The 72,089-nt window shown below is 39.1% G+C and overlaps 2 protein-coding genes across 2 annotated transcripts; both read left to right on the top strand.

The window, feature by feature from the left end:
- Positions 1 to 42,813: 42,813 nt before the first annotated feature.
- LOC128745654 (odorant receptor 43a-like) lies at positions 42,814 to 44,104 on the top strand. Its single transcript, XM_053842732.1, has 3 exons — positions 42,814 to 43,680; positions 43,737 to 43,826; positions 43,883 to 44,104. The coding sequence occupies exons 1-3, from the start codon at positions 42,814 to 42,816 to the stop codon at positions 44,102 to 44,104; spliced, it is 1,179 nt and encodes a 392-aa protein (XP_053698707.1).
- A 566-nt stretch (positions 44,105 to 44,670) lies between these two features.
- Positions 44,671 to 45,962, top strand: LOC128745653 (putative odorant receptor 83c). Its single transcript, XM_053842730.1, has 3 exons — positions 44,671 to 45,537; positions 45,594 to 45,683; positions 45,741 to 45,962. Exons 1-3 carry the CDS (start codon positions 44,671 to 44,673, stop codon positions 45,960 to 45,962), a joined length of 1,179 nt encoding a protein of 392 aa, XP_053698705.1.
- Positions 45,963 to 72,089: the final 26,127 nt, after the last annotated feature.

Below are 72,089 nucleotides of genomic sequence, written 5' to 3'. Positions count from 1 at the left end.
TATTCATTCTGCCACCGCAAACGGATATCACCATTGGCGGTGGTGGTTTCCCCTTGTTCGGCTAGGGAGTTAATCCAGGCTCTCTTGTTCCGCCTATATGCTCGTTTAATAGCCCTCTCCAATTCGGCGTATCGTTAACGGGCAACTGTCTTAGCCGATCTGGTTCGCGTACGCTCAATGTCTTTCCGCTCGTCGATCTTCCTTCAAATTTCATCCGATATCGACTCCCTCCGCCCGCTGCGCATTCTGCTGAGGGTTTCGTCATTAGTCATGATAAAGGCATTCTTGATGCCGGTTCATTGCTCTTCGATGATTGCACCAGTTGGCAACTCCGAGTTGTTCGACAAGAGCCCTTTTCAGCAATGGATTCTCCAATCGGCGGACGTCGTAACTGTAGCCAACACTCTCCTTCCGTCGATGGACACGTGCGACGCGTATCGTATCTCGTATCTCAGCGATACTAAGATGATGGTCGGATGCAATGTGAGCGCAGCGTTTGTTGCGCACATCAAGAAGGATCCTTCGCCATTTTCGGCTGATACAGATGTGGTCGATTTGGTTTTCTGTTTGGCCGTCGCGGGAAATCCACGTGACTTTATGTACTGGTCTATGGGGAAACCCTACCCCACAGTGAAGATATTTTACCAATTCGATGCCATTTTATCAGGAGCACATCGTTGCCACAATACAATACATGCTCTATTCTCCAATGAAATGACAGCAGGCGCACACATGTAGAATTATGGTTTCAAATCCCAACCCCGCAGAAGTCACGAATGACCTAAGCTGTTAAAGTGACTATAATCTAACAAAAATGAGGGACAAGGGGATCTACGGTCTACTCACCAAGCAGAGACATCACATTTGTCTAGGTTCAATCGTCATAGGAAAAAAATCTTCGGCCTCTTGGGATGCGAGATTCTGTCATTTCTCTCTTCTGTCACTGCGGTATCCCCACAAAAACCACTTCTATTAAGGTGCATGCATTTTCCTTGGTTTACTGACTTACCGACTAGTAGGAATTAGCCCTTAGTTGAGACCAAACGGGTGGCAGCGAGTAATGACAGCACATACTCAACATTTGCGCAGGTTAAAGGCCGTAAATATTTTCGGCCGAATATGACATTCGGCCATTTGTAATTCGATCATTTGTGATTCGGCCATTAGATCTTTTATGTCAGTTGCTATTTCGGACATTCATAGGTAATCCGTCCCGTCTTTTCCGATAGATGGAAGGAGGGAACAACGACACCGCTTATTTCGGGAAACTCGTGTATTACAAAAACAGCCTATGGATTAGTACCAATTTTTGTTAGGTCTTTATGAATAAGCTGTCGAGATCTTAAAAAACTGTTATAGAATGACATCTCTTTACAGACTCGTGAATACACGCACCGCACCGGTAGCAGTGCTCAAGCATTCTGCTCCGATCATAACTAACAAGAACCTCGTTTCGGTGCATTCTTTCAACTCTCATCAGAAACGAACGTGAAACCGCACGTCGACGCACGCACGTCGAGAAATTTTTCTATTTGGCTCGGAGCGATGTGTGTTCGGACCGCTACAAGCAGCACCTACAGGTAAGAACGTCAGCCGAACACACGTGCTGGAAAGCACCCGCTGTAGTTCAGAAGTTTCCCACAAGAAGAAATTTCCGTTCTTTTACTTTGCAAGCGAAACCGTGCCAGCTTATTAACCGGCACCGGTAGAGCGCGGAGCCCGAGTGTGCTAACAGCTCGCTCACGTAACCGAATATGAACGAATAAGAAAGAAAGAAAGAAAGCAAAGTACGAAATTGCGCGAGCATTCGCACCGTGCTCATCCGTGCCTAGCCGAAGACAAAGCACCAGGTTCGGGTTCTTGCTTTCTTCGGGAGCGTGCCAATATGTAGCAGCGGTACTGACTGCGTGCTTCTATTGAAACCACCCGTTGCGGTGCGTATCTGGATTGGTAGCAGCGGTACCGCTCCGAGCAGTGTTTTCAATAAGTCTGGGCCATTATGCTAGGATATAATGGGTTAAAAGAGAACGTGCATACAACGTTTCAGCTCAATTGGAAATGGACAATTAAAATCGATTTGCGAAACTCAGTAGAATTCCTCTCTTGCGAACAGTTTTATGTAAATTTGTGTGCGCGCATGTGTAGTGTCTAGTGTGTTCTAATCGCCCAGTTAACTTCGAGATACGATGCTGGTCTAACAATGTTCGAATCTCGACTGACTATCTGTCGATAAGGACGGGTTAAGTTTTAAAAACGTTTATATCTTCTTCGCAATTTTATTAAGAGTATATGTGATTTCACGAGACACAAGGAGGGGGCCAATGGGCTCACTGATTTTCTTGAAAAGCTTTAAGCATTGCATTCTTTAGATCTTGTTTGCCTTTGGTAGAAGAGAGACCGGCTTCAGCTTCTGGCTCCGATCGGCTTCTATGCGTAGGATTTATTGCAACTGTATTGGTTTTCATCTGAATGATTGTTGTGTCTATTCCGTATTCCGGGTTCATTGAAGTCGTTAATGGATGTAATAACACGGAATTCGTTTCCAAACGCAGGAGATACATGCGACGAACTGCTTATGTGATTATTACCAACGGATCTCTTTCGTCGGCTCGAAATACTTGTAAATCTGTTTTGTATTTGCTGCTCGGCAAAGTTCGTTTTCAGTTTCGAGTTTCGATTCCTACAATACTTTTCAACTTTTTTCTTAATTTTTCCAACTTGTTTGAGATATTCCTTGTATAGCGAAAGTAAGAGCTTTGAATCGCTGTTACTCCAAATACCTGTTGTGGCTCGTTAGGCAGGTTCCCGTCAACCGACTGGCTAAGCTGTGTCACCATGAGCATCTGCATCAATTGCTTCTCTGATCTTGTTCAATCCTTCCTCAAGGTGTGCCCGATTATCTTCCACTTACGTTCTCGAAGGGTTTTGATTGTTAAGATAAATATAAAATTATCCTCATGTTATATGTTTTATTTTTCTTCTTACGTTACATTTATTTGCTGTCAAAGTCGTGAATAAAATTTTCTTGTTGATTCGAAAAACCTGCGTAACTTACAATTAGTCCTAGGTCAATCGTACGGTATTCCTATAACACGACACAAATTATACTTACTTTAGGTTCAGAGTCGAAACTTCCGCGAAAATGTATTCCAATTCAAGACAGGAAATCATAATGAATTCATTTTGATTCTAAGTTTCTTGCTCAAACGTCCCAAAATACTAGCTACTCGGCTAATTAGGTTACCAACTACCAGACACACTTCCTCGTGCAATGCTTCCGATACGATAGCTAATGACGCTCGAGAAGAAATTCGAGAGCGATAATAGATTAATCGAAAATCAACGAGGCGAAAACAGCAAATAGTTCCACTGTTGATACCAGCTTCCGTTCGGCAGTCTTCGTGATGCCATTCCTTGGAACCGCATAGTAGGTCAAACGGTTAAGTAATGGTCGAATTGATACATTAGATATATAATAATATATATACATTATACATTAGACATATCAATAATTGGAAGAACATTTGTAGATTAGCGTTTTTGTTGACATTAAGTAGTACAAAACAATTAATCAATTATTATTTTGTTATGAATTGGTTTGTCCAAATTCCTTTTCAGCTTGCTTCACTGTGCCTCAATGGTCCTTCATATGGATTAGAAACGCTCGCCTTAGTGATCTCGAAAATTCAGCATCACTTTCCTTCGGCTGCTTCCTTCAAGAAATGGAAAGAGTAAATACAAAACCTTTCATCCAGTCTCTAGAAATCGGCTGGCTCGATTCAGGGTGTGAAATCTCCTTACAGAAGAAGAAGAAAGTTGGGACTCCCCTCTCGCGTACAACATACATTTTCACTCGTCGTTCCTTTCTTCCTAAACTAAATTCCGAGGAAGCGCTTAAGCAAATATCATACCTAAGGAAAGCGGTAGGCAAACTTTAGTCGATAAATAGGAAATTGAATTAGACTAAATATTTCCCGTCGAATAACTTTCCATCGGCTGATCGGTTAGTTGGCACGAGGAGTAGGCACACGCGGCGTATTATAATATAATTTGACAGTTTGCTTTTATTTCAGCGTGGGAGATTTTCCCTTACACAATATGGATTGAAATGCAATTTAGCGTTCAACTTAGTTCTATTGGATGACGTTACGCATATTTCTGTTAAAGCTTGTACAGCACAATATCATAAGAATGTGAGAACCTTTTACTAGAATCCAACGATCCTGCATCAATGATTGGAACCAGTAACTTAGCAGTAGTTTCATTTAAGATATCATGACCATGATATATAAAAATGACTTTAAAGTTCCAGAAAACACACAAGTACATCAGTTTCGAACAAAATCCTAGCTCCGACAGAACCTTTTAACGTAGAATTATAGACAAATTACATTACAATCCATGGAAACGCATTGGGAAGTACGCACAAAGGTATTTTTTTTCGAGGATAGAATGAAAGCTAGCTCGGGTTTCGCAGAAACGCGTGAATATTGGAGCGAATCGTTAAAATTACGTACGAAGTGTAAATCGAATGCCATCACGCATTCAATATAATTATCAAGCTCCAAACTCGTTTGCGTCATTCCGTCGCATCCTCCCGCAATGAGGGTGATTTATCAAAACTTTGCTCGGTTCTGCGCCGCGCCGGGCGGGACGGTAGAGACTTGCCGCCCGTTTGGCGTGAACAATTCCACGAAAGTCGACGAAAATGTTTAATCCAATTTCTCCGCAGCGAAAATGCATCGAAAATTTTAATTCAATTCCGCACTCCTTCTTGCGCTGTTGCTGTTAAACCAAATGAAGCGCATCAGGCGTAGAATGGAAGCTGACATCCTCCATGGATGGGCGAGTGAGGCCGAGTATTGCGTCGCGGCGGATGTTACTGATGACTCGCACCGCTCGCCATTCCAAGCCTCCGTTTTGCGCTGGAATGGAGGGAAGCGTTGAATGACAAATTTAATAAAAAAGATTTTAATGTCTTTCCCGCGTTGATTCATTTAGAAGATGTTTTAACGTTATTCCCGTAGCTGCTGTTGTGTGGAAAGAGGTAGCAAACAGTTTACGGGTGGCGGCATTAGACTCCGCAACCCGCCCGAGGGCAAGGCAGCGTTAATTCTTTTATGTCGCTCTGTGTTCGCATGTTGTTTTTGCTGAAGGATTCCCGTCCCAAATTATCCCATTTAATGGCTTTCGACTTTTGAAGGGAAAACGTAACGGTCATAATAAGCGGCGTTTGCTCGTGACGTGCGTGTCGGATTTCATACTTTTTCGCGTTGCTTCTGACGGTACGTCTGACTCAGGATCGCCTCGGGGACCGTCATGAAAGAGTATCTGTAACAATCAGCAAATATAATAGATGGGGATTTTTGGGGCTGCTGGGATAGCAAGTGGCGGTGCCGGCAGGATTTTTCTTAAGATGAAATTCCTTAATACATCATAGTATAAGCATGATGTCGCGTTTTCTATGCCATCCTTTGTCCTTAATCTTGACTTAAGATAGCAGCGAGTTGCCTTGAATGCGACGTTTACCTGAAAAATAAACATAGCACACCTTAATGCGTTTGATATGGGTTAGTTTTCAATAGATCCAAAAACATTTGGACTGCCGGCTCACGTGGGAACATTTAATCTACTGGTTCACACGATTAGAGATTGATTGAATTTTGGAGCAAGCTCGTCCTATCCCAACGAGAGTGTTGTTTTCCCTTGACTAGGATACACGAAGGCAACTGTTTTATATATGCTACGCGATGGAACAATAGCTTACACACGCTGTCTTGGGCAATCGAGACAGCGCGGTAATCTGCGAGCTTTAAAATATTATTCCCATGGTTCGTGCCCGGATCCTGCGGAGCATCGAATTCTCTGTCTGAGGAAAATCTGCGAACGTGAACGCTTGTTACTGTGTATGTTACCATATACTACCGTAAGTCTGTACAAGCTGCAAATCTGGAAATCTGGAAACGTAGAAAGAGCCCGGCAAAATGGAGACAACACGCCATATTCATTGATTCCGCCAAGGGCGGAAAAGTAGTGCCGTCACGCGCTTGGTACTCAATTTAGGTGATTTTTGAATCTTGCATGTGCATTTCTAGCGGATGGCTCATATGGAACAATTTACCTTCTGGAGCGTTGATTGAAACAACTGAATATGCACCCAAAATGAAAGCGAGCAAATTATGTTGTAGGTTTGTAATTTTCTGCTACTAAACATGTTAGGTACATGTGTATGTATGAAACATACTTTGAAAAAGCTTTAGTAGGCATATGCTCTCGCTCAAAATAATACGGACTCCGAGACGATTCAATTTACGAATCTGTTTTGCTTCTCGAATATTACGCTAAAAAGACTACTAACTCATATCACTTGCGTGACGGGTATTAAATGGGGATGGCAACTGAGAAAAAGCGTTAAACATAGCCATAACCATCCCAAGTCCCTACCTAGCGCCTCAACGTGGCCAGACCCAGTAATGCTAGAAAATGAGTAATTAAGCTACCCGAGCAGGAGCGAAGAGCAAATTAATTTCGAAATGTGTTATGGAAATCGAATAACTCACATCAAAATTTGATCTTGTCTTGGCTGACATAGTTGGTAAAATAACAAAAAATAATACCAAAATTTTGTTCCTTCAAGGCCTAAAGAACGTTATTTGTTTACTTGTGTTATTTGAATAGCAAAGCAATATCATGACTGTATTCAGAGTTTGGAATAACATATTTTAGTATTATTAAGGTATTGAATAACAAATGTAGTAGCATATGACTAAATTCAACATATGACTAAATTCATCATACTTACTTACTTACTTAGGTGGCTTGCCGTCCTAAGACAAAGCCTGTTGAACAAAATTTCTCCATGTAACTCGGTTGAGGGCTAAGACAACTGATAAGCTAACTGCTAAGCTAAGCTAACTGATTTAATCAGTTTGATGAGCTTCCTGGGGAAGCTGTTCTCGTCCATGATTTTCCATAGCTCTTTCCGGTCGATGGTATCATATGCGGCTTTGAAGTCAACGAATAAATGATGCGTGGGAACTGTATTCACGGCCCTTTTGGAGGATTTGCCGCAGTGTAAATATTTGATCCGTTGTAGACCGACCTTCGACGAAGCCGGCTTGATAAGTTCCCACAAATCTATTCGCAATTGGTGATAGACGGCGGAAAATGATTTGGGACAGCACTTTATAAGCGGCATTGAGAACGGTGATCGCTCGATAGTTCTCACAGTCCAACTTGTTGCCCTTTTTGTAGATCGGGCAGATAACCCCATCTTTCCACTCCTCCGGTAGCTGTTTCGTATTCCAAATTCTAACAATTAGTCGGTGCAGACAAACGGCCAGCTTTTCTGGTCCCATTTTAATAAGCTCCGCTCCGATGCCATCTTTTCCAGCTGACTTGTTGTTCCTTAGCTGCATGATGGCCTCCTTAACTTCGCCTATCGTTGGGGTTGGCACCTCTTCCCCGTTTGTTGCACCGTCGAAATCGCTTTCCCCGCCGCCATGGTTTTCCGTCTGGGCGCCATTCAGGTGTTCGTCGAAGTGCTGCTTCCACCTATCCGTCACCTCACGATCGTCCGTCAGAATACTGCCAGTCTTATCCCGACACATTTCGGCTCGCGGCACAAAGCCTTTGCGGAATCCGTTCAGTTTCTGGTAGAACTTCCGCGTTTCCTGAGAACGATGCAGCCGCTCCAACTCTGCATTTTCCTGCTCTTCCAGGTTGCGCTTTTTCTCCCGAAAGATTTGGTTTCGCTGCATCTTCTTCTGTTTGTGTCTTTCCACGTTCTGACGTGTGGCACTGCGCATCTTGGCCGCCCGCGCAGCGTTCTCCTCATCCATCACCCTCCTACATTCATCGTCAAACCAATCGTTCTGCTGATTCCAGGCCAAATGCCCGATGGAGCTCTCCGCTACACTGCTGATGGCTGTTTTGATAGTGTTCCAACAGTCCTCGAGAGGGGCTTCGTCCAGCTCGTCCTCTTCCGGCAGTGCAGCTTCGAGTGAATGCGCGTAGTTTGCGGCGACGTCTGGCTGCTTCAGCCGCGCAAGATCTAACCGAGGCTGGCGTCGGTACCGAATGTTGTTCACAACGGAGAGTCTTGGGCGCATCTTAACCATCACTAGGTAGTGGTCCGAGCCTACGTTACCGCTTCGATAGGATCTGACGTCGATAATGTCTGAGAAGTGCCGACTGTCGATTAAAACGTGGTCGATCTGTGATTCTGTCTGATTTGGTGACCTCCAGGTGTACTTATGGTGGATTCTGTGCTGGAAAAAGGTACTACGTACGGCCATATTCTTGGAGGCGGCAAAGTCGATAAGTCTTAGGCCCATTTCATTGGTTCGCTGGTGTGCACTGAACCTTCCAATCACCGGTTTGTATTCCTCCTCCTGGCCGACCTGAGCATTGAAATCCCCGATGACGATCTTGATATCATGTTTTGGGCAGCGGTCGTATTCACTCTCCAACTGCGCGTAGAATTCATCCTTGTCGTCATCGGTACTTCTGAGGTGAGGGCTGTGCACGTGGATGATGCTTATGTTGAAGAATCGGCCCTTGATTCTCAACCTGCACATTCGAGGATTGATTGGCCACCACCCAATCACCCGTTTCCGCATCTCGCCCATCACTATGAAAGCTGTACCCAGCTCGTGTATGTTGCCGCAGCTCTGGTAGATGGTATGTCCATCTCTGAACGTACGTACCGTTGAGCTCTTCCAGCACACCTCCTGCAGCGCTACGACGTCGAACTTGCGGCTCTTCAATACGTCGGAGAGCACTCGAGTGCTCCCTTGGAAGTTGAGAGATCGGCAGTTCCACGTCCCGAGCTTCCAATCCATAGTCCTTTTTCGTCGCGTGGGTCTATTCCGATTGTTCCAGTAAGAATATATTTGTTCTTCGTTCCATGCTTTAGTATTTTTCGTAGAGACGGCTTGCAAAGCCTGCTACACCAACCCCCTGTTCGCCGGAGGGCCAACGAAGCTCAAAAGAGCCCTCCTTTCCTGTCAGCATACGACCTTGGCTTCCACCGGGGTTGGTTACCCGATCTCCACCAAAGTTGCTCGTATCCCGGCTGGTACCACGAGGCGGTAGGAATAGGAGTTGCTGAATAGGAGGCTATGAACCACTGTAGGGTCTATTTTATGCCTACACGTGCACAAGGCACCGACGGTACGCATTATTCAGCCGTTTACCAGCCTCTAAATTCATCATGGGGGTCACAAAATCGGGTCATTATTGTATACCTTAGTTTGATATAGTTTTGATATTATTTTGCTCTTCGCACCAGCTAGGAGGTGCTATGCCGAGGTAAGTGAAACCGGAAGGTATACAATCCTTAAAACTTGACTCTAAATTCACTATGTATCTATTAAGGTACACAGGGGCAAGTGGGACCTTAAAAATGCATAGTTTGGGTTTATTCCACTGTGTTTTCTATACCTATGATTATTTCAACATTCTTTCAGCACAGAAACTCTTCAGTGGTATCACTTCAAAGGATTAATTACGAAAAAGGCCTATCAATTTACATGAAATGAATCTGGAGGAGAATTTTCAAAATTATGGCGAAAGGTCCCACTTGCCCCGGTAAATGGGGCATATATTCAAATTTTATTAAAAAGCATAAAATAATAGTAAATTGTGTAAGTTATTATACAGCAATGTTAAAGCATTACAAGAAGCAATCAAAAACAATATTTGTACGAAGGGTTCATTCAAAAATAGCGGAACAAAATCAGATCATAACGGGCGACTTTATAATTTATATAAAACACAGATCGTGAGCAATTACGCTGTAAAGCATTATTGTAATGAAATGTAGTTGAATAAGTCGTTGTATCCAATTCTTGCGAGACGTAATTTAGGATTAACCATTGTTTAATAGCTCGAAAATACGATTATGATCTGTTTGTTCTATCATGCCCAATTCGGTAGAGCTACTCATAAGATATAGTTACGTTATAATAACCACAACACTTTATTGTTTCAATTCCAGTTGCAGATTTGCTCAATTATATCAAATTTGACTTTCCAAATTCAATTAACATCGTTTGGGTGTAACCAAAATTTGACCAAACTGTTCCCTCACAAGCTGTGCATATGGGCTTCTTTTTTGAGGCCCCTTGGTTTAGTCCTTTTCGGTTCTATTTTAAAGCTTTACTGGTATAAATATTATGTAATTGAACTGAAAATGTTCGATAGTTCATCTAAAAAATGTATTAAGATAGGAAGTTTTGTGCTGAAACACTTTATTTTCAATAGGTCCCTCTTGCCCCGGGTGCTTTGAAGTACCGACCTTATTTCGACCCGTTTTTTAATGCCGTTTGTCAAATTAAACAACTAGTTTTCGGGTGTAATTTGTTAATACACTCATTATGTTTACCTACTGTCAGAAAAACATGTAGTTTTACGTAAAGCCTGTGGCCAAAATATCATTTATAGAAAGATGCGTCAAACTTACAACGCAAATTGAAAATAACGCTCAAATTGAAAGTCCAACTTTGATGTTTGGAATGCCTGTTATAAATAATTTATAATTTTAATACATGCGTTTGAGTTGTATCTTTCATTTCTAGAAAGGTTCGGTAGGAGAAAATAAGGTTGTAGAAAGTTCCCACTTACCCCGTATTCCCACTTGCCCCGGGGTACCTTATATATATTATCTCATGTCTAATTACAGGGGTTAGACAAAATTATCGGGACAGGCAAAATTTTGATGAAATTCAAACGGCCATAACTTTTACAAAATTAAACATTTTTAGATGAAACCAATTGCATTCGACTGGAAAATTTTCCTAGTTTTCCTAAAATGTTTCAAAGTTTGCAATAGTCAGCGGACACTGGAGATAATCCGGGTTGTCTGGGGGACTGTCAAAAACTGATTTTTTTAATCGCCTGCATCTTTTTCTGTCATGGAAATTTATTGATTTTCATATATTATCCCAAAACTAGATTTCATTTCCAGTCGATCGGTGAAAAAAGAACGGAAATCCGGCGAGAAACAACCGAGATATGGCCATTTTCGTGAAATCAGTTCTGGAAATGTTGCCAGTGATGTCTCTCCTATATGACCATTTTAAAACATGACCAAAACCATTCCAAAATGGATGTCAAACTTCAAAAATTTTCGAGGGTTGAAAATCCTTAAGTTTGACAGCCATATTGACATGATTTCGAATATTCCCTGAAACGACCACTTCCGCCGGGGTACCTACAATCTGCTACAGGGTTGCCATGGCACGCTGCGGACCTGGGAATGCTTCCAGTGTCAATAGCTCATAAAACCTTAACGTTTGATGCTCATATTGACATGGTTTGCGTCACGTCCTAAACTGGCCAGAGCAATAGATATTACTAGTACTGATTTTACGAAAAACGGCCGTAACTTGGTTATTTCTCGTCGGATTTGAGTTCTTTTTTCACCAATCGACTGGAAATGAAATCTAGTTTTGGGATAAAATATGAATATGAATAAATTTCCATGACAGAAAAAGATACAAGCGATGAAAAAAATCAGTTTTTGATATACCTCCAGATAACCCGGATTATTTCTGGTGTCCGCTAACTATTGAGAATCTTGAATATTTTAGAAAAACTACAAAGATTTCCCCGTCGAATGCAATTGGTTTCATCTAAAAATGTCCAAGTTTGTGGAAGTTAGGGCCGTTTGAATTTCATCAAAATTTTGCCTGTCCCGATCATTTTGTCTAACCCCTGTATATACGGGTTGACTCCTTTGGTAAAAACATACCAAATCGTTTGAAAGTCCGAAAGTAATAGCAAAACCCATATGATTCTAGTGTTACTTTTTGGCGGACCTATTGTTTATGGGAAAATGATGCCTGGATTCGCTGCCAGTATTCAGTCATTCTTCATGGGTCTTTGGACTGTCAGTAGAGTTAATACCTTCTATAACCCGAAACTAAGATGATTGCAGTGACTAACCATTACTGCAATTACTTTTTTTCATAGTATAACTGCTGAACAGTGGCAGATAGATAGGATCTACTCACACTAACTCATATTACTTGCGCGGCCACTTACGTGTTTCGATTGTATATTTTCGCTCCACTTGTCCTTGCCACCTCGCTCGCTGTTCCCCTCTTCGTTTTGTTCCTACCGGATTCGATACAAAAAACATTTTTGCATGATAGCTGTCCGGTATTCTAGCAACATATCCTACCCAACGTATCCGTTCAGCTTCAACCACTTTCTGAATACTGAGTTCGCCGTAGAGACGCGCGAGCTCGTGGTTCATTTTTCGCCTCCATACACCGTTCTCTTGCAAGCCGCCAAAGATGGTTCTTAGCACCAGACGTTCGAAAACTCCGAGTGCTCGTAGGTTCCCTTCTAGCAGTGTTCACGTTTCGTGCCCGCAGGAGACAACCGGTCTAATAAGCGTTTTATACAGTGTGAACTTTGAACGGGGGCTCAGATTGTTCGACCGCAAGTCTTTGTGGAGTCCGTAATAAGCCCGTCTTCTGCTGATAATACACCTTTTAATCTCACGGCTGGTATTGTTGTCCTCGGTTGTCAGTGAGCCAAGGTATACTAGCTCGTCAACTATCTCATACTCATCCTTGCCGATTACCACGGTACTACCCAACCAGGCCCTGTCGCGCTCGGTCCTGCCCGACAGCATATACTTCGTTTTAGACGTATTTATCTTTAACCCAATCTTCTTTGCTTCGCGTTTTAGTCTCGTGTACTGATCTTCCACCGCCTCAAATGTTCTGCCAGCAGCATCCACGTCGTCAGCAAAGCGGATAAATTTACTGGGTTTATTGAAAATCGTGCCCCGCATTTCGATCGCCGCTATAGTGATCAGAAGCATTTTCTTTTGCCGCAAAGATATCCACAGAACCACTTGAAGATCACCGTAAGATAATAACGATAAACGAACGGCCTCTATGCGTCTTACGCTCTGTGGACATTGACTCGGACTGCTTGGAAATTTTTTTAAAGCCTAGCCACGAGACTAAGTATTGATGAAAGCGGAACGGGTTGGTCACGATCTTGCGGAGGAAAATGCTCAAGAAGAACAAATATCATGACAGATTAGAGCAAGGGTAAATTCTATGTGCAAATGAATCTTGCAAAAGCTGCACTCCGAAACCTGAAGGTTCTTTGATGAGCATTTCAAATACCCAGAAACGATATTAGTGTCTCGGCTGCTAATCTCGAAGAGATTCGGCGGAACCTATCCTTCGCGAAAAAAGCGACTTGAATGTTTTGTTAAATATTCTACTCTATAACTTTACAAAGGTTCTTGTTTTCCTCCATTCTCTTCGTGTGTTGTCTTTTGATTAACTTGTTTTTTTTTTTGGATTTTTTTTTATTTATTTTTCGATATTTGTGTGCGCAGTACTATGCAGTTTGTCAACGAGTGCGCGCGCTTTTCCATTAAACGCAGTAAATTTTTCAATATTGTTCCCCAATTTAACAGAAAGTATCAGCTAACGAGTCTATAAAACCGTACTGTGTCAAGTAAACAATTCCCTTTGATTCCATTATCACTCATGTCAGTTTCTCTGAATCCTTTTGAAGTGTGGCACATAATGCCGGGATAGGCTCGCCCTCGTAATAACCTCGAGGGATTGCGAGCAGGAGGAACAAGCAGTGTAATAGTAATATGGCTTACAATATGTATCAGTTAATTAATCTCTTTTGTTCAGTTCGTTGACGAAACCGAACCAATTCGCGTGATTTGGCTACACCCATACTGACACTGCTATATTCGAGGATCACACGCAGGCATACGCGTTACAGGGCACGGTGATTTCCATCTACTCCTCACCGGCATGTCACACAATGTAATGAACACTTGTGTGGCAGTAGGGCGCGATGCGTAAGTTTTGTCGCTTTGCTTTTATAAATAGTTCAAATATTTTTTTCTTAATTGGTTATATGATGAAGGGTAGCTACTTGTTAAAGGAAAAAATACTGAAAGTTTGAACTACCATAAAGAACGGTTTTACGTCGACGCCAAAACTATTGAATCATACCTTACTGTTGCTGTCAATCTACAACAACTAATCTCTATTTGATGGAAATTTGTACGTGATCGACTCAGTTTTTCTAGCCGATGCAGGTTTGCACAAATCGTAAACTAAATCAATCAAAATCGATACATAAAATTAGTCGATTGATTGTAAATATAACTAGAAATGTTAAACTTGTCATACGTGTAACAGCAATATAGAGGGCTCTGCTCGAGGAGGAATCTCGTGCATCTAAATGACCACCATGTCCTTGTAGCTTTCTAATAGTACAAACATGGAATTGTATACTCTCGGCAACAAGACTAATTAGATAAACTTTTTTTTATGTATTTCCATCTAGAGCTAATTGAAATTCATCTGAATGCTTCTCACAATCAAACACTGCTCACTAACAATCACGTTAGATTTCTATTGTGTTGAAGTTGTATAATAGCGAGCCTACATGATTGTCCAGCAACTAATCAGAAGGGAACCTTTTGTCTGAAAATATGTATTGCAGGTTTATATGTTTTCATAGCAGAAAGTGGATACTACTCACAGTACGGATTTCCACTGGACGTGATAGATAAAGACAATTATTTCAAATCTAGTGGCTTGTTTCATGCATTTATTCATACTAGCTGAAAGGGTGCAATAAGCACCAGCATTGTCATGTCTTTATGTGGCCGATAGTAAGTTATGTTTACGACAGTGGTTGTAAAATTATGACTCGCGGGCTATGCAAGGTTCCTTAAAGTTGCGAGTTCACATTAGTCGATGCTATATAATTTTATAGGAAAAAGTAAAGCTAAAGCAGCTAAAGAGCTTTAGGAAAATATGATAGTTTTCATTTAAGTTATAAATTTAATTATTTTCAATGAAAAATGGATCACTGAATCCTGTTTGTATTACTTCTACTGATATATGTTGTGGTGATCTATAACGATAATGGTGATGTAGTGATGAGATAAAGAACTTTTTACTATCATTTATAATTTTTATTATTTTTCTTTATTCGCTCACACTGTGATATAGTTTGCTTTGCTAATCTACTATAATCCTTACCTACCAAATAAATATAAGTCAAGAAAAAACAAAACCTTTCGTCGTGCTGTGTTCAGTAGCTCCGCGCCCAGTGGCAATCTCCTCCGATTAAAAAACACACACAAAATCAAAAGCAACAAATATTGGTACAAGTTATTTTTGCCATTCACAGAAGCGCTCAAATGTCTCACCCACTGAAAAGTTTGATGGCCATAAAATTCTATTTTCCCCTGAACCCAGTCGGTACCGTACCTAGTCGAAAACAAATGGTACGCTCTGCTTATTTATGCAAAACTTTTCTTCCTCCCACTACCGCTCTAGCTCTAGCTAGAACATCATCGACTAGTCCTCGGTTAGTAGCTACAGAATGTTACCAATCAGTTACCGCCGGGAAAGATACCTACACTTGAGAAGAGAACTCGTAGCAATTTCTCGCGTTGTTCAAGGCTTTTCTTTTTGCCTTTCCCTTTCCTGCTTTTCGTTTGTTTTTGCGACACGAAACGGCAACGGAGGAAAAAGTCAATAGCGAAATGTTTTGTTTACAATCGTTTATTACCGTTGATTGAAGCGACAAGTTGTGATTCTGGTGGTGGTTCATGGATATTTTTTGCTAATATTTTTATAGGCACGATGTATTATGACAAGTAGGTATATTTCTTATTTCTGATCTCGTTTTGCAATATGTTTTCAAGTTGGTTTATTGTAAATTATGCAGTTTAAATTATCGAGAAACGTTTGTGTGAGTCAAATTTTTCCTGAATTATGTAGTGATTACCTATAATAGTCAGCAGGTAATAATATTTTTAATTTTGTCCACACAAAATACAGCAAGAGAAAAAAGAAAAAGAAGAATATTTCAAAAATTTGGGTTTCTTTGTTTTCTCAAGTTGTGATTTGTTTACAAAGCTCAAAAGTAATATCGCATATGGGACTACTTCTTCAGAGCAGCGAATTTCTTAGGTTTTGAACGATGAAGACATAAATTTTACGAGGCTGCTGACAATGAATGACAAGAACAATTGGTTGAAAAAGGTTACGCGGAGCTCCGATTAAGCCAGAAATTTCAGGGCGGTAGTAATCAAACTTTCATTCAACGCACTGTGGTACCGCCATAGGCCAATAATCGAAAAAAAATTGTTTTGTTTTACGGTTTCTAAAATTTTTTCGGATATATTATAAACTCAAGAAGGCAAAAATAACATTTTCATCCAATATATTTGAGGGACAGTTCACATTTGAACGTAAGATGTGATATAGCATTTGACATTTCCGATATAAGCTTGAAATGCACATGGTTTTTGGATTGTGTATATTGTCACCGTAAAGCAAATTTCAGCTGGTTTTCATCAAGGAACTTTGAAAAGCATCTATTTCTTACAAGTTGAGCTAGATATACACTAGTATTTAATTCACTGTTGTGCGCGAGTGAAGCAGAAGTTTTGTAGTTACAGAAAATCTAAAACATTCAAACTATTTTTAACTATGATTCTACCCGAATCTAATCATCAAATTACTATCTACTGATTTATTTAAGTCTTAAAAATGAACCTGTGAAGGTTTTAGCTGCTAATACTTGCTAATGAGTTTGGCGCCTTCGATTAACCCCTCTAAGGTCTACATCATTTTTAGCACCGCAAAATTCACTAAAACGGCCATAACTTTTTAATTTTTCAATATTTTTTCACCAAATTTGGGAATTTTGCCGAAAATATTTTCTTTTTTCATAATATCTATGGATAATGGCCCTATGCCATTTGGTTCCGGAGTTATTCCGGAGTTCCTTGGGGGACCGAGATATGGCTTTTTTAGATAAAGTTGCCAAATATCTAAAATTTGTTTGAAATCTGTTGATTTTTGTAAACATATCATCGACTGTGGACATATCAGTTACTTTGCCGCAGTTATGAGCCATGCTGCGCGCCATCCGGATCCGGGGGGACACTATGAATCCGGAACCGGTTCCCGTAACGGGACATTTCAGCATCAGTAAAGCATGTCGTGTCGCATATCAAAAAACATCAGAATTGATAAAATAGCGATTGGCGATCATCTCATGTCTTTCAGAGGCCATATGGCCGATTCCAGGTCCCGGACAAGTTCCTCCGAAATCCGTTCCGTGCTTGAATCAGAAAATAAATCTTCCCCGGACCCGGAACCGGTCATACGGCCTCTGAGAGACATGAGATGATCACCAATCGCTATTTTGTCGAATGCTGATGTTTTTTGATATGCGACACGACATGCTTTACTGATGCTGAAATGTCCCGTTACGGGAACCGGTTCCGGATTCATAGTGTCCCCCCGGATCCGGATGGCGCGCAGCATGGCTCGTAACTGCGGCAAAGTAACTGATATGTCCACAGTCGATGATATGTTTACAAAAAATCAACAGATTTCACACAAATTTTAGATATTTGGCAACTTTATCTGAAAAAGCCATATCTCGGTCCCCCAAGGAACTCCGAAATAACTCCCGGACCATATGACATAGGGCCATAATCTATAGATATTATGAAAATAGAAAATATTTTCGGCAAAATTCCCAAATTTGATGAAAAAATATAAAAAGATAAAAAAGTTATGGCCATTTTAGTGAATTTTGCGGTGCTAAAAATGATGTAGACCTTAGAGGGGTTAAAGGATTGATAGTTGAGAGGCACGGTACGATGACTTTGAAGAAATTTTGATTCATTTTAACCAACAGCCTCTGTTAAGCAAAATTTGATAAAGTAATGCATGAGGAATTTCTAGAGCTAGTTATTGTGTACAATATTGCAGAACAAAGTTCTACTGCATCTTTTGTATTTACAGTGCTACAATGCCGCTACTGTGTTGCTAACAAAATATACGTTCACTGGTTACCAATGGGATAGGAGCCGTATAGCATCGTAATTCGTAAATACAAAAGATACAACAAAGTTTTGTGAAGAAAAATTGTAGATGATAACTAGCTCTATAAATGCCCTCTGCATAACTTTTTCGAAATCTTTTTGGCTGAAGCGGTACACTCAAATAATTAAAGTCGAGCCAAAGTGAGTGCGTCGTGCTTGATAGTTGATAAACCAAGAGGAATTGAGACAACTAATGATGGCAATACAGCGAACAAATTCTTGAAATGCTCTAAGATTAGAAATAATTGGTTTAAAAGTGAAATTACTTGAACGTTGCAGAACTATTTTGTGGCGCTCATCCTCTGGGTACGCAATCAATACGGTAAAATTTAAGGAATAAGCTATAAACTGCTCGAATGCTGGTGGATGAATACTCATAATATTATCTTCTTCTATATATTAATAAATTGCTCATTTATAATCATTTGGTGATTTATCACGTACTCGTTTCAATTGCAGAATTGTCTAAAGAAATAGCGGAATCTAGTAGTAAATATATTGAAAGTTTTCATTTGACTCATATCTGTTAGATGCCATCACGGGTAGCTACCAAAACCTTTTGCAATGATTATTGCTAAGTTCAAATTCATTCATTGCAAGTTTGAACTTGTTCTTCAAATCCAACAAACCAAAATTACATCAAGAAATGTTGGAACTATTACAGACTTAGATTGTAGTTTGTTAAATACTTGGACAAATAACATAGAAACATTTGCATTTTAAATACTATCATTATATTGCTTGCAATTTTTTGTTGTAGCAAAAATAAACAAGCAAAACTAAGTTTCTTCTTCTTCAGCAGCATAGAGCCGGGGTGGCTCGTGCTGTTTCAAGCACTCGTCTCTATTCAACTCGGTCTTGGGCCACCCGTCGCTAATTCCCTAGTCGTCTCAGAAGTCGCAAATCGCTTTCGACCTGGTCGAGCCATCGTGCAGGCTGGGCCCCCCTGTTCCTGGTGCCGGTGGGGTTGTTGAAGAGGACTATTTTCGTCGCACTGTCGTCCGGCATCCTTACGACGTGTCCGGTCCACCGTAGCCTGCTAACTTTCGCTAGATGTACGATGGGAGTCTCCCCAAGCGGTGCCTGTAGCTCGTGATTCATACGCCTCCGCCACTCTCCGCTTTCAGTTTGTACTCCGCCAAATATCGTCTACAGCCCTTTCCGCTGAATCACGGCAGGGGCGCGTATGTCCTCCGTAAGCAGCGTCACGGCTTCAAGTCCATAAAGAACTACCGGTCTAATAATGGTTTTGTACATTGTTAGCTTCGTGCGGCGGCGTATGCTTCCTGATCGTAGCATTTTATGAAGGGCAAAGTAGGCCCGATTTCCCGCTTGGATGCGCCGCTGGATCTCCTTACTAGTGTTGTTGTCCGCGGTCACCAGCGATCCCAAATACACGAACTCCTCTACCACTTCTAATTCGTCGCCGTCAACGGATTGCCTCCGCCGTCGCAAAGTTCCTGGCAATGATATCGAAGTCATCTGCAAAGCCTAGAAGTTGGCTACTCTTGGTAAAAATCGTTCCTCTTGTTTCGATGCTCGCTCGTCGGATCACCCCCTCAAGAGCGAAGTTGAACAGCATGCAGGATAGACCGTCACCTTGTCTCAACCCTCGTCGCGTCTCGAAGGGACTCGAGAGTGTCCCAGAGATGCGTACGAAACACATCACTCGATCCAATGTAGCTCTGATCAGTCGCGTCAGTTTGTCCGGAAAACCGTATTCGTGCATAATCTGCCATAGCTTGTCTCGATCGACTGTATCGTATGCTGCTTTGAAATCAATAAAGATGTGATGCGTGGGCACGTTGTACTCCCGACATTTCTGCAAGATCTGTCGGATAGTAAAAATTTGGTCCGTAGTTGCGCGAGTCCCCATGAAACTCGCCTGATAATTCCCTACGAAACCTTGTGCTATCGGTGACAGCCGGCGTAACAGGATCTGGGAGAGTACCTTGTAGGCGGCGTTTAGCAGCGTAATACCACGATAGTTGCAGCAGTCTAGCCGATCACCCTTTTTGTGGATGGGACAAACCACTTCTTCCATCCATTCCTCCGGTAGCTTTTCCTCCTCCCAAATCCTCGAAATAACCCAGTGTAGAGCCTTTGCTATCGTTATCTAGCTGCCTGATGTTCAGCCGAGGAGGGCGGCTTTGACGTGTCCGGTATACGGTGGACAGCTTTGAGCGCCCTGTCGGGAGCGTACGTTCGTGATCTTAGAGAAAAACCAGCCCTCTATGAGAACGCGGTCAATTTGGTTCATTATACGTTGGTCAGGTGATCTTCAGGTGGCTTTGTGGATATCCTTGCGCGGGAAAAACGTGCTTCGGATCACCAAGCCTCGGGAAGCTGCGAAGTTTATACATCGTTGGCCGTTATCGTTTGTGTCGTTGTGCAGGCTATGGGGTCCTACCACCGGACTATACATTTCTTCCCTACGAACCTGGGCGTTCATATCCCCGATGACGATCTTGATGTCCCGTGGCGAGCAGCTGTCGTACGTTGCCTCCTGCCTCGCGTAGAACGCTTCTTTCTCATCGTCGGGTCTACCTTCGTGCGGGCAGTGCACGTTTATGGTGCTATAATTGAAGAAACGGCCCTTTATCCTCAATACACACATTCTCTCGTTGATCGCCTTCCAATCTATCACGCGATCCTGCATTCCGCCCAGCACTACAAAGCCCGTTCCCAGTTCGTTGGTAGCGCCACCGCTCTGGTAAAACTGGGCCTTTCCTCCACGGATCTTCCATACCTTCTCTCCTTAGATTTCCTGCAGAGCTACGATGCCGAGTTTGCGGGGTTCTAGCTGTTCAATCAGCACCTGCTCGCAACCTGCGAAATTTAGCGATCTGCAGTTCCAAGTCCCGAGTCTCCATTCGTCGTCCTTGTTCCGTCGCCTAGGTCGATGCCGAATATTCCGCTCCGAAAATGCTTGATCAAAAATAAGTACACAAATAATTTTTTTTTTGTGCAACGTAAGAGCACCACAATCACTAGACACAATCGCGGACAAGACACTTCTAACTCTTACAAAATGTAAGAGACATTTTGTAAGAGTTAGAAGTGTCTTGTCCGCGATTGTGTCTAGTGATGCAAAAATAAGTACAATAAGTATTTTGGAACTGCCTTTAAGTCAAAACAAAGAAAAACGTAGCGCTAGCTTATTTAGAGAATGACAATAAAAAGTGTCTAGTAACAATGCTCCTAAGTTAAAAGTATTGAATCATCCAAATTGAAATAATTGTAACGAAATCATATAACTTTGACGTGAGTTTTGGTTAAAAGAGATTTATTTTCGTCCATTTTGATGATGCTGGACTTTATTGTCATGGAAAATCTATTTATGGCCGCCCATCCTAACAAATGGAACCACAGTGCAACGGTTTGAACTTTTCCAGGAGTAGGACAGTTCTAACGAAGGAAGGCCCGGCTGGTTATAATCACAGATGAACCCGGAACCTACGAATGGCCGAAACACAAATGGCCAAATCACGAATGGCCGAAACATAAATGACCGAAATAACAAATGGCATAATATATCTAATAGCCGAACCACAAAAGGCCGAAACACGAATGGCCGAATATCATATTTGGCCGAAAATATTCACGGCCTTGCACAAACTTGCACAAATATTAGGTACATGTTGTCCTTACTCGCTACCGCTCATTCGGACTTAACTAAGGAATAATTCCTACTAGTCAGTAAACCTAGGAAAATGCAATGACAAACAGCCGGCTATTAGAGTACAGGACAGTTACGGGGCTAGTGCAACAATCTTACTGACTATATCTAGCAGCCCTGCCCAGCCGAGATTTGAACATATGATGACTGGATTGCTAGGCCAGCATCGTACCTCGAAACCAACTAACGGTCATTAATGGTTACTAATTTAGAAGAACTGTATCGTTTAAAAATTTCATTTGAACTTTTGAGTCACCGGTAAATTATGAGTGCAATTTAAAAATGATATTTTTCGGTGAATACGATGAAAAAACTTTCCCTTTTCTTTACGTTTCGGTTTACTGATTTCCTATTCAGCCATCTTCAGAATCTTTATTACAAAAGAAAAACAATATTTTACTGTAGTTTTCACAATTAACACAATCACAACCTTTTGGAATTTATAAACTTACATGAAACTAATTATTTCATTTTTACGATTATCGGCTTTCTGTGCGCAACCGCAAGCGAGCTGCGTCGTCAATGGTATTTGTCTTTTTACACTCCTGCGTTGTTGCTGCGTTGCGTCGCTGTCCGTAGCTTACTTAAAGCGAATTTGTTTAATCAATCCGGGTTGAAACTGGATGAATTGTTTTAGGTTCATTTGCTCCTACCTGACCGAAAGAATTCATTCAGTTTCAACCCGGATTGAATAAACAAATTCGCTATAAGAGTACCATTGTACACGCTGGAGAAACTCATCGCATCACACTGTAAGTTGAGTGCATTCCCTACCCGCAGGTGTATATGTAGAGTCACTGCAGTTAGTCGGTTAGTCTCATTGTTCACTCTCTCCAATATTGAAGTGTCCGAAAATTTGAACACATGGTTCTGCTCAACCGTGTGTTGTGTTAGTCCGGTCATGAAAGTTCTTGTGCGGATTAAATTCATGTGTTGTAGCAAACGTTTTTTCAAAGTTTGAGATGTTTACCCAAAGTATATACTATTCACACAAACACCACATTGATTTGTTGCATAACAGGTATTTTATCTTTGAGTTTAGCAAATAGTACATCCTTTATTTTGTCGTTTGGTTTATGTGCTACAGTAACATCATGTTTGCGCTACGCTTTGACAACCTTTTCGCTCAAGCATGGAATATACGGGAGCGAAATGAAATTTGTTGCTTTTTCTTTGTCCGAGTCACTTTTTAGCGTGTTATATAAGAAATGTACCCTGTTTTTTTAGTATGTGTTTGATTAGATGTTCTGGGTGGTTGTTCTTACGCAATGTATCTACCGCAATAAGAATGCTCTGTTCTCGATTTTTAAGAACTTAAAGTGCTATTTTATAAACTTTTGACAAAGTTTCTTCAGAAGCTGCTTAGCGTTCTATGCATGGAACTCAAGGCAACTTTAAAGTTCGGGTAATTACAAGCAAAGTTGCTTAGCAAGCTATAAATCCATAGACATGAAGCTTGTTAACCTTCCTTAAACACCATTATCAAAACTGTAGTACATGACTGAATGAAATGGCCAGTCGTTCAACCGAACATTAACATTGGGACCCTAGGGCTTCTCAAACCAGACTACGCGTCGCCTATGCGCTGGAGTTTTGGTCGGATCGAGCAGACATTCCCAGGCAAAGACGAGTGCGTCCATGTGGTTAAGGTCTGATCTATCCGTAGAGCATAACACTGAACAAGACGACCACGCTGCTCCATCACCATCACCTCTTCCATCTACTACCCATGGAGCCGCTTGGTGGTTGGTTGAAAGTGTCCTGTCAACGGGACTGAGAGTAATGCATTACATAGTAATTTTAATTAGAACAAGTTTAAAGTTAAAATAATTTTAACTAAAAAGCCCTGGTGTGTCATATTATTTTTAACCTTTAATATAGTATTTCCTACTATGAATTCTTGACTGTCTCCAGATGCTTCTCGCATGCTGCAGCATTGCGATGCGAATTGAATTATGCCATGTGAGATAGCAGACAGAATAACCTGTGTTATTCTGAATCCTGCTGCGAGAAGATAGGCATCGGTACAGAAATTGAAATAAAGCAATGAAACGTTCTCTGTCGATAGAGAGTAGGTGATTCGGAAAGGCGTCACTCGCAAATGAAGATAGCTAATCAAAAAATAATTGACATATCTGTGATCAACCATAAACTGGCATCCCACTGGGTTTTCTTCTCTTCGAGTGACACACAGATTTACGATGGCAAACAACTCATGCCAATTTACCGTTTCAATAACAGACGAAAACATTTTCGGATCGCTGGAGTGTGATTTGTGAGATTTTCGGTCAATTAAGTGCAGGTTAATAGTCATTGACAATACAGCTAGACGCGCGTAAAAGATTTTTGAAATGAATCTGATACGATTTTCAACGTGCAGTAAAAATTTGGTTAGAATCTTAATGAAATTACGACTAAGCCATAGGAATAATGAATAGTATGTAAGTAAATAGAATTATTCAAATTTACTGCATTACAATTTCAAAAGCGAAACAAATGATAAACCTCTTCTTACGCTCAACAAAACAGTTAGATGAATACTGTTGTCCGGTCACGATAAATTAAGCAATTCAAGAAATCTACTGGAAATGACACACCTGGGACAAGAATACCTGATAAGCGACGTATCTAGCAGTTTATGGTTCATTAACCCTAAAGAAAGCTTTATCTCAGTTAGTACCAATGATGTAGGGTGAGTTTCTAATAGTGACTCTTCATAAGCTTATATGTACTTACTTGGTGATAATAATACTCGGCAAGGTATAAAATACTTAAAACGCACGTTTACTATTGTTGTCATTATTATTTCATCATTTTAGCTGTGTTACAGGTCTACCTCACAACCAGAAAACAACCTGCATCAATCTAAAAATAAAATAAACTCACAGAAGAAATCATTCTTTCTCTAGTCACGTTTGTATATTACCAACTCACCCTATTTTCTTTTGTCCAGCGCCGTACAAAAGAGAACAGCTCATGTCAGGTGAAACATGGTGTCGACGTCATCTTTGTTGTGGTTATCGCCTATGCAGATTGTATTCAAAGTGCGCAAAAAGCATTAAAATAAGGTCATCTCTTTCTTCATGAGCACCATAAAATACTAGGATTAATTATGACTCTGCGTGTAGTTCATCACCTTACAAAAGTAATAGAGACAAAAGCGTACACTTCATGCCGAAACCCGGACTCCGTAAATTGAAGTGGCTCTCGACTCAGGACAGTCCCATGATGTGCCTGCCTTCTCTATCTCTATGCGTGATAGTTAATTAGTCTTCCTTTAGGATTTGTCGTATTTCATTTCGTCCTGCTTTCTCGCCTGCACACAGACGCCGAGTCTTTGGAATCACATCGCGTAGGAGCATCTAGCTGACAGTGACAACATTAATCTGACACTGGGAAAGTTTCACTGCAGAACCTGATAAACAAAAAGTGGGTTATGTGAACCAAGCCCAGACAGTATGCAAAATAACCATCCCTTGCATTCATATCGTAGCGAACGGTGTCCACCCCTTTGTCTGTGAACGTCGGTAGCTCCGAGGCTGGAAACGACCAACCCGTATGCCGTCAGTGAGCTCTAGTATCACTTTCGCTTCTCATAAATCCTATTCCAGCATTCTGCTGCGACGACGATGACATACGAGGCGATGATCTTCATGGCAAATAATGGTAGTAAAATGAAACGACAACCAACAACCCACCAAAGCTGGTCTGGTCCGCAAGTCATAAATCTCCACGAGCTAACCGGAGATTTCCGGGTAAATAATAATTGTTGCGAAAGGTAAGCACACAACTTGTTCACGATTGCGTAGTTGAGGTAGACGGTTAAGTGCGATACTTTAGGCATAAGTGGACCTATTTCCCTAATTTCCAAAGGCTATAGACGTTTACGTCGAATTTTATTTATGAATCTACCACCTAGGCAGGTAATGTGTATCGATGGGAAAACTGTGCATTTTAGAGGAGGAGTACTGGATCTGTGTGCCGGTCAGATCATCGCTAATCAATTTAAAGTTGCCAAGTCAAACAAGGAGCACTGGAGTACGAACTCATTTTTAAAGGGTGTCCCATATCAAATTGCACCACGGAAAAAACGTTGTAGAAAATTACCTATTTGACCGATCCTTTTTAAACTTTCAGACAACAAAATATAGCCCATTAGTAAGCTTTTAGCATATTTGTTTCATTCAACTTCAATACCATAACCGTATGCTCGCACCTTACGTTTAACTCCACTCAAAAAGTTTTGTACAACCTAGCTGCAGCTTCATCTATGCGGAAATCCACTTTTTCTTCATGTTTTCCTCAGACTTGACCTCCTTGGGATGCTTCCGTGTAGCAGGCACATAATAGCCTAGCATTTTTCGATGGGCCTTAGTTCCGGTGCGTTGGAGGCGTTCATGTCCTTCGATACGAAAGTGACTCCGACAATACATCCTTTGAATATGGGCACGAAAGTAGATCCGGTCAGAAGATCGTAGGGCCCTCGTGTTGCTTCGACAGAGAAGGCAGATGCTTTTGTAAACATTCCTTGAGGTAGATCTCCCCTTTTACAGTCCCGGCAGTCACGAACGGCGCACTCCGTTTGCCACATGATGTATTTCTTGGCCAAATCATGTATTTCTTGGCAAACTATGAAAGTTTCTGTATCCTAACTTCCTCCGGAACATCAAACTTGTGCTGGGCGGTGAAGTACAGTAACCCCGGAAGCTGCCGGAAGTCCGCCTTGAAGTAAGTCTCATCATTCATGATGAGAGAGTTGAGGATTTTCCAGGTGATTACGCAAAATGAATTCGCGACGTTGCTTTTCGGGTGACGCAATTTTTCCCAATTTTCGAAAAACTGACCGCGATAAAAATTGGGAATAAAAAATACACCCTAAACTGCTTCTACGCAAATTTTCAAAAGAAAATACCCAATGGGGTGCAATTTGATGTGGGACACCCTTTATGTCATAGGGAACTATGGGTAAACTGGATAATCTCCCTAATTATTTTCACAGAGATCCCATTTGTCATGACAATTATCAACCACCAAACATCACAGAATCTTGATTTAACTCTTAATTCTTCATTCCACGAAGCATGTAAGATACATAAGTTGATTGTTTTTGATTTGTTATGAAAAAGGGAACTCTGTTTCGTCAGGCGTCAGGTGGCTCTTGACGTATCAAGAATTCCTCTCCACTGGGCTATTCGTCGCCAATTCGTTGAGTGTCTTGACATACGCACGTCGGCTCCCACCTGGTTGAGCCATCTAGGACGTTGGGCCTCTCTATTCCTAGTACCGGTGCACGGTGGTCCAGATTTGAAAAAATGTGGACATTAGCAATTTGGTAAAAAATGCATAATTTATAAAGGATGGTGTTTTAGGGTTAGGGTGACCGTGAATTCACCTATTAGGGTGATACGAACTTTTTTTTTTTAATTATTTCAAAAAAAATTTTCTCCAAAAAGTTGCAGAACATGCTAAAATAAGCAACTTTGCTGAATATGGTAATTATCTATCTCTTACTGGTTGCGAAATATAATGATGTGTTAAAAAGGAGAACTTAAAAATCAATTATGCTCAATAACTTTGCACGCGATTTTTTTTATTACTTTCGAGTGTTCTACAAAGTTATTCAGTTATACTAAAATACACATTTTCTCGTAAGATTGTTTGTCGCTAAGACGCAAACCCCACTAAGAGGGGGGGGGGGGGGCTCCCATACAAATCTATACCTATAAAAATGGATTTCTATCTGTCTGCCCGAATGTTCCTTATAGAATCGAAAACTACTGAACCGATTGGCGTGAAAATTTTGCGTATAGGAGTTTTTAAGGCCAGGGAAGGTTCTTATGATGGTTAGAGACCCCTCCTCCCGCTAAGAGGGGGGGCTTCCATACAAATTTCCTCATAACTCGAAAACTAATTAATCAGCTGGAACCATATTTTGCATGTGGGTGTTTTTGATGGCATGATTTTTTTATATGGTGAATTAGGACCCCTTACCTTTTTAGGAGGGGGGCTCCCATACAAATGAAATACAAATTTCCTTATAACTCCAGAAGTAATCAAGCAAATGGAACCAAATTTAGGATGTGGGTGTTTTTGAAGGCAATTTTTTTTTATGATGAATTGAGACCCCTCCCCTCTTTAAGAGGGGAATAATGACCTTTGTCCCTTTTAAGAGGGGGGCTTCCATACAAATGAAATACAAATTTCCTCATAACTCGAGAACTAATCAAGCAAATGGAACTAAATTTGACATGTGGGTGTTTTTGGAGACAAAAGTTTTTCTGTGGTGAATTGAAACCTTTCCCTACTTTAGAAGGGGGGCTCCTATACAAATGAAATACAAATTTTCTCATAACTCCAGAATTAATTAATCAAATGAAACCATTTTTGGCATGTTGGTGTTTTTGGAGGCATGAAATTTTTCTATGATGAATTAGAACAGAATGAAATACAAATTTCCTCATAACTCGTGAAATAATCATGTAAATGGAACAAAATATGACATGTGGGTATTTCTGGAGACAATAATGTTTTCGATGGTGAATTGAAACCTCTCCCCGCTTCAGGAGGAGGGGCTCCTATACAAATGAAATACAAATTTCCTCATAACTCGAGAACTAATTAATCAAATGGAACCATATTTGGCATGCGGGTGTTTTTGGTGGCATGAATTTTTTCTATGATGAATTAGGACCTCTCTCCGTTTTTAGGAGGGTGGGGGCTCCCATACAAATGAAATACAACCTCATAACCCCCGCAGAGATTACCTCTATCTAGGTTTATTTGTTTTCCTAGGTCTATTGGCCTCTATTACTTTCCTTCAGTTGTGTCCGAATGAGAGACAGCAAGTAAGGAGAGGATCACCCTTGAGAAATGGTACTTTCCACGAAAAGATTTTCCGTGAAATGGTATATCCCGCGTAAGGCTTTTCGCGAAATGGTATTCTGCGAAACTCTATATTCCGCGTTATCGTCAACCGAGAATTGGTGTTCCGCAAAATGGTATTCGGCCAAATGTTATATAATGATGGCGAATATTTAAATGCTATCTGCTTTATTTTATCAGGCTAAGCAATGGGGGGAGTTATTTTGTACTTGTGTTTTGTACAGACCTGAAGGCGGCATTTGATCGTGTCGAGCATGGAATACTGTGTGCTAAGTGCAACAAACTCGGAGTATCTGTCGCGATGGTAGAATGGTTGGAATCGTACCTGCGGAATCGCAAAATTGCTGTGAAATTGGGTACGTCACAATCCAGTTGGTTTAACAACAATTCAGGGGTTCCACAGGGCAGCATTCTGGGATCCCAACTGTTTTCGTTATTTATCAATGATATCACAAAGCTGTTACCTCGCGGTACACGATTATTGTATGCGGACGACACTAAACTCTATCAGGTTATTCAAACTCGTGATGATTGCTCCAGACTTCAAGCTTTAACTAATCTGTTCGCTGACTGGTGCCGACGTAACTACATGACATTAAGCATTTCAAAATGCACTGCGATGAGCTTTCACCGCAAAAAAACAGCCTTTGTTATTTGACTACCGTATTGATGGGATATCTCTTCAACGCAAGGAAGTCGTAACTGATCTTGAAGTAATTTTGGACGCTCAACTGACATTTAGGCAGCATTACTCCATGATCATTAGCAAGGAAAATCGTCAGCTAGGTTTAATTTTCTGAATCGGCAAGGAGTTTGACGATCCTGGGACTTTGCGGGCCCTCTATTGCTCGCTGGTACGCTCTATTCTAGAGTCTGCCTGTGTTGTATGGGACCCGTATTATGACATTTGGGTGCAGCGTATTGAGCGTGTACAAAAACATTTCATCAGACGTATCTGTCGTACACTGCCATGGAGAAATCCTGAGAGTTTGCCATCATATGAAGACCTCTGCTTGCTAATAGGAATCAAACCCCTCGAACAGCGACGAAGGCATATCATGTCTCAAATGGCCCACAAAACTCTAACCGGTGGCTACGACTATCCTAATATCCTCGCTATGTTACAAATGCATTGTCCTTTGCGCCCGCAACGTCATCAACATCTTCTACGCTTAAACGTTTATCGTACGAATTACGGCCAACATGAACCCATCCATCGTCTGACAGTGGCTTACAATCATAGTGATATTAGTTTTAACTTTTAATATGTGTATACTGCTGTTTTTTGTTCATTTTAAATTATTGTAATTTAATATTTTTTGAAACGATGGTTCTACAATTGATGAAGGGACGGTAGGGGAAAGAAATGAAAATTTTTTGGTGAAGGAGGGGAAGAGCGGAAAGGAAGGGGGGGGGGGTATTGGTAGCTATGCTTGACAAGTAGTCATTTTGACTCCTACCTTTTGTCCAATGCTGGTAGGTGCATGAGTCGAACCAAGCTGTAATCTGAAATTACAACCGGATTCGAACCCACAGTACCTTGCAAGTCGTAAGGGCCGGCACAGTGTCGTCGTCCTGAAAGTAAATAGTAGTTAGATTAAAACTTCTCGCTCGGTGGTAATCTGCAATTGATGCAGGAAGCGGCACAATATGTGTCGATAACCCAACCAACACGCGTCGCTATCCTTGAGAAGTGGATTTTGCGGTCTCCTTTTGTCCAGCGCCTCTACGGTTCAAAGGTACAAGTACCAGCGAACCACATGCCCTGGCGGGTGTTGTGGGTTCGAATCCGGTTGTAATCTCAGATTACAGCTTGGTTCGACTCATGCACCTACCAGCATTGGACAAAAGGTAGGAGTCAAAATGACTACTTGTCAAGCATAGCTACCAATACCCCCCCCCCCCCCTTCCTTTCCGCTCTTCCCCTCCTTCACCAAAAAATTTTCATTTCTTTCCCCTACCGTCCCTTCATCAATTGTAGAACCATCGTTTCAAAAAATATTAATATATATGTATGACCGCATTTCAAGGTCAAGACTAAACACTTGAGATTAGTCTATTGTAATTTGTTATTCTTATCCATTTAAGTTATTGTAAAGTTTTGATTAGCTGATAAGTTTTATTACTTTATTATAACCTTCTGTGAAAAGATGCAGGGTTTTTATGCCGGCTTGAAACTGTCATTTGTGCATTTCAAGGTGGCTTTTCCCTGCCATATTTCAATATTCATTAAGACAACCTATGTCGGATGAAATAATCAATAAATAACAAATAACAAAAATAACTTTACTGTGAGGAAAATTTGTAATAAAATTGTAATTTGTATTTCTATTGTTGTGTACACCCATGAACTCCTCAGAACATTGCAAAACTCGAAATTGTGACAAAAGTCATCCGAGATTCACGATTTATGTAAACACAGTTTAATTTGTGGCAATACGAAGTTTGTCGGATCAGCTAGTATTTTGATAAAAAATTTTATAGCTTGTTAAGCGAAAGAGATAGAGAGTTACAGTATTTAACAAAGTTGCTTATTTTAATATCTTCTACAATTTTGCTGAAGTCACCATACCTTTTTGAACGTATTTAAATAAACGAAAATTTGTATCACCCTAATGAAACCACCAAAATCACAATAGTTTATTATAATGTAAATGTAATGTAAAAATGTGTTGTTTTTGAGGCATAGTGTCTTTGGAGAAGTTTAATAATAAAATATAGCGCATCTTTCTGCACTATTAGGGTGGCCGTGAACTCGCCTATTAGGGTGATACAAACCTTTGTTTTTTTAAATAAGGCCATTGCAAATTATTTTAAAAGTTTTTGTCACCACCCCCCCCCCCCTTGGAAATTGGCTTGAAAAATCGGGGGGCAAAAAATAATGTGTAGAATATGATTTAATTGTGTTTTATAAAATCAATTACAGCCTGAAAAACTCGAAAAATGAGTGTATGAGTTGAGTTAACGCTTCGAAACAGAAATGGAAATTCAAGCAATGGAATGTCCGAAAATTGTCCAAAAAATTGGTATGTATGTATGAAAAGTAATAATTGATTTGGTTTTCACATTTAAACTTTAAGTAAAAATGCTCAAAACCCAGATTTTTTTTTGCTCGATTAAAAAATCTCTGTTTTTTTGCCCCTCCCCCCCCCCCCCTTCTGTGGCCCAAAACTGGCCTAATTTTAAAAAAAATTCTCCTAAAATTTGTAGAACATATTGTAATGAGCAAGTTTGCTGAATATAGTTACTACCTATCTCCTACCGGTTGCGAATTATAATGATGTGTTAAAAAGGAGCACTTAAAAATCAATTATGCTCAATAACTTTGCACACGACTTTTTATTGCTTTCAAAAGTTATACAAAGTTATTCATTATGCTAAAATACGCATTTTCTCAGAAGACTGTTTTTCACTAAGATGCATATTTAATGAGTTATAAAAACTTTTAACAAACAATAATACATTTTTCAATTGATTTTTTCTGAGATTCCATTAGTGATCTCTCGATGGAAATATCTTTTTTTATAGATAAAATATAGTAATTGCACCTAATGGTTGTCTGGTTTGCGCGAAGTTGCTCGAAATTGAAAACAAAAATTCTGAATATTGCAATTTTTCTTCATTTATTTTATAACTTATATTCATCCTAGCGACAAACAATCTTAAGAGAAAATGTGTATTTTAGCATACTGAATAACTTTGTAGAACAGTCGAAAGCAATAAAAAAATCGTGTAAAATGTTATTTAGCATAATTGATTTTTAAGTGCTCCTTTTTAACACATCATTATATTTCGCAACCGGTAAGAGATAGATAGCTACTATATTCAGCAGAGTTGCTTATTTTAGTATGCTCTGCAACTTTTTGGAGAATAATTTTTTTTTGATATTTTATTTTAAAAAACAAAAGTTCGTATCACCCTAATGGGTGAACTCACGGACACCTTAATGGTGCAGAAAGATGCACTATATTTTATTGAAAGAAAATAACATTACGACTTTTGCAAAGAAATGAGCACCGAGAAGCAACAGAGCAATTCGATAGTAGATGTCATATGAGATTTATTTACCTCAAGTATTTTCGATTCACTTTCAGCTTGACGCGTGGACGCACTGAGGGTACAGCTAGAATGCAGTTAAATTGAATCTAAATTAAAAGTACATTATAGCAATAAATTAGTAGAGAACACAACAGTAAAGTGTTGAGAAATTGCCTGAATCGGTACATTAGAGTCGGTGACTGAATAAACGTTGAAATTAATCACTCGATTGTATAGTTTGTTATTCAAACGAAAAAAGATTGGTCAGTTTATAGTTTGACACCTTCTTTACACCTAGAACAGATGTGCGCCTTATCTCTCCTAAATCTGGGGAATGGCAGTGATCGTAATATTAATTTACGTATGCATCTAATAATGAAAAAAGTCTCGCTTATTTCGAAAAACGACAAATCCGATTGGGTCAAAATCTCATCAGTGTGAAATGTTTCTTATTGAACAAATAACCTGGCAGCAGTTTCATCCAGTCATCATTCCTTGATTGAATAAAACGGCTCTTCATTCTTATCACTTTTCTTTCTCGAGCTCCTCTCCAACCGGTGTCCTATCAAGGGATGCGATGTGCTTTGATGGCAGCGGAAGACAGCAAGCGACTAAGCTGTCAAGATCTGCTGAACTCCATTTAGCCTTCCACCACTCTGGTGTGCCCGGACGGTCCTTTAACTTTGTTTTCGACCCGTTTTGATTGAAAAATATGAATAACCCTTGATGGCACAAAGTCTATCTTTCCTGTCATATGTATATATGTATATATTTATCACATCTGGGTAACAACGATAAGCGAAACCGTGCTAGCTTAATAATGTGATTTTTGCGTATCTGCCATTGGGACTAAAGGCCGGCACCAGGTGTCCTTCGTTCAGGTATATTAGGTTCTCTTTTATCAATCTACTAAATTGCACAGTTTGTAGGGTTTCCCAAATGATGATAATTTTTCGTAGCACGACGTAATAGGGCATAATGAAGAGATGAGGAGAGTTTTTCAAGTGATTCTCTGAGTAAGTGGAAGAATCAATAAAGAACTCGGCAATGAACCGATGCCTTTGAAGTTGAACATAGTGACCAGGTGCATCAGCATGGAAGTGATTAGCTTGCTTGTTTATTTAATTCCTTTTCAAACTTCTTTTTAAAATTTGTTTCACCGACTGAGATGCTTTTCTGCAAAGTAGTTTTAGCAACATCAAAAACAATCAAAATTGAGGGAGGGATTCGTTCGTCTGTAAACTTTTCTAATCTTTCTCTATCACTGAAGTATATGCCTAGGATATCGAGACTGAAAAGAAAACGAAAACCAGTCACGGCCACGGACAATTACTTCACTTGATTTACATCCCAATTAAAAATGGAAATTATTACTTCCCGCTGTTTGAGTTACGACCTGCACGGAAGCCGTTAGTAATAAATTTGGAAAACTTTAGCACCATCTAATTTATCAACCCGTATAGCAATAGCTTATTGGAATAATCTTATGGTTGTTATTTTCGATTGGTATCGCAGGCGATATTTCATCACGGCAAATGGAGGGAGAAATTCGGTAATGTAAACGTCGCAGACGTGCGACTTTGTCAAGAGGGTAAAATTACACGCTGTTGTAATATGTGTTTTAACGTCACACAATTAAAATTTCCATATTTTCCATGCCAATATATACCAATGAATTGTTATCATTTGATGTAAATTCAAGATTCCAGGAAAGCCACTAATATTGATATTATTTCCTCTTTGAACAAGCAGTACCCGGATTTACACTACCACTCTTGGATTTTTAATGAGTAGGTACTAATGAAACACCCACTTCAATTCAACCAACAGCTTGATTAAGCTTTTCTAGTGCCTATTTTTAGTAATAGGCAATGTAAATGTAACACCTTCCATCACAAATGACGAAAGAACTAAATTTACGAATAGACCTTCTTCGTTTCTAAAAGTTTGATAAACAATATATTTTTCAAATAGTCAAAATTGAAGATTGAACAATTGCCAGATTTTATTTGATGCTGAAATAATACGGATAGTTTTTAGACTACGTAAAAGATGTCAACAAAACTTTTGTTTTGATTTTGAAACAGTGGCATTTGGGATAGTATGCTAAGTACCTTGTTATACATAGAAACGTAATTTATTATTTTGCACTGAGTTTCAATCTTTTCTCTGTCTAAGCGAATATTGCTTTTAATCAGGCATATCATCGTTCGATGCCATACTTCCCCACCATTGTTTTTACTGCAGTTTGTTTTTCAATCTAGATAAATGATCCATGAATAGTTCAGGACTTTTTTTCTACTGTCACTAATTGTTTGTGTGGAAATATCGTTCAACAGTACGCTACTTATAGCAGAAACACTTCGAAAATTGTTCTGAATAGGCTGAACGTTGTTTTACTAGTGTTAGATTTAAAAGGAATAATGGATGCCCTGGATGCATTTGAAAAATATACAAAGTATTTGCATTTCCTCTGTTCACCGCTTGGATTAGACGTTTTTGTTTCGGACTACCGAATCGGAGCAAGAACTTACGTTTCCTTTCTGGTGCTGTTTGTCTATGTAATTCTTACCGTAAATTCTATTATTATCGCGACGGACGGCAGTGATAAGCTGAAAGCTCTGTCCTTTGGAGGTTTTTTCTTTCAATGTGCCTTTCTCGTTCCAAATTGTACTATAAAAATCTCGAACAACTTAAGAAAAATGTTTACTTGAGGCATTTGAATGGCGATGACAAACAGAAAGCTGTCGTATTGAAGAATATTACGATATTACTATATTTGGTGAAAGTAACTACTGTGCTGTATTTGTCAACCATTTTGTTGTTTTTAGCATATCCGGCATATGTATGTTTTTGAAAACACTGTAACCATAATTTTTCCACTTTACATTCCTGGAATAAGCATTGAATCAGTTCTAGGATATTGGATAACAAACAGTTGTCACCTTTTATTTGCAATATATAGTTTGTTCGGCGCTATAGCGTCAGATACTGCCTTTATGATGTTCATATTTCATATTCTGAATTATTTCTAATTCGATAAATTTGCGGAAGGTTTGACTTTAAAGCAAAACAGTCCTGATTGCAAAGATCATAGTGATTTTTGTCACACGCAAATGCGACAAATAATTATTAGTCATCAAGAAATTTTTGCTTGTCTTACATCACTTCAAGTTTGTTACGAGAACATTTGTAAAACGCAGGTCGCAACAACTGTAATAACTCTTTCGTTAAACGTATTTCTAGTATAAGTAGGTAGGGTTCTAGGTAAAGTATGGATAATTCGACGTAAGCGCTTCAAACGTTTAGTGTGTTGTTTAGTTTGCAGACGGACTAGTATGCCACGTACGATTTTACGACTGGATCATTATTCCAAATGTTTATTTATTCTGTATTAGGAACTATAATGCAGCTGATGGTAAAATATCAGAAACAATGTAGGTTTTTCAGTAATGGTTGATTTTTCAATCCTTCCAGAATCAACGAGTAATGATGATTATTTACGATTTTTCTTAACACCTTATAACACTTTTTCTTGCTTCACCTTATAACAAATTCCGACAGGCCATCCGGTACATTTTTATTGAGCCGAAGCCAACGACCCATCGAAATCCATCTTCGTGACTTTTTCCTTTGAACGTTCAAGCATTTACCGAAATAATGCAGCTAACTTATTCATCGTTTACTATGCTTTACAGCTTTCTAGCCGAATAAGAGCTATATAACTATTAGGTCTATTTTGGGTGGATAATTTTATGCTGCGTTGAGCATTATATCAACAGAGAGTGAAATTTTAGGTCAAACTTTGTTGTAAATACCTACATACAGCTTTTAGAGTGTTCTGGAAGGGTACGTTGAATAACAGTCGTGCATTGCATTCATTATCATTGAGTCATTGCAATTGCATTGCCAATTTTCAAACAGGATAGTCAACCCGCTACCTTGCTTCAGATTATCTAATGTCACAAACGAGCCATCTCTCTCAAGCGCTATTCTGATGCTTGACATGGAACCATCAAGGGTAGCAAGTATCAACCTATTCAGCTTTATTTAAAAACCATATTCAAGCAGAATCCGTAACAGCTCATTTCCTTTAACTGAATCGTACGCCGTCTTGAAGTCTATAAACAGACGGTGAGTCTGCAAGTTGTATTACCGGAATTTATTGAGGATCTGCTTGGTTTATCGTCGAGCGTTCCTCTCGTAAACTGCACTGGCATTCGCGAACAAAGGTTTCTTGCAAGAGCCTCAGTCTATGAAACATTATACGGTGGAGAATTTTGTATATAGAGTTAAAGAGATAATTGTTGTATTCGAGTCAATGGCCCTATTTGTAAATGTATGAGACCTTTCAACCGCTTCATAGATTGTTCCTATTCAGTCTATAGTTTAGTAAGCAAAGCAAAGCAAAGCAAAGCAATGCAATGCAAAGCAAGGCAAAGCAAAGTAAAGCAAAACAAGGCAAGGCAAAGCAAAGCGAAGCCTAGGTGCTACATTCCGTAATCGAAACTTGACCTTCTGTTTTTATACGACAGACTTCGCAGCCAGCTGTTAGAGTGTAGGCTTATTAGGCCAGCGTCATACCTCGAAGCCAAGTGGGAGGCATAGTTTATAGTTCCATAGTTTAGTAGGGTACGGGTGGGTATTTCCAGCCCATTTAGCGGTAGCCTGAACAATATTCAGGAACTACATTGAAACTATATTTATTCGAGACAAGACTTTTATGCCAGTTGATAGAATAATATTTACTGAATATCGGCGTGTATTTTGGTCTTAATAAAACGCTACTGAATTTGAGTTATAGTCGCGAGAAATGATGAAGTCGCTGCGGCTAAATTGAGCCCATTTTCTATAGTGGTGTCTGTGTTTTTTAAATCCGGCCGGCCGAAATAGACTGCACAGAGATTAGATGCTTTGCAAAAACAGATCAAAAGAGACCGATTGATAACGTGTCGGTATTGCCTACATTCCGGGCTCATTGAAGCTAATTAGTTTTGCAGTGACAACAGCTTGCTGCTGGCTATGTCAACACGATAGAAGCTTTTCAGGCGTTTCATGCCTCACATAGTGGTAGTAGTGTAAATAACACACCATATGCTGGAATTAAAAACAAAATGCTGCTAATCGCTAGTGAATGAAAATTGATTTATATTTTCATATCAGAGGGAAATTTAATGTGATAAAAAGAAGTAGAATTGTTCTGTGATAGCATTTTCACAGCTGTTTAGTTTCTAGAATAAGTAAAATTGATCGTAATTGTGTGTTTTCCAAACCATCATCAAGAGCAGATACGCGTAAGCGATTGCTGCTGGTTTTTTCAGTCTGGTTACGTGCTAGTAGAAAAACAGCGGTTTTGATGTTTATTGAATAAAATTTAGCAAATTACTTACATTTTTATGAAAATAGTTATAACACATTAAAGCTTATGAGTGCTATATTCGTTTCAGTATTGTTATATAGCGGCAAAGTTTTTATTTGAGAAAGTGTAGCCAAAAAAAGGTAATGTATGCCGAAATTAGTAGCGTGCTGGGAATACCCTCCCGTACCCTATGACCTGAAAATACAGCCGTTCGCCCCCAACTCTAGAAATGTTCAGCAAAAATGCCGTCTTTTCCAGCTGCTATGCCATTTTTCAGCTCTATTATGACTCTTATGGCGTTTCTTATGCCTCAAATATATGGTAGGAAGGGGCTCCAGAGAAAATAAAGTACAGTGATTATTGACGGCGATGAACTGGAAGTGGTTGACGAGTTCGTATACTTGGGATCTCTGGTTAGCGCCGATAATAATACGTGTAAGGAGATCCAACGACGCATTCAAGCTAGAATTCGAGGTCTACTTTTCCCTCCGCAAGACGCTTCGTTCAAGGAGCATACGCCGCACCGTGGGATGAAACCCAAATCTAGGTATATAGTATGTTCAGAGTAAATTTGTTATTTTACCTTTCGCATTTTTTGGTGTATATGACATTATGGTGACCATAATAGTAAGCGAGTGCAAAACATAAACTTTTTTATGGCTTAAGTTAGCTGAATAAAATGTTCAGCAAAGTTAAATAACATTACATTTTAAGTAATTTTGCTAAAGAAATGCAAGTTCTATCTCTTATGGTTGATGGGCTGGAGCTATGTAAAGTTTTTTGGTCGGGATGGACCCAAAAAATCAGTTTTTTCTTTACATCTCCTTTCGTGTTTATTTCTCACAAATCATGCCTTGTAAGCACTTTCACATGCATGGAAAACGCACATTTTGTTTAAAGGAATCAAGTCGCTAGCTCCTCCGGTACCCTCCTCTGACCCCCACACCAAAGAGCTCATAATGAGAACCCCCTGGTAGTGGACACATACAAAAAAATAAAATATAAGAAAATAACAACGCGGAGTATTTAGCTAAACAAAAAAAACAAAGTGAGATCCCAATGGAACTTAGTTCCTTCGAAGGGATTCACTCTCATCATTCTTTATTACAAACAATTTACTGGGTTTCCGTCAAGAAATATGATGAATTAAAAATTGTTGTCCAAAAACGTACATTTTTCAGCTGCTGAAGGCAATCGTCACCTCGCTACTAACGAATCCATCACATTTTTCAGCACTGATTACAACCACTCTAAAAGTCAAGCACTCAATTGTCACATACCATATTATTCACTATCTTTTTTTTATTATCTAAGGCTTTGTCACTAGCCGAAAGTTTTATTATTTTATGACAAAACTGAAAACAAATTCTGAATTGACGGAACCTGTTCACCAGTAGCAGCAGCTGCAGCAAAACTGATGAACTATCGTGTTGCCAAGACACTGTTTCGGTTCTGGAAATAAGAATTATAGGTTTGAAATTAACTGAAACCTCCAATGGTGAAAACGTGGTTGAATACTTTCAAGAGAAATGTATGTTCATAATTAATTTTTCTTTATTAACAACAATAGAAAAGACAGCTTTTTCAATCATTTTCGAAGATTTTCTCAGTGATTTAATGAAGCAACGATGTGTTTCAATGTTATTTGCTTTGACAACACTGTTCTGAGTCGGACCGTGCGTACTGCTATGTTTACCTCTTTTGTTCTCCCACCATCCTTATGAACAGCGAGTGAGACGTCAAACTCGCAGTTTCCCATAAGAACACTAGAGAATAAAAGAGACGACGAATACCATTTGCCGAACGGTACGGTGAGTGTATGCCCCGATAAACAATTTAGACAGATGGCATTTCACGCATCTATGCCGATACGCTATGTCGATTACGCATCAGATGCCGATTAGTAGGTCGCGGATAGGAACGCGAACTTACTGAATAGGGGGAAAAAATCGAGGGATTTTTTACGGGGACGTAAAAAAATCAGATTTCTGGATTGCTTAAAAAGCACCTTGAGGGTGAATATATGTTCGGTCTGTTCAAAATTAGTTCCACCGCTCCAACTATTAAAGCGGAAAATCAAAAGTTTAGCACAACAATAGTGTCTTCCAATGGTAACAGCTTGAAGAACTAAAGATAGCAAGAAGATTGGTATGCTGATATCCCCCACTTAGTCAATCCATCGCTTGTAATAAGGTAAAACAATCAGTGACCCGCTTAGACTGCTTAAAACCGGTTCTTTACCCTATATATGACGAGAATTGAAATAGTTAAACTTTAAATAGAATCAAACGAGTGTAACTTTAAGTTGAATTATTCCGTTTTCTGTTGTTTCTGTATTGATTTTTGCGAAAGCAGACAAAGAAAAATGAATTAAACCTAATTATTAAACCCAAAGGTTTTTTATATACGATATCGGTAATTATTACGGCCAAGCCAGCGCACTAGAGAGAGAAAAAAGACGGAGCAAAACTTTCAATGAGAGTGCAGTTATTAGATGGTTTTGAATACTCAACTGTAGTGACATATCATATCAGGTACGGGTTTTACACACAATGAAGTATTCGAAAAACTATGTTGTAGCGTTATTTAAGAAATGTTCAAGATTTTTAAAATGTTATCTTTAACGTTTGCTCCAACGCTGTTTGATCACGGAAGAACACAAAAATTCCCCTCTGATATGAAAATATAAATCAATTTTCACTCACTAGCAATCTGCAGCATTTTGCATTGAATTTCAGCATATGGTGCATTATTTACACTACTACCAAGATGTGATGCAGTTGCGCCTGAAACTCTTCTATCGTGTTAACATAGCTAGTATTTGAGTGACAACCACTTGCTTCCAGTGTTGCCACATGTACAGATTTATATGGAAAAGTACAGATTTTTCCGATTTTTTTGGTACAGATTCTGTACGGTACAGATTACAGATTTTTGTCATAAAGTACAGATGGGTACAGATTTTTTTGGGTGTCAAAAACTATTTTTTTTCTTTCAGTTTTGTTACTTGAAATCAATAGAGGAGCACCTCTTGACATGAATGCAAACAAAACAAAACGTGTCTGTCATTAAGGTTGTGTACCAATATCATCAAAGAAATCAGTAATTTGCGATTTTTGTATTTTTTAAAGCAAACAAACCAGGTTTCCCTATGTAACAAACCAGCTTTGTGGTACAGATTTTTGAAAGCAAAAGTACAGATGAAAAAGAAAGAGTACAAATGAATATGTGGCAACACTGCTTCCTTCTGGTGCTAACGTATATGTACGATTCAATGATACACTAGCGCCAGCAGCAAGCTGTTGTCACTGCAAAACTAGTTATCTTCAATGAGCCGGTATCGAGGCAATACCGACACGTTATCCATCGGTCTCTCTTTTGATCTCTTTTTGAAAAGCATCTAATCCCTGTGCAGGCTTTTTCGGTCGGTCGGATTTAAAAAACACAGACACCACATTCACATTCATCATTTCTCGCGACTATAACTCAAATTCACTAGCGTTTCATTAGACCAAAATACACGCCGATATTCAGTAAATATTATTCTATCAACTGGTATAAAAATCTTGTCTCGAATGAATATAGTTTCAACGTAATTCCTGAATATTGCTTAGGCTACCACTTAATGGGCTGAAAATACCCTCCCGTACCCTATGTGCATATCTGGCATTTCATTGGAAGAGTTGTGAAAAGACAATAGGCCAAAAATAAGAATAAAACAGTTTGCTTTGCTTTTCCCGTGTAAATCTTATGGGAGCGTTTGCTCTATAACTCTTTTACTCATACGGCCTAATGTGTTCTGTTTGGGCAAGGATGTGCTATTTAGAAAAAGGGATCGAATTTCCAAAATGTTTTCAACATGGGGCAACGTTAGGAAATAAAAATAGTAAAAATTTAAAAGTAAATTGTTCAAAATCGCAACAAGCACCTAGATTTTGAAACGATTTTATAGTGCCTCCTGGATAGTTTGGTAATTACTTAAAGACGTACTGTATTCTCGCGTTAAATTTGAACTTTTTATTCATTCGATTTGTATTGTTTCTTATCAGACACATAATTGTGCGGTGGCTTACATCACCGTGTTGTTGCAATTAATATATTCTAGCAAAAAAGGATCGCAGTATGAATAGTTCAGTAGGTAGGGTTTATTTCTAATTCCCGTCGTAGTAAGTAAAGCCACTCTAATTTTCATCATTTGTTGTATGGATTTAATGAATACTCCAAAAGTTCTTGTGCTGATTTGACTAAAACACACTTACCTTCCGATCCGTAAACTTTGAAATCACTGAAAAGCGATTATTAAAGCATATTATTGAAATTACACAACTGACTTTATTTCTTAAATTCGTCGTACCGTTTTAAAATCCGTTCATCAAAATTTTTCATCGTCCGAACCAAAAATCGCAACAATGTTTACGAAGCTAACGCGTGTTGTGTAGGACGGCATGACAAATGTTATTCTGCAAAATTTCTGCAGGTCAGGCAAGTTTTCCTGGCTCTAGAATAACGACAATACCAAGGTATTGTGAGTCATTTTCATTTTTGAATGACGGAAATTAAAACGATTAGTCGACATTTTCTTCTTCGTCGCACGAAAAAACGTAGGAAATTTGGTTGGTAGGACTTCTTTAATGATAAAAAGCATTTAAATAGATCTCAGCTCACTTTGATTGATCGCGTATGATAGACAACAAACTAAAATATTAGGGAATGACTAGTTTTGCATGGTGTGTCGTAAAATGCTGTTATTTTTAATTATTTGTGTTGGATAGGACGGGAATAGGCAATTACGACGAAGCAGCAACATACCCTATTTCCATTTGTTGCTGAACTGGGAATATCGTTCAACAGTATGTTGTTCGTATCAGACACACTTTTGAGGTTGTTTTGAATAGATTGTACTTTGTTTTTCTAGTGTTATATTTAAAAGCTATAATGGATGCACTGAATGCATTTATGAAATATACGAAGTATGTGCGTTTTCTCTCTTCATTACTTGGATTGGACGTTCTAGCTTCTGACTTCCGAACCGGAATAAGAACCTACATATCCTACCTGGTGCTGATTGTCTATGTGATTCTTACCGTAAATTCGATTATCATTGCGACCGATGGAACTGATACGTTAAAAGCTCTCTCATTTGGAGGGTTTTTCTTTCAATGTTCATTGAAAATATACTTTACGCTCTCTCGTTCTAATTTATACTATCAAAACCACGAACAACTTAAGAAAACGATTTACTTAAAGCACTTGAATGGTGATGACAAACAGAAAGTTGTCGTATTGAAGAACATTACGTTATTACTCAATTTGGTGAAAGCAACTACTGTGCTGTATTTGTCAACCATTTTGTTGTTTTCTGCATATCCAGTTTATATGTATGTTTTCGAAAAAACTGTTGCCGCCATGTTTCCACTTTATATTCCTGGAATAAGCATTGAATCAGTCCACGGTTATTGGATAACAAATAGTTTTCATCTTTTATTTGCAATATATGGCTTGTTTGGCGCATTAGCTTCAGATACTGGTTTTATGATGTTCATATTTCATATTATTAGCTATATTGAATTATTTGCAATAATATTCGATAAATTTGCGGAAGGTTTAACTTTAGCCCAAAGCAACCCTGATTCCAAAGATCATAGCGATTTTTGTCGCACGCAAATGCGACAAATAGTTATAAGCCATCAAGAAATTTTGGCGTATCTTGAATCACTTCAACTTTGTTACGAGAATATCTGCAAGACGCAAGTCGGAACGACTGTAATAACTCTTTCGGTTAACTTGTTTCTTGCATTGGTGGTAAGTACAAACCTTTCATTGTAAATAATTTAAACGTTTAATGTTTTATTCTGCAGACGGACTGGTATGCCACGTATGGCTTTGTGATTACGTCATTATTCCAATTGTTTATTTATTCTGTATTAGGAACTATAATGCAGCTGATGGTAAAAACAATGCTTCGATGCAATTTCTTCAGTCATAGTTTTTTCGATTCTTCCAGAATGAACGAGTAATGAGAATGATTTACGATTTTCCTTGGCACCTCATAACAAATTCCGACAGGCGGTCCTTCACATTTTTATTAAGCCGAAGCCAGCGACCCATCGAAATGCATATTCGGGGTTTTGGTCCTTTGAACATGGAGGCTTTCACCGAAGTTATGCGGCTAATTTATTCGTCGTTTACTATGCTTTATAGTTTTTTAACCGAACAAGAGCTATAGGAAATATATATATCTATTTATGATGCATTAGCAAATTTCGATGTGTTTCAGCAGCTATTTTCTAGGAATAAAGAAAAATTATCAACACTTTCCCTCGTAATGTCTAGTTCGATCTACTACGGATTATCAGTATCCAATTAAGATTCATGTTAAAGATAAGAGCAAATTAGAGAAGTGAGTTGTTTAATCTTTTGTATAGAGAGGTGATAAATGGATTCCATTTGATACCCTGTGACGACTAGGACTTCTCAGCTATTTGAGAACATTGATAGTTTGCTCGTAAAAACATCATTTGCATTGAATTTAAACTTTTTCTTTGTTTGCACGATATTGATTTTAATCAAGCACGCCAACAATATCAGGGTTAAATTATTGTTTCTGCTGCAGTTTAGTCAATTAAGAAAAAAATCCGCAGTATGAATAGTTAAATAGGCATTTTTTCATATGCCGTTAATAGTTTACTTAGGAATACCGTTCAACGGTACGTTGCTCGTACCAGAAACACTTTTGAAGTTGTTCTGAATAGTTTGATCCTTGTTTTGGTAGAGTTAGATTTAAAGAGTATAATGGATGCACTCAATGCATTTATGAAATATATGAAGTATCTGAGTTTCCTTTCTTCACCACTGGGATTGAACGTTTTTGCTTCTGAATACCGAACCGGAATAAGAACCTACATATCCTACCTGGTGCTGATTGTCTATGTGATTCTTACCGTAAATTCTATTATCATTGCGACCGAAGGCACCGATATACTAAAGGCTCTCTCATTTGGAGGATTTTTCTTTCAATGTGCGTTGAAAATATATTTTACGCTTTCTCGTTCCGAACTGTACTATCAAAACCACGAACAACTTAAGAAATATATTTACCTAAGGCATTTGAATGGTGATGAAAAACAGAAAGCTGTCGTGTTGAAGAACATTACGTTATTACTAAATTTGGTGAAAGTAACTACTGTGCTGTATTTGTCAACCATTTTGCTGTTTTCTGCATATCCGGTTTACATGTACGTATTTGAAAAAACTGTTATCACCATGTTTCCACTTTACATTCCTGGAGTAAGCACTGAATCAATTCTCGGTTATTGGATGACAAACAGTTTCCATATTTTATTTGCAATATATGGCCTGTTTGGCGCTTTGGCATCAGACACTGCCTTTATGATGTTCATATTTCATATTGTAAGCTATACTGAATTATTTGCAATCGAATTTGATAAATTTGCGGAAGATTTGACTTTAATCCAAAATGATGCCGATTCCAAAAATCATAGTGATTTTTGTCACACGCAAATGCGACAAATAATTAGTAGCCATCAAGAAATTTTGGCGTATCTTAAATCGCTTCAAGTTTGTTACGAGAATATCTGCAAAACGCAGGTCGGAACAACTGTGATGACGCTTTCGTTTAACTTGTTTCTTGCATTGGTGGTAAGTATAAACCTTTCGTTCTAAATGTTTCAAACGTTTAATTAAATAATTTGCAGACGGACTGGTATGCCACGTACGGTTTTGCGACTGCATCACTATTCCAAATGTTTATTTATTCTGTATTGGGAACTATAATGCAGCTGATGGTATACATACGGCACCAATGTAGTTTCTTCAGTAACGGTTTTTTTTAATCCTTCTAGAATGAACGAGTTATGGGAATGATTTACGATTTTCCTTGGCACCTGCTAACAAACTCCGAGAGGCGGTCCTTTACATTTTTATTGAGACGTAGTCAGCTTTTCATCGAAATGCACATTCGTGGTTTTGGTCCTTTGAATATGGAAGCTTTCACCGAAATTATGCGGCTAATTTATTCATCGTTTACTATGCTCTATAGTTTTCTAACCGAGCAAGAACTGTAGGAAATATCTGTTTTAGGCGGATTAGTTTGAGGCTGTATTAAGCATGATACCAGCAGGACAGTGATACAGGCCGGACTCGATTATCCGGGGATTCGATTAACCGGGGATTCGATTATCCGAGGATTCGATTATCCGAGTTTTTAGACTCGATTATCCGGGTGAAAAAAAATAATTTTTTTTTCGTTGATTTATTTTAAACCCAAATGTAATAGTTTCCATGCTACATGATGATTCCAACTAGACAAGCATTGATTCACCTCCCTAAAGCTACGAAATTCCTTTCTTATATCTTTTTTATCGGCGAACAAAACAAAAATAAATCCTACGATGATGAAATCAATTTTTTTACTTAAAAATCATCATCACCATCATCATTATCATCATCACTATCATCATTGTAATCATCAGTAAAAAAATTGCAAAAAAAGAATTTAATGACTTTAGGGGAGATTGATCAATAATAAAAAAACATTTATAATACCTAAATATTGAAAAACATAACATACAAAAAATAATATTGTACCAAAAAAAATCTTCAGTGGAAAAAGTCGTAAGAAAGGATTTTTCTGACTTTTGGGAAGATAGATCAATAATAAATAAAACATTTCTGATACCTAAAAGTCAAAAAACTTGACATACCAAAAAAAATTGTACCAAAAATGATGATTCGATTATCCGGGTGATTCGATTATCCGGGCTGAAAATAAAAATGAGCACCCGGATAATCAAGTCCGGGCTGTATTTTAGTTGAAGTCCTATTGTGGTTAGAAGTGCATTTTAGAGTGATCATGTTATTCTCAGAATGGTTTCGTTAAACGTTTGACGCAAATTAGGTTTTTTTTTAATATGGACGTTAAACTAAGGTTTTTTGTTGTACCTACTGTTAAATGGTGTTACTTTTTCAGTGTAAGTATTCTCAATTTTCTGAATAAAATGCTGTACTATGTTGTTCATCGTACATATTTTATTTATTCTTCTAGTGGTTTATAATGAACAATTTATTATACTTCTTTTTGAAGTTGAACTAGCTACTAAAAACAGAAAAATTCTTGCCCGGTTCACGCTGAAAGTGCGATGCATATAAAAGCAAACTCAGGTGTCTCCTCTTTCGCAGTTCTTCACACATCATTCGGTATGTAAATAGGTATGTTCAATATTTAATAACCGTGAGAGATTCAACTGTCTTTGCGTTCATAGTTTGTGTTTGTATGATGTTTGTCTTATGGCTAATGGTCACTAATATGGTAAAACTCTGACCAAACAAACTTATTGCTGCTAATATGTAGAATATTAGAGTTGAACACCGAAATAATTTTTTGACGAGGGACCATATTGCCGTTTTCTACCATTATTCTTCGGTCGCCGAACAATACAGTGGACCCCCGTTCGATTGAACGATTCCTCATGCAAACTAACGGGGTTAGTTTTTAATTTGAACAACTGGCAACCCTAAATATGCTGGAAATTGTGTGAACTGGTCACCCTACTCTTTGTTATTGTTTTGGTGGTTTGATTCAGTTGGAAGTTGGAGGCAGCGAATATTTCATTCTCCAATCGGATTTCTATCATAATCGTTGGGAAAACGCAATGTGAAACAGATTAAACACGCTAGATTAATACAAACAAATCGCGTTTATGCGCATTGTCTGCATAAGCAAATGATGTCATGTTGAGAATGACATTTGAACCATTTTTAATTTGCACGTCGTGCAAACCAACGGGGTGCAAATTAAAAAGTGTTCAGATTAAAAACGGTCAAACGAACGGGGGTCCACGGTAACTCATCAAAATGAACTGTGAGTTGCAGAAAGTTATTATTAATCGGTTTTCATGTCATAATGCAATCAGAATGATTTTGCCAGACACTAAGATTGACTAATCGAATATATTTATTTTGTTTAGAGAACTGGTTTTCAAAAATTGCTAAATTTTGAGCACGTTAATTTTACCCGCTTATCGTTTTAATATGCACGATAAAATTTAATGCGCATATGCTGCACAACTACGGAAACTGCTGAAAACTTACTATATATTCTTACGGATATATTATTTTGGTCGCTGTAAATCAAATCGATCAGGATGATCTCACAGTAGAATTTAACCTTCGTTGCTGACGGCTATACATTTTTAAGTTAGTAGAGCGTTCTAGTAAGAAGCTTTAGCTTCTTACGCAGATAGCTTTATGTTTTATAGTTTTTTCGATCACAGCGAAAAGCTTAATAAGATTATGGCGGTTACAGTCAAGCAGTCAAAACCATAATCCCTTTTATTACTGCTTTCAGCAGAGCGCATTAATCCTACTTGAGCTTATGGCCTGACTCGTCTTACTTACTTTTACCAGCCGAGAGTCGGAGTGGTTTTTGCCGTATCATGAATTCCTCTCTATTATACTCGGCCCTGGGCTACTCATCGCCAATTTGTAGCGCGTCTCGACTCACGCAATCCGGTTTCACCTGATCGAGCCATCTAGCACGTTGGGCCCCTTTATTCTGGGTGCCGGTGGGGCCCTTGAAGAGAACGGATTTCACTGCACAGTCGTCCGGCATCCTTGCGACGTGGCCGGCCCACCGTAGTCTCCCAAGTAGGAACCGAAACGGTTACACTTTTTCTATACGTTTACCGGCATGCAATGCCATGTCAGACTCTTAACCAATACCATCGCTGTGTACTGTTTCCGTATCGACAGTGTCTATCTCTTGAAGTGTTGAGACTAGCCCGAATACATACATGAATAAGCAAGCATAAGCTGACTATTCATCAAAATGTCATGTAGAAATGACATCCATTTGTTGCTTTCTGTTTATAGTTATAATTGGAATAGTATGAAGAAATGATAAAGAATAAGGTGTATGTGAAACCTTCTTATTTAAAACCGTGTTGTTTGGGGGAAACCTGTATGTTTGGCTTACGTGCGTAACAGCGAAAGAGAATACAAAAACTGTCTCCAAAACTGGTGACATTTTCTCTCCCATACCGAGAAGTGTACGACACGTAGAACAAAAGATGTTTTCGTTGTTCTTGCATTTCTTTTCGGTGCTCGTGTACCAGTAACATGTCACAAGACTGATAGCAAGAAAAAATGGTAAATGTCTTCAAATTTTTGTCACTACTACTACGTTAGTCCGTGATTGAGAAGTCCGAACACCCGATTTCCTGAGCCATGGACCTCATTGACCTCGCTGGATTCTTTTTAATCATCCTTTTCACTTTTTTCACACCCTTCCCTGGTCCGTTCAGCAGTAATACTACGGCACTTGTACACTTTCCGGGTAGGCGTGTAGGATAGCTTATCACTTTCCCAAACCTTCTTTATATAGTACACTGTTCTTTCCGACACTTTTACTGACCAAACTATCTCCTATACGCTTGTTCTGGAGTGCAGTAAAACGACGACGGCTGACCGATTATTTTCTTGTTTCGACATCCGCAAGTTTACTCAACACTGTTTGTTTATTTCTGACACCTAACAGTATAAGCAATTCAGTGCTGCCAGATGTATCTGGATATTGTTTCGCAAGCATGAGAAATTGCTATTTGAAATTTACTGCAAAAATTCGTCACGTACCCTGTATATGACTAAAAGGTTAGTTGAGATTTCAACCCCCGGCTCTGCCAAACAGTGAGCAGCTTGCCCAGGTAGCCGAAGTTGCTTTCTTAACAGCATAATCTACGTGGGCAGCCCAGTTCAGTTTTTTATCGAGAATTATTGCGAGGTGTTTGACTTCATTACTGATACTTAGTCTGACACCATTCAGTATAGGGGGAGTAATAGTATGTTTCCTTCGCCTAGTGAATGGTATAACGACTGTTTTGGTGGGGTTTACATTAAGTCCCTCTTGTGAGCACCATAATATGGTGGTGCTTAAAGCTCCTTGCAACCAACTTGACAATACTGTGTCAAACTTTCCTCTGACGATAAGTACAGTGCCGGCGTCAGCAACTCCTTCCTGTGGACATCATTTGATCACCGAAATCGTGACCGACGTATCTCCCAATGATGCTGATATTTCTCTCTCTCCCTTTTGACGGAGAGCCGTATTAATTGACGCGAAGGACGTGTTATCCAAAGCGCCTTCAACATCAAGAGAAGCACAGAGTGCCGTCTCTTGATATTTGAGCGATTTTCAATTAACGTCACTAAGCAGTGCAGTGCGGTTTCCGTAGATTTACCGTGTTGGTATGCATATTGATTTCATGTAGCGAAGAGTTTTTTAAGAACTCATTGCGGATACAGTTTTCCATGACTTTCTCCATCAACTTAAGAATCGTTCAAATCGACTTATCGGTCTGGAAGCCTTAGGCATGGTTTTGTCTTTTTTGCTAGCCTTAGGTATGAACACCACCCTTACTTTCCACCAATTCTCCGGGATATATCCCAAAGTGAAACTGGCTCAAAGAGACTGTGCCGCCACAAATCCTCCACACTTTCCCGCTTTTGCGACAGATATCCTGCAGTGCCACGATGCCCAACTTTCGGAGTTCTAACTGATCGAGCAGCACCATGTCGCTACCAACAACGAAATTTAGCGATTTGCTGTTTCAGGTACCAAGTCTCCATTCCATGTATTAATTTCTTTGCCTTTGTCGAATGTTCCGAGTGGAAAGCCCTTGACTCTGTTTAGTGGGGTGAGTTTAGATAGGTAACCGTACTAGGGCTTACACTACCGAGGTCTCGTGATGGGGCTGTCATTTTATAATGTCGAGACAACACTGTGCCTCCTTCCCTGTTGGTATACGACCTTAGTTTCCACCGGGGTTGGTTACCCGATCTCCGCTAAAGTTGCTCGTATGCCGGCTGGTACCACGACGGGGTAGGGATAGGAGTTGCTGGATAAGAGGCTAAGGACCACTATGGGGTCCGTTTTACGCATTATCCAACCATTTACCAACCTCTTCTAGAGGTTATAAAAAGTTTCTTAAGAGTGGGCCTCTTGACCGGAAGAAAGTTTTATAGTGTTCATCAGAATGTTTTTGTGGAGCTTGTAGTTTTATTAGCGGTTTGTACCAGATGGTGGAGTTTGAAGATACGTCGCACGCTTAATAAGGGGGTTGTGCAGTCTCCTTTAGTCCAGCGCCTCGATGGTTCAAAGGTACATTGGTACCAGCGTGCCACATGCCCTAGCGGGTGTTGTAGGTTCGGTCTCAGATTATAGCTTGGTTCGTCCCATGCATCTCCCAGCATTGGATTAAAGGTAGGAGTCACAACGACTACTTGTTAAGCGTGGCTACCAATAACCCCCCCTCCCCTCTCACCTTTCCGCTCTTTTTTTTCACCCTGAAAATTTCATTACTTTCTTCTACCGTCCCTTCATCAATTGTAAAAGAACTACCGTTTCAAAAAATATTACGTTTTATGATTTTCATCATGATTTTGCAAAGTTTTTTTTCTTTTAGTATATTGTTTTCTGGAATTTCCTGCTTACCTGTTACCAAGGTCGAGAGGCTCAGCCGTCTACCCAAAATCTCAGTTTTGAGATCAGACAGCCGGGAACCATGCAGCATCGCACCTCCTAGCTTAGAGTATTACCGGATATGGCCGCGTGGAGGCGCTAGGTTGGAGCGAGTGCTGGCAAGAGCTATGCCGGCCGCTTTCTCGTTTGCCTTTTCCATTTCATACCTTCATACCCATTCTCAAATGTACACATATTTTCTTAGATGTGTTAGGTTAAAAAAGTTAGAGACAATTTCGATGTTTTAGAAGGTTGATGTTCCTAAAGGAAATTTTTCGATTTCCTCAGTTATTGCACCAAAGGGTCACTCACCAGTTATTGCATTTATAAAAATTCATAACTCTTGTGTATGGTAGGAAAAATTAGTATTAACAATAGGAACTTTTCAGATAGGCGCTGACTGTCTTTTCTCATTCTGTATCGATGTAAAAGTATAAGAGACACTTCCGAAACGAGCATTTCAGCATTGGTTTATTGCCAATCATTACCAGACGAGTATGATTTTTATTACTCAGGCTGCTTATTAAGCCCAGAACATCTGGAATCGCTTAATCCCTATCAGTAATATAACAGTAGGTTTTGACCGAGAAGAAAATGCTGTCCATGGAACATGGAAAGTCATTTCGGTGGTGTTTTATATTCTTTTTATAACAATCGAGAATTGTAAGATTTCAACTTGATTTTGCCAGAATTTATAGCATCATTATTTTGTTAAATGGGTACCCGGCAAAATATTACTACAGTACTAAACATTACACCTTCTTTGGTTTGATGCGACATTGAACAATGTTACCATACTGGGAAGTGAATTGATTTGAAGTAGAACAGTGCTATTAAAATTGCATCATTAGGATGATAGCATGCAATGCAGAACGCCCCGGTTAGAAAATTCTTTACACATTGAAAGGTTAGCCAATTTTCAATTTTTCATTCAACAATCCAGGTTGTGATTCAAGATTTAAATTCAATATTACTCCAATTACCAAAGGGCATCCTCAACCGGTAATAATCTTTAAAGTAATTGAATGATCCAATCATTGACATTTTTATGAAGTTTCGTGGTATACAGCTAAACAGTTTGACCATCTCGGAGACCACTAGTGTCGTGTGACGTAGACCAGTTGATTCACATTGGATCGTTCTAAATCGAATGATTTAAAACTGAGAATTTTGTCTAACGTATTTTATATTTTAATATAATTTATTTTAGTTCACCGCTAGCAAAAAATGTTTCAATATACCTTAAAAGAATGCGCACAGCGTAGAACTTAAATAATTAATCAGGCCCTTGATTTTATCCCCCGAACAAATCGGTAATAAAATAAACTTTCAGTCAACATCAGCAGAATAGTGAAAGCAAACGCAAATGATAGGTCGAAACGAATTGCTGTACGTAATCCCAAACTAGACACCGTCGTAAATCCACAATTTCTCTCCCCCTTTCGAGCACGATTCCAGCTCGTTCCATCAAAGTTGTTTGTTCTACGAATCACTTCGAAGGACCAATTTCGTTTCGCTTTGGAAGCCCATTTAGCACAACTCACAATGTTCTCCGGATCGACCGGAAATGTATTGCTTCTCTTACTTTTTTTTCATGCACACTGCAAAATATCACGTACGTTAACGGAAGCTAACCGGAAATCTTTTCATCCGGGCAAACGGTACAAGGCAACAGGGTATGCAAGCCTGAATTGTGCTTCAGAAATGCGGCGAGGGACAAAAAGGCAAGCGATAAACTTAACCTGTCACACAGCAGCAGCGAAATAAAAGAGAGTTAGTTTAGTTAACTAAACGAGAAAACGAATAATTTCTGCGTTTTAAATTTAAAACGTGATTCCATTACACCGCTGCCATCTTCTGTTTATGGACTCTCGGGTGCAACCGGAGGTTTGCTTTGCGTGGTATATGAACATATTGTGTTTGGTCAGCTCTAGATGCTGGTCAAACATACATATCTTGCAGACATTGATTGTAGAACGGACGTTTTTTTTCGGAGAATAAAGAAACTCTTTTAATCTGCTATAAGTTGGTTGGTCTGTCAACATTTTCGTTTTTGATATTAGTGCTATTAGGAAGCAGGAGGAAATTTAGCAAATTTTCTATTTTGTTCTGCCTCCAATGAGTTTCAATTTTGTTTATTTACCGAAAAAAAATTTACATTAAATTTTGTAGTAGAAACAATGCATCTACAACAGTTTTTATTGTGAACATTGAAACTTATGGTAAAAGTGCTTATTGTAAAAGTGTCTCAAAATCAAATTTTATAATATTTTTGTTTCTTATTTTACGCTATATAATTGGCATTTCATCATAAATTTACTGCCTTTTTTAACTATATTTTATTTTTTCGTCTAAAAAAATTACCATAAAAGGACGATAACCTTTACTGTAAATGAAAATTTTTGTTCGCGAAAAACTAGATTTTTTTATTGTTAAGATACTTAACAACCCGTCATTTTTATGGTAGAATCTCTGAAAACCATGAAACTTATGGTGGACAACAATAAGTTTGATAGTTTGTTTATCTTTTCGGACGATAATTTTTTTCTTTTACTGTATTTTGTATCCTACTGTTACCATAATTTTTATCTTCATGTTATGGTTATTTTTTCCGGGTTCTATTTATCTATTTCGGAAAAGTGGAGAGGTTCTGATGTGAAGAGTGATTAGTTGGATGAACTGGAAAATTTCGATATAGACCAAAAATATATCGAATTGAGCAATGGCAGGTAGGGCTCGCACCCACGCTCTTTCAGTTGGTACCCGAATGTTTTACTCATTAAACTACTGCCACCCGTTTTATTAGTCTAATACCAAATTTGGATTTATTCTCCCAATTCTACCATTCCTCGTATATGCACCACATACTTCCCATGCAACGATATTATTTTTGTATGACCCCAGCCGAGAAGATAAGCCATTATCAACTTTGTCAGTGCGATAGAGACAAGCAATGCGTTACCGACAGTCGCTGCGGCAAGTCTCGTGCTTAAAAGTGCCAGCAGGTGTTTTCTTTTTTATTTACTCGTATATGGCTATACGTGGTCATAACGTAAACTATTTTAGAAAGAGACTACCTAATGAAACGGGCGGCAGTAATTTAGTGAGCAAAACATTCGGGTAACAACCGTAAGAGCGTGAGTGCGACCCCACCTGCCATTTCACAACCCGATATATTTTTGGTCTACATCGAAATTTTCCAGTTTATCCAATTAATCATTCGCATCAGACATAGCCTTCCTTTCCGCTATTTATCTGCTGAACTCTGCCGAAATCACTACTAAACTTGGCATGGTCAAATTATGCATGGTCTTAACTGCCGTTACTTGCATAACAGTCCCATTTTGTATTGAGTTTCCAATATAAATGGGACTGTTATGCGAGTAGCGGCAGTTAACCTCTAACGTAAATATTCCCTTTTAAACTTTTGAAGAAAAAAGACATTTAGAACAAGATTATAGACTTAAAATTTTTCCCGTGTATAGTTTACATGCTTTACATTTAAAATCCCAAAAATAAATGTCGCGTGTTTGAACCTTACTCGTTCCAGTCTGCATAACCTGTCCTGTCCAATATTATCTTTAGTGTACGAAGCGATCCGTCAACAGTCTCCAGTGTGTGAAGAAAACATTTGCTTTGCTTGCAGTTATGCTCTTTCGGTGCAAGATAAGTTACTGTAAGAGAACAGTATTTTGCATAATGCGGGGGCAGAGTAAATGATTTTCTAGAAAATGAAAGCACTTGGTCGTAGTCAGAAGCAGATTTCGCTGCCTGTATATGGACTAAAATGGAAAAGAAGAGAAAGAGACAAGAGAGAGAGAGAGAGAGAGAGAGAGAGAGAGAGAGAGAGAGAGAGAGAGAGAAGGTGAAAGAGAGAATTAGGGAGAAAAACAAAAGTAAAACAGAAATTGTAAGAAAGGGCAAGCGAAAGTAACATAGAGTAAGGTAGGGAAATAGGGAAGAAGACGGAAGAAGAGCGTGTACGAGGAAAGAAAACAGAAGAAGTGAATGAAAAGCGAGGAAGACTAAAGAAGAACAGGAAGCAAAAAGTTAGAAAAAAACGGAGAAAAGAAGATAGAGTTGAAATAAGTTGAAAAAGCAAAAGAGAGAGAAGTAGAAAGATGAAGAAGGAAAGATAGAGGAGAGAAATAAAAGATAAAAAAAGAAGACACGATAAGAAAAGAAGAAAGCGAGGAAGAAAGATGAAGCAAAAAAACAGAAACCAGAAACCAGGAAACAGAAAACAGAAAACAGAAAACAGAAAACAGAAAACAGAAAACAGAAAACAGAAAACAGAAAACAGAAAACAGAAAACAGAAAACAGAAAACAGAAAACAGAAAACAGAAAACAGAAAACAGAAAACAGAAAACAGAAAACAGAAAACAGAAAACAGAAAACAGAAAACAGAAAACAGAAAACAGAAAACAGAAAACAGAAAACAGAAAACAGAAAACAGAAAACAGAAAACAGAAAACAGAAAACAGAAAACAGAAAACAGAAAACAGAAAACAGAAAAGAGAAAAAGAAAACAGAAAACAGAAAACAGTAAACAGTAAACAGAAAACAGAAAACAGAAAACAGAAAACAGAAAACAGAAAACAGAAAACAGAAAACAGAAAACAGAAAACAGAAAACAGAAAACAGAAAACAGTAAACAGTAAACAGAAAACAGAAAACAGAAAACAGAAAACAGAAAACAGAAAACAGAAAACAGAAAACAGAAAACAGAAAACAGAAAACAGAAAACAGAAAACAGAAAACAGAAAACAGAAAACAGAAAACAGAAAACAGAAAACAGAAAACAGAAAACAGAAAACAGAAAACAGAAAACAGAAAACAGAAAACAGAAAACAGAAAACAGAAAACAGAAAACAGAAAACAGAAAACAGAAAACAGAAAACAGAAAACAGAAAACAGAAAACAGAAAACAGAAAACAGAAAACAGAAAACAGAAAACAGAAAACAGAAAACAGAAAACAGAAAACAGAAAACAGAAAACAGAAAACAGAAAACAGAAAACAGAAAACAGAAAACAGAAAACAGAAAACAGAAAACAGAAAACAGAAAACAGAAAACGGAAAACAGAAAACAGAAAACAGAAAACAGAAAACAGAAAACAGAAAACAGAAAACAGAAAACAGAAAACAGAAAACAGAAAACAGAAAACAGAAAACAGAAAACAGAAAACAGAAAACAGAAAACAGAAAACAGAAAACAGAAAACAGAAAACAGAAAACAGAAAACAGAAAACAAAAAACAGAAAACAGAAAACAAAAAACAGAAAACAGAAAACAGAAAACAGAAAACAGAAAACAGAAAACAGAAAACAGAAAACAGAAAACAGAAAACAGAAAACAGAAAACAGAAAACAGAAAACAGAAAACAGAAAACAGAAAACAGAAAACAGAAAACAGAAAACAGAAAACAGAAAACAGAAAACAGAAAACAGAAAACAGAAAACAGAAAACAGAAAACAGAAAACAGAAAACAGAAAACAGAAAACAGAAAACAGAAAACAGAAAACAGAAAACAGAAAACAGAAAACAGAAAACAGAAAACAGAAAACAGAAAACAGAAAACAGAAAACAGAAAACAGAAAACGGAAAACAGAAAACAGAAAACAGAAAACAGAAAACAGAAAACAGAAAACAGAAAACAGAAAACAGAAAACAGAAAACAGAAAACAGAAAACAGAAAACAGAAAACAGAAAAGAGAAAAAGAAAACAGAAAACAGAAAACAGTAAACAGTAAACAGAAAACAGAAAACAGAAAACAGAAAACAGAAAACAGAAAACAGAAAACAGAAAACAGAAAACAGAAAACAGAAAACAGAAAACAGAAAACAGAAAACAGTAAACAGTAAACAGAAAACAGAAAACAGAAAACAGAAAACAGAAAACAGAAAACAGAAAACAGAAAACAGAAAACAGAAAACAGAAAACAGAAAACAGAAAACAGAAAACAGAAAACAGAAAACAGAAAACAGAAAACAGAAAACAGAAAACAGAAAACAGAAAACAGAAAACAGAAAACAGAAAACAGAAAACAGAAAACAGAAAACAGAAAACAGAAAACAGAAAACAGAAAACAGAAAACAGAAAACAGAAAACAGAAAACAGAAAACAGAAAACAGAAAACAGAAAACAGAAAACAGAAAACAGAAAACAGAAAACAGAAAACAGAAAACAGAAAACAGAAAACAGAAAACAGAAAACAGAAAACAGAAAACAGAAAACAGAAAACAGAAAACAGAAAACAGAAAACAGAAAACAGAAAACAGAAAACAGAAAACAGAAAACAGAAAACGGAAAACAGAAAACAGAAAACAGAAAACAGAAAACAGAAAACAGAAAACAGAAAACAGAAAACAGAAAACAGAAAACAGAAAACAGAAAACAGAAAACAGAAAACAGAAAACAGAAAACAGAAAACAGAAAACAGAAAACAGAAAACAGAAAACAGAAAACAGAAAACAGAAAACAGAAAACAGAAAACAGAAAACAGAAAACAGAAAACAGAAAACAGAAAACAGAAAACAGAAAACAGAAACATAACCAAAATGGAAAATTTCAAAACGACATGAAAGTATACTATATTATCTGGTATGTGACCTTTCTTCTTATATCTTCATATCGAGAAAACTAGTATAAAATATCCTTGTTTCGGTAAAACTAAATACGTGCCGGGAACAAGCACGCTTTACTTCTCAGGATAGGAACGGCAATCGAACACATATTCTGTTTACTGATTATTTCTATTCAAGAAAAACAAAATGGATCAGAGTTTGGTTTAAACTCACTTTTTATTACAGTTTCCTGACACTAAATTTTGGATTAATATCCTGCGGCGTTCTCTTTACATCAAAAAACTACTGCCCGCACTTTGTTGTACAATTGTACGACACCCTCTCGTGCATTCCATGTGGATGTACACCTTGATTTTTTGACGTAGGACTACGTCCTTGTTTACTATGTTGAGACTGGGTGGCACTTTGTGAAAACGAAAATTGAAATGTAACGTTTAAATGAAAGATTTCAAATGCTAATAACTACTAAACGAAACTGAACAATTTATATATCGTTGGATAGATAAAATGACCAGCAATTTCATGGGAGGGAGGGGAGTGGTTAAAAGCAATTTTAAGGAGTGCCTAAACAGAAAACAGAAAACAGAAAACAGAATCGTTAACATCGTTAAATTTCGCTACTGGTAAGATGTGTTGTTGTTCGTGAGCTCTGCTTAAACCTCATATTCACCGCGAGAAAGTGGAAATTCAGTGCGCTGAAGTAAACCTATATTTGTGTCCGGCTGTATACATTTGTTCGACGAAGAAACAAATATTTAAGAGTGAAAAATAGTGGTCTTTAGGCGAAATAAGTTTTTGGTCTCGACTAGAACGCGCCTAACAAAATCTAATTGAACAGTGTCTCACCGCAATAAAGCCCGCTACCGGGCTAAGTGAAGCAAAAAATGACTTCGGTATCATGCAGTGTGTGTACGTATCGCATATCGGAGGAATCCGATCGTGTGTATTGTTTTGGCCCTTGTCAACAGATCATGCATGTGAAGTGTACCAACCTCAGTACAGCGGCTGTGTGCGCTATGCGAGAAACCGCTTCGTTGAAATACATGTGTTTTGATTGCAGAAAAAATCAGATCTGCCTTAATGAGGTGCAATCAATATGTAATGGTCTGTTGCAAAAAGTGGAGCAATTGACCGATGCTGTAAATAAATGCGAAATGAATGTGCACAATGTCGCTTCCGGTCAATGCGATTTAGTTGAAAAATTTCTTGTCCCGCAAATAAAATCTGCTGTGAAAGATATTGTCGCTACGGAGTTGAGTGTTTTACGCCCGTTAGCTCGTGATGCCTCTAGCGAAACTGTTATCGAAATCGATGGCGGTAATACTGCGCATGGTGCAGCAGCAAAAGCAACTTATGCCAACGTAGCCCGCGCCAATAAAGCCTCAGTATCAACACTGCCCAAACGAAAGGCGACAGAAACACTGCCGAATGTCCCAGTAGATGGTGTTGACGACTGCAGTGTTCTGAGATCTGGAAAACGGCGTAAGATGGGAAACTCTAATGCGTCAATGGGTAATGAATTTCCGATAGAGGTGAGTGACACACTACCAAACTCACCTGCCACTAAGTCACCTATTTCGAATGCTACTAACCTCATTGCACAAATGCATAAGCCAAAAAATAGCTCAATCCTAAAAATGGAGCAAACAGTACTGTTTAAGCCAAAATGCACACAATCAGCTGAAACCACAAAGAAAGACATTCGTGAGAAGTTTGACCCAGTGACCTACGATGTAAAGGACGTGCATCTTCGAGAAAATGGGCAGGTAGCTGTAAGATGTAGTTCCGCCAGTCTAGCACTGAAAATGGTTTGTGACGGCCAGAATCAATTTTCCGAAAGTTACGACATTGAAAAGCTCGAAGCGCTGAAACCAAGGATCAAAATAATCGGTATCAATGATGATTTTTCGGAAGATGAAATAGTTGAAAAACTGAAAAAACAAAACAATCTGGCAGAAACCGCATATCTGAAAGTTATCCGTGTTCAGAAAAAAGCAAGTCACACTGAAAACACTTCAGCTGTAATTCTTGAAACCGATGCATCGTCATTCAAATGCTTGATGAAAGAACAGCGGGCAAACATAGGTTGGGACCGCTGTCGAGTATTTGAAATAGTTGATGTCTTACGCTGTTATAAGTGCTCCGAATATGGCCACAAGGCAGCGAAGTGCAGCAAAGAAGTGTGCTGCCCAAAGTGTGCCCAAGAACATCCAATCAACGAGTGCCAGTCAACAATCGAGAAGTGTATCAACTGCCTGGACTTTAACAACAAACAGAAATTACCAACCGCTGACCAACTGAAAACGGATCACCCCTCCTGGAGTTCGAAGTGCCCGATGTACCAAAAACGAATGCAGAAGTCAAAGCTCAGGATTGACTACTCATCCTAGCAACCAACGCCCATAACGGTAATAAATAGGACTAGTGGAAGCATCGCTCTTTTTCGGTCAGGTAAAGCCAAAGAGGGTATATGTCCTCCCGAAGTTATGCCAGATACTGCGCGCCCTCATAATGATCCGCATTTGCAGCCAACCGGCTTGGACAATATCATCTGTAGCTCTGTCAGCGTATCGTATCTACCCGGTTTCGATGACTCCACCGCTGTTTGTTCAGGTAAAGCCAAAGAGGGTATATGTCCTCCCGAAGCTATGCCAGATACTGCTCGCCCTCATAGAGATCCTCATTTGCAGCCAACCGGCTTGGACAACATCATCTGTAGCTCTGTCAGCGTATCGTATCTACCCGGTTTCGATGACTGCACTGCTCTTTGTTCAGGTAAAGCCAAAGAGGGTATATGTCCTCCCGAAGCTATGCCAGATACTGCTCGCTCTCATAGAGATCTTCATTCGCAGCCATCACCTACCACCGTAGCTCAGCATCCCTCTAACGGAACTCTGGCCGGTAGTCAAGTATCGTCTAGTGTACCGGCCACCGGCAGACAGCTCAGTATATACTACCAGAACGTAAGAGGTTTACGTACAAAGATCGACGAGGTTTTCGTTGCTGTCTCTGACGCAGAACATGATGTTGTCATCCTAACTGAAACCTGGCTGAATGAGGAAATCACTTCACTTCAGTTATTTGGCGCAATGTATACTGTCTACCGAAAAGATCGGGACCCCAGTAGAGGAAAGGCGCGTGGTGGAGGCGTTCTCATCGCTGTGTCAAATAGGTTACCGTCAAAACAAAAAACGGGCTTTAATTTAGAACTTGAGCAGTTGTGGGTTAACACTAGTTATGGTGATACTAATATCTGTGTGGGAGTTGTATATATACCTCCTGACTCCTCTTCTGATGTTGAAATAATTCAGAAACATATCGATTCTGCGCTTACGGTTGCAAACTCCTTAGATCACAACGCAGTCCATTTACTGTTTGGCGATTACAACCAACCTGGACTTGTTTGGAAGAGTACACCTTTCGGTCACACAGTACCCGATCCCTCTGAGTCTGCCTTTCCCAGATCCAGCATAGCATTGCTAGATGGCATAGCTTTGCTAAACATGTCCCAGATGTCCACAGTTAGGAATTGTCGTGATCGAACGCTTGATCTTGTTTTTGTGAATGCCGAAGCTTCATCGCACTGTATCTGTACTGAAGCACATGAGCCGCTAATTGATATCGACAGACAACACCCGCCGCTCCTAGTATCGCTTAGCTGTCCCCAGCAAATATCTTTTGAAGATATCTTGGATGTTACCGAGTTCAATTTCTCCAAGACGAATTTTTCTGGGCTTCAAGCATCTCTCTCAACCGTTGACTGGAACGATTTATTAAACAATATAACCGACGTAAACGCAGCAGTAGACATCTTTTCGAACATTCTAATCCAGCAATTTAGGATGTTTGTTCCCACACCTCGTCCCCGACCTAAACCTCCTTGGTCAAATAGTCGTTTGCGAGAACTAAAGCGACTGAGAGCAGCAGCGCTTCGCAATTATACTAATCGGCGCGGCCCCCTGGCAAAGCGAGAGTTTGTTTTTGCCAGTAATAACTATAGGGCTTATAATCGATATCTTTTCTCCAGACATGTGTTACGTACCCAATCAAATTTAAAGCGAAATCCGAAACGTTTCTGGACCTTTGTAAATGAGAAGCGCAAAGAGAACGGCCTCCCTTGCAGTATGTTTTTGGGTGAAGACTCTTCAAGTACGATGAGCGATATCTGCAATCTTTTTGCCAAACATTTTTCAAGTGTATTTTCAACCGTGGCAGCTAATCCGGCTCAAATTGAAAATGCTGTCCGTGGCATACCCAGCAATGTGTTAAACATAGGTAATTTCAGCTTCTCAGACGAAGATATTCTTGCTGCATTGCGGAAGTTAAAGTCTTCAATATCTGCTGGGCCTGATGGAATTCCGTCTATTGTGCTAAAAAGATGTGCGGAAGCCTTATGTGCTCCACTGAAACTAATTTTGAATCACTCACTGTCGCAGTCGACATTTCCAACGCGTTGGAAAAAGTCGATCATGTTTCCCGTCCATAAAAAAGGTGATAAACAAAATATAGCAAATTATCGTGGAATTACTTCCCTATGCGCGGGTTCCAAGCTCTTCGAAATATTAGTTAGTAACGTACTGTTTCGAGAGGCCAAAGCGTATATCTCATCTAACCAACATGGATTTTACTCAGGGAGATCGACAACAACGAATTTAGTACAGTTCACATCGCATTGCATTAGGTTCATGGAAACAGGAGCTCAAGTAGATACCGTGTACACAGATATAAAAGCGGCATTTGACAGTGTAGACCACTCTATTCTATTGGCAAAAATTGAGCGACTTGGTGCATCACCCGCTATAGTACAATGGTTAAAATCGTACCTTATTGGTCGAACCCTATCTGTAAAAATTGGAAGCCATGAATCACAAAGTTTCACCAACCGCTCGGGTGTACCACAAGGGAGTAATCTGGGGCCATTACTATTTTCATTATTTTTTAACGACGTCTGCTATGTAATACCATCAGGTCGGTTTCTTATTTATGCTGATGATCTTAAACTTTACTGTGGTGTACGCTCGACGGCTGATTGTATCGAACTACAGCAACATCTCAACGATTTCTACGATTGGTGTGCTCAAAATCTGCTGATCCTGAGCGTGGCTAAGTGTGCAGTGATCTCATTTTCACGTAGAAAAAATCCAATCCAATGGAACTACACTATTTCTGAAGAGACAGTTAACAGAGTAACGGTAGTTAGAGACTTAGGCGTACTCTTAGACACTCAAATGACCTTTAGAGACCATTATTCTCATATAATTGGTCAGGCGAATAGAAACTTGGGTTTTATTATTAGAGTTGCCAAAGGATTTACTGACCCATATTGTTTACGAGCACTGTATTTTGCCCTTGTTCGTTCCATACTGGAAGCGTCAGCCGCTGTTTGGAGTCCATACACAGCTGTTTGGTCAAACAGGATTGAAGCAATTCAATCAAGATTTCTGCGTTATGCATTGAGAAGCTTACCGTGGCGAAACCCAATAGAATTACCGCCATACGTTGAACGCTGTCGTTTGCTAGATATGGATACCCTAGCTAAACGAAGAGACATATGTAGAGCAGTTTTTGTGGGAAAATTACTGACAGGCGAGATCGACTCCTCTTTTATCCTTGCACAAATTGGCATTAACATTCCGCCCAGAAACCTGAGATCATGGGAATTTTTAAGACTACAATACCAGCGCACTGAATATGGACAGAACGAACCCGTAAGGGCGATGTGTGAAGTTTTCAATAAATGTTATTTATATTTTGACTTTTCCATGACCAGTGTTAGTTTTAAAAATAGATTAAGAAGATTATTTAGCTTATAAGTTTTGTGAATTTGTATATTAGAAATGTCAGTGAACCTTGTGATATATGTAAACACTTATTGTAAACGTTCAAAAGAAGATGGGGTTTTTATGCCTTTTTGAGAGTCTATGTTAGATTTTTTCAAAAAGGCATTTCCCCATCCAAGTAAATTCATGGAGGCCTACTTGGCCAGATGGATAAATAAATAAAAATGAAAATGAAAAAATGAAAATGAAAAGGGGGGCTGCCATACGTATGAAACACAAATTTCCTCATAACTCGAGAACTAATTAAGCAAATGGAACCAAATTTGGCATGTGGGGGTAAGCGGTAAGCTGTGAAAGTAAACTAGTAAAACCTTCTCGGAGCAAGCGATAGTAAATCGATGCCACTAACTTACTTGCCTGTTGCCATTCATGTGAAAAGAGAAGGACATTCGAATGGATGGCATATTTGCGAAGAACGTGCTTTGGTTTTAATGTTATTTGTAACCAATGGCCACAAGGGAGTTAAAATAAGATTATTGAAACCACCATAGCATTCAATGAAGAATCTGAATATTTTGCTCTTCTCTTTTAAACATTCACTTCTTAAACAATGCAATGCGGTCTGCTGAAGAATAATAGAGCCGCCGGGAAGGACCGACTTCCGGCAGAACTCTTCAAAAATGGCCAAGAACCGCTAGTAACGGCACTTCACTGGCTGATTTCAAGGATTTGGGAAGAAGAGAGGAGTGGATGGAAGGCGTAGTCTGTCCCATCTACAGAAACGGCGACCGGCTAGACTGCTGTAACTACCGCGGCATTACGCTGGTCAACGCCGCCTACAAGGTGCTTTCCCAGATTCTGTTGCGTCGTCTATCCCCAATAGCAAAAGAATTCGTAGGGCAGTATCAGGCGGGCTTTATGGGGGCCCGTGCTACTACGTGCTACTATCAAATTTTTACTCTCCGACAAATCCTTCAGAAATATCGAGAGTACAACGTGCCCACGCGTCATATTTTCGTGGATTTCAGAGCAGCATACGATACCGTTGAACGCGAACAGCTATGGCAGATAATGCACGAGTACGGTTTTCCGGACAAACTGACGCGGCTGATCAAAGCTACTCTGGAACGAGTGATGTGCTACGTGCGAGTTTCGGGGACACTCTCAAGCCCTTTCGAATCGCGCAGAGGGTTACGGCAAGGGGATGGACTGTCCTGTATGTTGTTCAATATCGCTATGGAAGGTGTGATCCGGCGAGCGAGCATTGAAACGAGGGGAACGATCTTCAGTAAGAGTAGCCAACTCCTAGCCTTTGCAGACGACCTCGACATCATTACTAGAAACCGTGGGACGGTGGAGGTAATCTACGCCAGACTAAAAACGGAGGCTAGGAGGATAGGGTTACAAATTAATGCGTAGAAAACCAAATATATGGTAGGAAGAGGCTCCCGAGATAGTAACGTTTGCCTCCCACGGACAGTGAATTTTGACGGCGATGAGCTGGACGTGGTTGATGAGTTCGTATATTTGGAATCTCTGGTCACCGCCGACAATAATACGAGTAAGGAGATCCAACGACGCATTCAAGCTGGAAATCGAGCCTACTTTTCCCTTCGCAAGACGTTTCGATCAAGGAGCATACGCCGCTGCACAAAGCTGACGATGTACAAAACGCTAATCAGACCGGTAGTCCTCTACGAACTTGAGACAGTAACTTTACTTACGGAAGACATACGTGCACTTGCCGTTTTCGAACGAAAGGTGTTGCGGACTATTTTTGGCGGAGTACAGACGGAAAGCGGAGAGTGGCGGAGACGTATGAATCACGAGCTACAGGCATTGCTTGGAGAGATTCCCATCGTACACCTGGCGAAAGTTGGGAGACTACGGTGGGCCGGCCACGTCGCAAGGATGCCGGACGACTGTGTAGTGAAATCCGTTCTCTTCAAGAACCCCACCGGCACCAGGAATAGAGGGGCTCAACGTGCTAGATGGCTCGACCAGGTTGAAGCCGACTTGCGTGTGTCGAAACGCGCAATGAATTGGCGACGAGTAGCCCAGGACCAAGTACAATGGAGAGGAATTCTTGATACGGCAAGAGCCACCCCGGCTCTCGGCTGAATAAGTAAGTAAGTTCTTAAACAATGGCATTCACGGATTCTTATAAACATACATGTGCCAGAAATGCAGTTTACAGTAGTCTTTGATCTAATGATCTGATATAGTCCTACGTCACCGATTCGTACAACCCTTAGGGCTGTATACCTTGTAGTTTTTTATATATAAATGAAATCAATGTAGAAACCTTGGTATTAGTACAAGCTAACAGCCAGTCCTACCATAAATTGCTTAACAACACACTTTATAAAAATAAACTACAGTCTATATTGTGTGGATTGAATAAAGTGTTTCGTAACCGGAAATTTTTTCATGTGCTATTCATACAATTATTTGTCTTAAATCAAAGCAAGACACTGAGCATTGTCTTTGTTTGCCCAAGTCGGCAACTTTACATGAATCTAGCAAGTTACAATGAGTGCGAATGAAAAACCAGGCAGATTCTATCATCGTGTCGTGAGTTATGTAGTAGAAAGGCACAATTCTGCCAGTATCAATCATAAACTTCGTAGGAGCTAACGATCGGATCCAATGGGTTCTGCCTAAATGTTGCTGATATGCTTTCTATTGTACATTTGGTTCTTTTTTTATGTTCTAATACCTATGTTGCTATTCTTCGATTCCGACCAGACTGTTTTCCAGTCCATTTGATGATGAGTCGGCCACGGATTGCAGATAACGATTTTATGTTAGGGATAGCCTGTAAAGTGATCAATAAAAAGTAATGACCGACCGTTCGGTAAAAATATCGTAGCCAATGATGCTTACCCTCAAATTTTGTAGAAATTTGTTGGCTTTCTTAGAAGAAGTTCGCGGAAATGAATTGATAAATGTGAAATTGCAAAAAAAAATCGCGTTACGGCTGAAGTTTCGACGTAAGATATTCATTCACCGCGATAAAGTTTCTTTTCCGCCCTGCTCTCGACGACGAAATTACATTGTCAATTTAAACGTCCGTGATGTGTTTTTAACACGGTGAAAAGCCATAAATTTAGACACAAAAGCTTTTTGTGAGAGGCGTCGTACCATCTAACCTATACGACGAGTTACACGTGCAGGAAATGAAATCCTCATCTGAAATGCGAGTGCGTGTGATATGTGAATTGATGGCACAGTTTATGAAAAGCAATAAATTATACTCACTCGCATTTAATGTGCCGTATGTGTGAGCGAAGAGAGATAATGTGATACAAAAGATTTCTGCCGAACGGCACCGAGGAGTGGCTCTTTTCGTCACCGGTCCTGGCGGCGGCGGCGATGGTGGGTTGAATTGGATGGGAAAATGCGCACAGGATCTGGTTTTTCCGCTTTCTTGAACGTTTGCCCCATTTGGTGTTATGCTGAACCATTCTGTGGCAGCAATATGAACTGGAACCGGGGAAAGTGTAATTGTAAACCCAATTTGAAACACATTTCCCGAGCATATTTTGATAAACAGCACACTTGAAATAATAAACAACACCGAGAAGCCAGCCATTTCCATGGTGTGTTGTGGAAAACCGCTGCCGGATTCACTTTCTTCGGGAATGTTTCGGATTTAGCCGCAGAATGTTGTATTTGTGCGCGAGTGGATAGCACTAGGAAGATAACCAGAGACACCTACACCTTGAGCGTTTGGTAATGGTTCGGTTACGTAAGTCAGTTTTACTTCGACCAAGGAGAGGAACGGGTAAAATGAATGCACATGTTTTGTTAGAAATTTTCCCACCTCTAGAACGGGGGTGTACATCAGATGAACTAACACTAATGCTTCGTATCAGCTAAAAGCTATAGATACCTGGAAACTGGGTTGTAATATCTTATAGTTTTTCAAGTAACTTCCAAATAACTGATTCAAACTGTTGTGAAACGATTATGTATCCATAAGTTTCAATCAACAAAACATTTTTTTAATAATTTTTGTCCAAGGTAGATTCCATAATACGTTTTACTTTAGGAATTGGAATAAATTTGACTCTCACCGGATACGGTTGCAGAATTTTTTTTTCAGCAATAATGGTATAAAACTTTGATATGGTGACTTTTGCTAAATTATCCTAGCCATATAGTATCGCACATATGTAGTAGGTAAGCTGCAAATGCTAATAATATGTTTGTCGTTGTATCGAGGGTAATGAGAAATTGTGAAGCTTTTCATTCTGTTTTACACCGGCGAAAGCTTTACAGAGGACACATAGCGTTTGATGAAAATAAAATATTGTTTGATCTTTCTCGTGTGCGAGTTAACCCGCCTGAGGTATTTATTTATGTCAATTTGTTGTCGATTTATTTCGTTTAAGGGTTGCTATGGATTATATGTTACAGGTATCGCGTTTGACTTGTACCCCCAAAATTTTGATCGCTACTATTTGTTTGTGGGAACTGTTGTGATTAACGCATATATTCAGTTTTCAAGGCATTTTGATTGAGATATTGTTCCCGCGTGTGGCAGCTAGAAAGACCTTACTTTTGATATTCCATGCTTGCTAAACAATACATTTTTTTTACTGCCCAACTTTTACCTGGATTTAACGGATAGAATGGATATACAATTGGACTTAAAATTGAACTGAACGTTTAACATTAAGTTTTACTTGAAACTGGGCATGGACATGAAATCTGCTTTACTTGGAATTAGGATTAGCATTTTTCTTCTTATTCTCCCACGCCTTTTATTTTTTTTCTTCTTAGTTAGGCCATTACAAATATTTAAAAAAGTTTTTGTCCCTCCGGTGTTGGGCCACTAAAAAAAGGGGGCAAAAAAATAACAAAGAGAATTTTTTAATCGAGCAAAAAAAAATGGATTTTAGGCATTTTAACTTAAACTTTAAACGTGAAAACCAAATCTATTCTTGCTTTTAATAAATATATTGTTATTTTTCATGCAAAAATCTACTAACAAAAAGAAAAAAAGGAAAGAAATTTTTTTTGGCCGAGTTTCCGAAATTCCACTGTTTGAACTTCCATTTCTATTTCGTGCTAGAAACGTTAACTCAACTCGTACATTAATTTTTCGAGTTTTTTTTATTAAATTTTATTAAAAAAAATTAAATTAAATAAACAAATTATTTTTTTGCCCATCGATTTTTCAAACCAATTTCCAAGGGGGGGGGGGGGGGAAAGCAAAAACTTTGAAAATGATTTGCAATGGCCTTATTTCTCTTTTCCTGTTCAGTTTTTTCTCTTTTTCAGCCCAGCAGTCCAGTTTTTATACACTTATTGTTCTGTTTTTTCTCCTTTTACTATCCTTTTTGTACCCCATCTTCTTGGTTTTCACTAGTACTTTTCTTCTTTTCCTTCCATTTTCCTCTTTTTCTATCGTTATTCTTCTATTCAGTATTTCCTGTTCAACTTTTCCGTTTTTTCGCTTCCTGTCCAATTTTACTTGTTTTCATTCCTGTTTTTCTTCCTTTTTACACGCATTTTTAGCTATTTTGTTTGCCTCGTTTTTCATTTTAAGATTTCATATTTTTCTGTTTTTTTTTCTCTCCTTTTCTTTTCGTTTTTCGCCTGTTTGATACCGCGTTTATTCTTTTTTCTTATATTTATTCTCATTTTGGCTCCCTTATTTTCCTTTTGCGTTTCCCGTTTTTTGCATTTTCTCTTTTGTTTTATCTTTAACGTAGATTCGTTTCCTTCTTGGGCTGTCTAATTTTTCGAAAGGTTTTTTCTGCCCATTTGCCGGTTTTTTGTACCAATTTCTCCTTTAATATCCTGTTTGATTGTTTTTCGATTTACAACCTTTTCTGTTACGTTTTATTCGTTCTTCTTTTTCTTCTTTTTTTCTCCTTTAGTTTTTCCTCTTTCTCGCCTTATTTTATACTACCTGTTTACTTGATCTTTGTTCCGGCTTTCTTCTTTTCGTGTTCTCCTTTTCAATCATCTTTTTTCTTTCGTTTTCCTCATTTTCAGACCCGTTTTTCCTTTTTACATATATCGTTATTGATTGTTTGCTGTCCCATTTCGTCATTTTTCTTTGCTTTTTTCTCCCGGTTTGCGCATTTTTTTCTGTTTTAACCCCTTTTTTATCCCGTTTTTCGTTTCCGTCTGTTCGGTTCTTCCTCTTCTTATGTCCTACTTTTCGCCCTTTTCCGTCCCGCTCTTTTGTCTCGTTTGTCTTACGTTTCCATTCTTTTTTTATTTTTTTAATATTTCTGTCGCATTTTTTCTCATTTCCTATTCTTTTTTATCCATTTTTCTGCTCCTGTATTTACTCTTTTTCTTTCTTCCATGTTTGTCTCATTTTTTCGTCTTTTTGTGCTGTTTGTCCGCGATTTATACTTCGTTTTCCTTGTTTTCTTTACCACTTTTCCATCGTTTTTTCTCTCTTTTTTGACGTAGGACTACGTCTTTGTTTACTATACTGAGACTGGGTAGCACTTTGCGAAAACGAAAATAGAAGTGTAATGTTTGAATGAAAGATTTCAAATGGTAATAACTACTAAACTATTGAACGCAACTGAACAATTTAAATGTCGTTGGATAGATAAAATGACCAGTATTTTGTGGAGGGGTAAGAGAGCAATTTTGTGGAGGGCGTAAGACGAGGGCTCCTATACAAATGAAACACAAATTTTTCTCATAACTCGAGAACTAATCAAGCAAATGGAACCAAATTTGGCATATGAGGCTTTTTGGAGGCATGAATTTATTTTATGATGGTTTGAAACCCTTCACCGCTGTGGTAATAGGTTAAGGACTCTCATTCGAATAAAACAGAAATTTTTGCGTATGTGCTAGATTTTCTGCTATGTCACAAGCGGTAAGCTGAGATAGTAAACTAGTAAAATCTTCTCGGAGCAAGAGACAGTGAATCAATGCCGCTAACTGACGTGCCTGATGCCATTCATGTCAAAAGAGAAGTACATTCGAATGACACGTCAGATTTGCGATGAACGTGCTTTGGCTTGAATGTTATGGCCCTTTTAAAGGCCACAAGCGAATTAAAGCGAGTGACATAGTCCTACGTCACCCTTTCGTACATCCCTTAGGGCTGTATACCTTGCAGTTTTTATCTTTTCTCTCTTGTTTTACATTTTTCTTTGGTTCTTTTCCTTCTTTGTGCTGTTCGATTTTCCCGAATGGCTCTTTTTTTCCCCAGTTTCCGGTGTATTGTCTCAATTTGGGTATGAAATGGGAAGGGAAATGAGGAAGCGTCCAACATAGCTCTAGCCAGGGATGATTCCTCCTCAGAATAAAGAAAGAGAAGAGAAAAATTCACACTTTTCTCAGTCGCGAATTATTGTGCTCCGTTTTGTTTTAACTTTTCTCTTTTTACTGACTGCGATTGTTCAGCAACCTGCACATTTAATGTTCTACCTTCTACTCATTGAGGGAGTGAACTGAGCAACAAAATGTTAATACACTTTTTGGCTGCCCATGATATGGGACACAAAAAAAACTATTTAGACTTCTCGCAGCGGCAACAGTGCAAAAAATGCTGCATATGACGATGGTGAATGATAAATATGGCAACATTGGAATTTCCGTGCAGTTGCTTTTTCGCTCAATGAGAAACTAAAGTTTATTTATATTTCTCTTTATTTTTGACCTGTTTAACTTTGCGTGGAAAGATTTCTCATTTGTGGCAGCAGTTCTGCTCATTGTATTGAACAAAATAAGGTGCATTTTTTGAACAATGAGTGAGGAAATAGCAAGCCTGGCTCCAGTCATCCCACACCTCTATCTAGCGCCTCCACGTGGCCATGCCCAGTAATGCTCTATTGAGTAGCCAAGCTAGGAGGTGCGATGCTGGGTGGTTCCCGGTTGCCTAATATCAAAACTGTAATTTTGGGCAGACGGCTGAGCAGACACGGCGTTGTTAGTAGGTAAGCTTTATACAAAAAAGCAAAGCCTTGGGTTTATACCGTCTTTAGACATTACCCTTCTTTATCGACAGACTTCGCAGCCGGCTATTAGAGTACAGAAAAGTTACGGGGCCAGTGCAACGATCCTACTGACTCTATCTAGCAAGCACCGCCTAGCCGAGATTCGAACATACGACGACTGGCTTGTAAGACCAGTATCGTATCTCGAAGCTAACTGGGCGGCGTTCAGCCTTATACAAGTTGTTTTAATAATTTGTTTCGTTTTAGCTCATGAAGCATCTCCTACTGTACAGTGAAAACTTTGGCCGAAACGAAAGTCCAATCTCATGTTGTTAGTCTTTGACCTTGAAATGCGGTCAGGCATTAATATTAATATTTTTTTAA

This window comes from Sabethes cyaneus, chromosome 1, assembly GCF_943734655.1.
Source record: "Sabethes cyaneus chromosome 1, idSabCyanKW18_F2, whole genome shotgun sequence".
Lineage (NCBI taxonomy): Eukaryota > Metazoa > Arthropoda > Insecta > Diptera > Culicidae > Sabethes > Sabethes cyaneus.
The sequence above is the reverse complement of the archived record's forward strand: the minus strand, read 5'-3'. Positions and strand labels throughout refer to the sequence as shown.

Coding starts and splice junctions, on each gene's coding strand:
- LOC128745654 (XM_053842732.1), top strand. CDS start 42,814: ATGGATGCACTGAATGCATTTATGAAATATACGAAGTATGTGCGTTTT. Junction 43,681..43,736: donor ACTTGTTTCTTGCATTGGTG/GTAAGTACAAAC, acceptor TTTATTCTGCAG/ACGGACTGGTATGCCACGTA. Junction 43,827..43,882: donor GAACTATAATGCAGCTGATG/GTAAAAACAATG, acceptor CGATTCTTCCAG/AATGAACGAGTAATGAGAAT.
- LOC128745653 (XM_053842730.1), top strand. CDS start 44,671: ATGGATGCACTCAATGCATTTATGAAATATATGAAGTATCTGAGTTTC. Junction 45,538..45,593: donor ACTTGTTTCTTGCATTGGTG/GTAAGTATAAAC, acceptor AATAATTTGCAG/ACGGACTGGTATGCCACGTA. Junction 45,684..45,740: donor GAACTATAATGCAGCTGATG/GTATACATACGG, acceptor TAATCCTTCTAG/AATGAACGAGTTATGGGAAT.